The sequence below is a fragment of the Phoenix dactylifera genome, chromosome 16 (genome assembly GCF_051530095.1).
Source record: "Phoenix dactylifera cultivar Ajwa chromosome 16, Ajwa_hap1_PhDact_Kaust_v1.1, whole genome shotgun sequence".
In the NCBI taxonomy this organism is placed as follows: domain Eukaryota; kingdom Viridiplantae; phylum Streptophyta; class Magnoliopsida; order Arecales; family Arecaceae; genus Phoenix; species Phoenix dactylifera.
The window spans coordinates 12,291,749-12,363,837 of NC_143205.1; the positions used below are offsets into that span (position 1 = coordinate 12,291,749).

General features: G+C 37.4%; 1 protein-coding gene and 1 pseudogene across 3 annotated transcripts; both read left to right on the forward strand.

The window, feature by feature from the left end:
• Positions 1-1,138: 1,138 nt before the first annotated feature.
• ARK3 (armadillo repeat kinesin 3) lies at positions 1,139-38,536 on the forward strand. 2 transcript variants are annotated; one of them, XM_008793044.6, is made up of 19 exons: positions 1,139-1,610; positions 6,254-6,354; positions 6,588-6,710; positions 10,328-10,513; positions 10,710-10,931; positions 11,039-11,204; positions 14,943-15,092; positions 17,388-17,476; positions 18,486-18,689; positions 21,917-22,060; positions 25,945-26,079; positions 26,180-26,311; positions 26,782-26,920; positions 27,010-27,102; positions 28,876-29,001; positions 29,158-29,283; positions 32,667-32,810; positions 37,685-37,813; positions 37,895-38,536. In XM_008793044.6, exons 1-19 carry the CDS (start codon positions 1,412-1,414, stop codon positions 38,053-38,055), a joined length of 2,769 nt encoding a protein of 922 aa, XP_008791266.4. In that variant the 5' UTR covers positions 1,139-1,411; the 3' UTR covers positions 38,056-38,536. The 2 variants fall into 2 exon arrangements, with proteins under 2 accessions (XP_008791266.4, XP_038970712.3); XM_039114784.3 differs by having other exon boundaries at positions 1,266-1,610; positions 10,328-10,441.
• A 14,852-nt stretch (positions 38,537-53,388) lies between these two features.
• On the forward strand, positions 53,389-55,479 carry LOC103708223 (AT-hook motif nuclear-localized protein 18 pseudogene; annotated as a pseudogene). Its single transcript, XR_015974050.2, has one exon. The product of XR_015974050.2 is annotated as an AT-hook motif nuclear-localized protein 18 pseudogene (transcript).
• Positions 55,480-72,089: the final 16,610 nt, after the last annotated feature.

Below are 72,089 nucleotides of genomic sequence, written 5' to 3' on the forward strand. Positions count from 1 at the left end.
GCGTGCCACTCAGGAGACACTCTATAGACAGGGGAGGAGGGATTGCCTAAGGCACTTGTCTAACTTAGTTTTTGTAGATTCTAGTGGGTGTAATCATTCACATAATATATGAAATACCCATTTTAAGTAAAAAAAAAAATTAATATGAATTTGGTTTGCCATGATTTTGACATTGATTGGTTCATTTTTTATTCCAAAAATTGAATAATAGCCAATAGTGGTCTGAATTTGAGTTGACACTTAATCCAAACATATTTGGACTATATGCACATCTTATATAAATGAAGCTATTATAGCTGTCCTTTTCCTCATGAACTTGCATATTTTGTAAGATTTCTTTTTTTGGCAAAATCTATCAGAAAATTTTTAAGGAAGATCAAAAAGATCGGAATGGGTGCACCTTTATTGAAATCCCTCTACTTGCTAAATGTCCTGCATGTGTTCTCACTTATATAGTTATATGCAGTATAGGTATTCTTAAATTCGTAGTTATATATAGTCTAAAACTCCTTTTAACCAAAACATCAATCATTCTATACAATAAAAGAAAATTTCAAATATCAGATTATAATCCATGCATATACGTATATGTATATATTTCGCCTAAAATCTTAAAAAAATTAGCATCAACATCAATTTTATTTTAGCCAAGGTGAAAAAGCTAAAAAGCCAAAATCCTAGACGGCAAAGTTCTCCCATAAATCCAATTTTTGGGTGCACTACGCCCAGTGCCTAAAAAAAATTATGCGACAATTTTTCATCAATTTAGCTTTTGACACAATTATAGTAATTAATATATTGAAAAATATCTATTATAACAATATTTTCTAAATGAAGCTAAGTTTTCTGCTTATCGAGCTGGTAAAGTGGTACGCGCAATTGTGTATCGAATAATTTGGATTCAATTAGTCCTTACTTAAATTTAAAAAGATCAAAGATAAAACCATCCTTCTTGCATTGTATGGCCTATTTACCCACAATTTTCCTTTTTAAGGGAAAAAAAAAGGGGCGGGGGTGGGAAGGGGCATTTGAATGTCTTCCTCTAGAGGGCGGGTTAGGAAATAAACCACCCAAAAAAAGAAATGGGAAAAGTGCGGCGAACTCCCCCCCAAAAGCAAGGTTAGCACCAAACAGTACTGGAAAAGAGGGGGCCGCTCCGACGGCGACCGCCTCCCCCATCCCTCCATTAGCCATCTCACCAACACTCTCCGAGGACCGGCAGATGCTCCCCCTGGGCCCCTCCTCCTCCCCCTTCTCTCGCTAACCCCTTCTCCTCTACCGTGTCTTCGAAGCCCACCCTCCCATCGCTCTCCCTTTCGCCTCCTGCGCTCCATTTATTCCCACCGCCCTGTTTCGGTCTTCCTCTTTCTCTCTAACTCTCTCGATTCCTTCGATCTCTTCGTCTCCGGCCATGGCGTCGGGGAGCTACAAGAATGGGGGTCCGAAGCTCTCGGCCAAGCTCGATCGGCAGCACTCCGCCGTCTACTCCACCCCCAAGGCATCCGCCAAGTCCCGCCCCCCCGCCACCCCCGCCTCCGCCTCCGGCCTCCGCCGCAGCGGCGCCGGCAACCCCGCCTCCGCCCCCGCCGGCAACAAAGGCGACGCTGGAGGTTTGCTCGCCCTTCTTTCCTTTTTTTCCCCTCTTAAAATGTATCTCTTTGAAGTGAGATCTGGTGGTGCATGGCGCGTGGATGGGCTCTTTCGCTTTTGTTCTGTGCTTCTGCGATGTGTTTGTTGAACGTGGTTGTGTTTGATCCGCGTTTTTTTTCTCGCTTGAATCCGTGGAATTGGCTTGCGGGTTGCGAAGCTGGGCTCATTCTCGAGCTTCTTTTATTTTTTCTGATGCCTTTATTTCTATTTTTGTTGGAATTCTTCTGGTACAATGCTGTTGATATGGACGTTCGGATTATGGAGGGCTCTGCATCCTGTTTCTGAATTTTGGAAGGATTTGCTCGAAAAAGATATATTTTTTTCCAGATTCTTATGAATTTTGCATTCCAAAATAAGATTGCTTGCAACACCTGAATGGTGGCTGTTGGTTGTTGAAGCTCTTGTCTGTTAGATGACAACTCTGTTGATGTTTTTAACATGTGAAATTGAACTAGTCATAAGAAGGAGAAGCTACAAACAGCTAAAGAATGCGCATTCTGTTGGAAATGTACCATGTTTCATGTAAATTTTATAAATTGAAATGCATCTTGTGCAGCAAGTGCAGCGAACATTGATTTCTGATTGCAAGAATTTTTGAAATCCGGGATTGAAGTTGATTTTGAGATTATTCTGTGGGGGAAAGCATGAATTACTGATGAATTGGAATCATGAATGGTAAGCTTTGACTGAATCAAATAAACGCAAATAGGGATCACAACTATGGCTAAAAATTAGAAAATTTGAATCCCCAGCAAGCATGACAAAATGGCTTGTAGAAAAATAAATTACTAGCATTCTATTTGGAACTTTAAGTGGTTGGACATTTGAGTATCTACTGACTATGTTAGCTAGTCTTTTCACTTCTAGTTGGATATCCAGTCATTTCACTTTGTTGCAAGCCCACATTGCTAGCTTCGTCATCCCGCAGTTCTATTTGCTACTGCTGCTACTCCCAAGTTTCACTTTTCTTTTTCCTCAATATTTGTTGAACCGCTCTTAAATATTCAGGAGATAGATCATGACTTTGTAGAGTTGGCTGCATGACAGATGCTGCTTTTGTGGTTATTGAGCACAATTTTCATGACCTCATTACCATCTCCATCTTAGTTCAATGCTTACTCACGAACTTGCCTTGTCATAAGGACTACAAATTTTCTTCTTCAAACCACATAGGTTTCTCTCAGAATTGTTGGTGGTGTAGTTCCAGAAAAATGCTCAGGGAGGAAAATTGTGTGGTGAAGCTAAAGGAGGGTGAAATGCATAAAAGAGTTGCTATAACCTAATCATTGATAGAGATCTTACTTCCTTGAAGTCACTAAATTATAGTATTGAACCCATTCTCAAAGCATTAGGGCTAAACAACATTTTACATTGCTAAATCCATAGCTCCAAGCTCAATCTAGTATATGTTTGCTGAAAAGATTTCAACCTAGGCCCAGCTCAAATTGTTGTAGTTTAGTGCTAAAGGGTTTGCTTATTTGCTAATTTTAGTTATTTTTGTTTGCTTCTTGGAGAAATAGGCAACATCAATGCTCTTCCATATCTGATGTTCGTGCAATAAATTCCTTTTCTTTCAGGTAATCATGTGAGATGGTTTCAAACTCATTATTGATGAAGCAATATGCTTTGTTTGCAATTGAAAAAAATTCTTTCATTGCAATAAAGAAAAAGTTATTAGTACAACAAAGTTTTCTGAAGTCATGTTCTAACAAAAAACTCTAGCAATGTGTTGCTAGATCCAAGATGAAAATGAAAGCGCAAGTTGTGCAATTCAAGTTACCGTGATTGTATTCATGGATTGGCAAGTAGTCTGTCAAAATTTGACGATTTTGGTAAATTAAGTTTGAGCAAAAAGTAACCTAGCTGTACTGTTTGCCTGAATCCAACACTTGAATTCTCTAAAAACTAGCAATGTTTGAGCTGGAAATCAGAAATCAGGCCACTGGAGTGCAATCCCAACAAAAATGAATATAAAAATGAGAGAGATAAGGAGGAAAATAGTGACCATCTGTGACCTTTTCTACAGATGGTGAAAAAGTGGTTTCATCGACGTAGGTTAATTTCACCAAAACAGGTAAAACTCATTGACTTTGACCTGAACTGGCCAAACCAAAATATATGGGCTGGTTTTGGCTTGCTTCCAGTTGAATTTGATCCTTTTCAGCTGAAAGAGATGTACTTTGGTCGATATAAACTATTAATAGTAAAAAGTTATCCTTCGGCATTGGACTATTGGATAGAAACTGAGATAGTCCACAGTATATGCATTTCCTATGGTTTAACCACTAGAAGTTACTACAATCTTGACAGTAGGTATTCAATATATACAATAAGCATTAGTGTGTCAACATAGTGAAGAGTCCCTTAGGCATTGCTCCACATTAGATTAATTAAAAAAAATTAAAGGTGGTTCATATATAAGCTTCGCAAAATACTAGTAATATATAAGCTTTCTTTAGTATTCGTAGTGTGCCTACAAGACCTACAATGTATTGTTAAATTGTACACATAGTGACATGTCCCCTTGTAGTCTTTATCATGAAATGTGAACTTATTTGTGTTGTTAGTCTATAATCGTAATTATATAATTCTAGTTTTATGACATATCACTTTAAGCAATGTTTTAAGTCTTCTATTGGACCTTGCACAAATTCCTTAACAAGTATGCTATACATGGTACATTGGAGTTGGCACAACACTCATGGGTGTGTCGAGCCCTCGTACTCCACTAGTTTGATGCGGTCTACCTTGTACCACCTGGTAGCGGTTGATATTGAGCTCGTGTACTACACCTGATGTAGGCAAGCCTGAAGCTCTGATACTAAATCCAATGCATGCAAACTAGGCAAGTCTACATGAGAGTATGGAATTCATGGAAGTAAACTTGAAAATAGGATAACTAATGGCCCCACGCCAATTCCTTGAGGGTCTTTGACCTCGCACCTTCAATCTCTTTGGGGAATGTTTGAAGCTTCTGGTCTTGCATCGGCTACCTCTCACGGGATCACGGTCGCATACCATGGCAGGCAAGGAATCACTCCTATCAAGGAATTGAAGAAGAATTTCAAAACTTTATTGATAATTACTTGATATCAAAAGAGTACGAGTAAGGCCTGTTTATATGTGAGATTTCCTAGAGCCAATAGGCTTTTCTAGTTCCCCTAGGATATAATTTCCTAAAAAAATAAAGAGATAAATATTAGATAGATAGTAAATTATATATTACTAACTCCTACTAGACTTCTAATTCATCTAACATGTGTTTCTAGAGGAAAGAAACACAAAAATGTGTACAAAAATAACAGAAAAATCATCCTATAGATTATGGGCTGTGGAATGGTACTTTTGTAATCTTCTGGAAGTACGTCAATACCGACATGTCTTTGATGATGCACTACTAACTTCTTCATCCATCCTCAATTTAGGGTGATTTAACATGCGATGGAAAGCCAACTCGATGCCTGATATTGTGAAAGCGGCTTTATATGAAAATTCTGATTATTATGTTGATGCTGGTGAATCTTCTTTTTAGACTGATGTGTTCCTTTATATGGTTTACTCTAGTGACATCTCTTAGTAGAAATCTGAATCCCTAATTCAGATGACTAGCATTCAGCTGCATCAACACCGGGTTGATGCAGTATTCCTTGTACCACATGGTAGAGATTGGTCCTTAAAATGCTGATTTCAGGAATGCATGCAATAGCAATTACTGCAGGTATGTGGGATGATTATAATCCTAGATTTCTGTAGATTAGTTAAACTGTGTTTTTAGGTTGAGATACGTCTATGCTCTAGTAGAGGACAGTTAAAGCATTCATTTTCCAGCAATATTTGAAGAAAATAGCTACTTTACCATGGTAATTGCCAATAATTTCACAAACATCTGTTCTTTCCTATCCTGTATGTGCAGAGTAGTGAATAGCTACCTTGCCATGATACCTACCCATAATTTCAGTCCTTTTCAATTCTGTATCTGCGTATTGACTTTTTATAGAAGATCTTGGCGGCGCCTAACTGGCATAAGCACCATACACTATACCTTATTCTTGCACATTGGAACTCCATCATGGCCCTTTTAGATCCAATATTGTCCTTGCACACCTTGCTTATGACATCTAAGCATGGTCTGCCGTACCATCCCGTATGGGGCGTATCGTACTGTACCAGAAGAAAATCGGTACAAAACTCAACTTTGAGTCGGTACAAGTCTTGTACCACATTGTACCGAGGTGTACCGAGATGCACACCAACTCGTACCAAAGCATACTGATCTATATCGAGGCGTACCGAGATAAAAATTATGAAAAATGATTAGCGAGCTATTTCGATACAGGATGCGCACCGTATCGTACCGGTAAGGTGCCGATACGGTATGTGGTATGGAGATTGCAGATCTTGCATCTGAGTTACCTATTTACTACTCTCTATGTATTACAACATGTGATCGTTAGTAAACAAATTGATTGATTCAAAAAATTTTGACTTTTTGAGTTTATGCAGCCATAAGCTTATTGCTATATCTTTCACTGCAGGCATTTTTAATATTTCTTCTTGATTACTTATTGATATTGACTGATTTGTTTCTTAACATCATGAGCAGTTCCTGGAAGAGTTCGAGTGGCTGTTAGACTCCGGCCTCGAAATGCAGAAGAGTTGGTGGCAGATGCCGATTTTGCGGATTGTGTTGAATTGCAACCAGAGGTTTTTTACATCTTCATTTCTTTTATTTCACATGTCCATATCAAAGGCTAGTTGATAATTTCTTTTTCTTTTTTGTCTTGAGAAAAGATTGGACAAACCCCAATTCCGATACTTAAGATGATGAACAGAAGTACAAACAAAGCTAGTTGATTTTTTCATGTCACCGTGGCTACTTTTGTATGGAATATTGGTGTTGGAATCTTGCAATTTATTGCCTGTTTACTATGTTGCAGCTTAAAAGGTTAAAGCTCCGCAAAAATAATTGGGACTCAGAGACCTATGAGTTTGATGAGGTTCTCACAGAATTTGCCTCACAAAAACGTGTTTATGAAGTTGTTGCTAAACCAGTTGTTGAGGTACATGTGATACAAATCCTCATGCTTGATTTTGGTTGTTTGGCTCTATGATTTGTAATGGTGAATCATGTATTCATGTTATCTGGTAGAAGCTTTATGGGCGTGAATTATGCTGGGTTCTTTTTCTGATTCTAAGTTGATTAAGGAGTTTTTTGCATTATTTTTGCTTCAGACTTGCTGCCCACGCACTTTTGTCATTTATTTAACATTTGAATTTCTTATTGTAAAAATTGGGAATGTTTCTGATGTCTGCATAAGTGCCTCTATAAACCCCAGAAATCCTCCCTCTAACACCATCCCTTATATACTGACTCTAATCTTTCACAGGAAAAGCCGAATCCCTCCTCCCACAACATGAGGGTATCTTAATTTATGCCACGATCTTCATCAAATTCTCTCCCTTTAACTGTCTTCTAAAATCCAAAAATTTTATGAATAAAGATATCCGGTTCCGTCTCATGGAAACAATTAACTATAACTAGAGTTTTCTTGATATTGTTTCCTAGGGTTTGATGGGACTTGAAGAGATCACATCCAATAGTGTAATTATTTCATCTCATCCCTCTTGGGTGTTAGCTTTTAGGAACATCTTCTCTAATTTTATCAATTTCATCTCAAAGCACTATGGCTTGTTCAGTCACTACTCCATTTATGTCATCCTCTCCCTTATAGTTAGACTATTACATCAAACTTCTGTTTTGAATAGTAACCTGCAGAGACTTCCTGAAGTCTTTTGTTTTGTAGATTTAAGAATAGATATGCAAATGGAAATCTATTTATGTTCGTTTGCTTATTTGCTTGCTGTCTTGAAAGGGTCAATGCGACTTTGTAACTCTCATGCAATGGACCTGAGAGTCCACGATCACTTGATTTGCTTGAAAGTTAGAATCTTTGAAGTCTCTTTTGTCAAAGGCAAAATAAATATTAACAAGTTTTTTGTTCGAAACCAAGATCTGTGGAGAATGAGTTCAACTGTTCATGCTGATAAGGGCAAGGTCAAGTTATCAATCAGTGCCATATGAATAAATAAGTTGCCTGAGAGTGGTGAATAACAAGATAGATATTTCAAATGCCATGAGTTCAAGTGCAATGATAAATCCATGCCTCACAAATATACCCTGATAAGTGGGATTTTTTTCATCAAGCTGTGCCTGTCTTAAAAACCCTGAGATCCATATGGAAATATTATGGAAATTTTATAATGAATGTATATATAACAGTCTTAAAGGGTCTCATGGGTGGTCAAAAATTTGGTAGGATTCCCTTCATTTTGACATATACTCTAAGGGATTATTTAGTGAAGTTGACTATCTATCATTTACATAGAAAGAGAAGGATACTTCTGTAATTTCATTTTGGTAGCAGTTAAATTCAAGAAAACATGTTCTTAAAGGCCATCTTTGGTGATTAGATTTGCCAGTGGTATTGTAAATGAACTTGTAAAAAGGAGCAATAGCTGTATCTCTCAGACTTTGGGTCTGATGATATGGGCATATAATAAGATCTGTTAGGGCCTTAGACATTGACTTCTAGTTCTAGATTTGAGTTTATGGTGTTAGAGCTCATACTGATAACAGCAGAGAATATTTTCCAGTACACCTGGTTGTATTCCCGTCAGCTGCATCAATACAGTTACTGATAGGAATAGTGAACTACCATGACATTCTCAGATGCTCATCTTAGAGTTCATACATTTTATTCGCTGCATCAAGAGCAATCATGGGTCTTGGGGCAGTTAGTGAAGTTACCAGGAAAAGAATTGCTTGGAACTGCCCTTGCTGGTTTCTTATGAGCTTTGACATGTTTGTAAGACAGGTTTGATGGTAACTACTAGGCTGCTATTTTATATATAGGCTTGCATTGCATTTATCGAGATGCATGCTAGATATTAAATTCTAGATCTTCTCCAGAACTATCTACTGATGAGTCCATAATTCTTTGCAAACTACAAAACAAGTCATTGGACTGCCACTTCCGATCCAAAGATAGGAAAAAATATTGAATGAAGGTTTTGACTTTATGAAGTCCTAAGACACTTTTATCATACTTTGTTTGCCTTTCTGCCATTCTAATTTAAATGTAATTGAGCCTCTACAATCTGGATCCATAATCATAGTTTTTCCTTAAGGATGTAATGTATGAGTTTTGTTGCCAAACATGCAAATATTAAACAGATTACAATGTTGTGTTGTGATATTCTAAAACTTGGAGATGTATACCCACTTAGGGCTGCAAGTGAATTGGATAGACCTGTCTCTGATTGAAATAATCCCGTAAGCCTGAACCGAATTTATGTGGATTAGGCTTGGATTCAAAAACATGAGCCAATTTGAATATGTATTGGATTTGCATCACTAAATTCCTAATCTGAACTTAAACCGATCTAAAACTAATACATACAGACATACATATATTCCCTCGAATATAAGAAATTACTTTTATTTTTGTAACATAATCAATAATTTGTGTTGTTAATCATTATTATATGTGGTTAGCAATCGCATCTTATATAGAATATGTTTTTGATAATGCCTACATGTTGCTTCCTATTATTTTATTGTATAATATGTTTATGATATAATTAGATACTCTTTATTTGTTTATTATGGTTGATGTTTGGATTATTTTGACCCAATTTGACCTCAAAAATTTGATGGATTGATAAATACTATACCCAACCCAGTTCAAGCTGAGGGGAATTGGATTAGGTTTGGGTTCAATTCTTTGTCCTGATTCAAATATGGATTAGATTTTGATTGTCACCATCCTTCGTTCAATCTAACCCACTTGCAACCTATATTCACTTATTTGATATTGATATCAAAACCCCTTCTGGGAAAATTTTGTTTGCAGTGTCATTGTTACTACAATCATACAATCAATTATCCAGATCTTATGATTGGGATCAAAATGACCCTAAACAATTTGTATCTCATCACTGAATTGGGATCAATTATGATCATAGGACATATCCATATCATGGATTAGGCAGTCCCTTCAGTCATAAGATTCAGATCTTGATCACTGCTATTTACATATTAAATCATGTGGAAATCCGTTTTCTATGCTTTATTTGACTATATGGCTTTTAAAGTTACTTATCACCGACAAGTCTTGAGTAATAAAATTAGGGAGCGTTCCCACAAATTTATCATTAACTAATAGAGATGTCACATCGAGAACCTGTTGCAAATAATTCTCAACCTTTAGTGAAATATACCTTAATCCATAAGGCTGTCGCCACATGGATAAGAAATGGCTCAATGCTTGGGTTAAATGCTCTTGATTGCTGGAAATATTTACAAAATGGCCAAACATGCCACTTGTTTATTTGTTTGGAGCAATATTCTTTCACCTTACAAACTTCAAGAAAATTAACCAAACTCGCTTGTTATATCTCCTCCTTATCATAGATCTGACTTATTCTTTTGTGTTCACTTTCAGTATGTCTATGTTCCGGGCTCCTACAGCTAAGCTTCTTGTTGTTGCTTTGGCTATGTAATTTTGATGCATGTTAGATTGCTGCTGCATCCCTTTCTAGTTGGTTTTCCTGTCATTACTTTCCTAGGGTTTTTCATTTGTTGCAGCTTGTGATGAAGCATCATTTCTTTCTGTAGAGTGTTCTGGAGGGATATAATGGTACTGTTATGGCTTATGGACAAACTGGTACGGGGAAGACTTTCACTCTTGGAATGCTAGGAGAGGAAGACAATGCTGCCCGGGGAATTATGGTTCGTGCAATGGAGGATATTCTTGCAGATGTATCTGCGGATACAGATTCTGTATCTGTATCCTACTTGCAGGTTCCCAGGCTGTTAAAACAATATACTATCATGAGTATCATTGAATAGTGCTCTATTTTTGTTTCGATATTATTTTTTTTGTGTATTAATATCAGTGGATATTTCCCTACTGCTTCTCAAGACTGCTAAAACTTAAGTTTAACAAGTGAGTTTTTGGCTCCAAGCTAATGTTTGCTTTCTTTATGGATTTGTCCAGCTATACATGGAAACTGTTCAGGACCTTCTTGTTCCTGGAAATGATAACATTGCCATTGTAGAAGATCCAAAGACGGGGGATGTTTCACTCCCTGGGACCACCATCGTAGAGATAAGAGATCAGAGGACCTTTGTGGAACTTCTAAGACTGGGGGAAGCTCACCGCTTTGCTGCAAACACAAAATTGAATACGGAGTCATCTCGCAGCCATGCTATCCTTATGGTGACTCATCAGTTATTTGTTTATTGTGTCCTATTTGTGATTGATTTGGTAAACATGGATTCTCTTTGTTCCAGTAGAATGAATTGTATATCTTTCTTTTGGTTCAGGTGCATGTTAAGAGGTCTGTTAAGGGAAGGCATGATGCCGAACCAGGTTTACCTAGTGAGAATGGCAATGCCTCCCGCCTTGTCTCCTCTCTTAGGCCACCTATCGTTCGGAAAAGCAAGCTTGTTGTTGTTGATCTTGCAGGATCAGAGCGAATAGATAAGTCGGGTATATAAGACATGTTCTGCACATGGACGTTCCTGGATGGATAATATTCTTTTCTGTTTTCAATTATTTCTTATTTTTGTTTATAGATATTTGGGTATCTTATATCTAACTATATTTGCATGTAAATGCACTCATTTTGTGGAGAGATGGCAAAATTCAGGTTTGCGGTATACGGGATTGACCTATATCTGAATTGACCAGCTAGCAGGTCTTTGTTACTTATATTATCAGTGGGCCAATCATGGTGATCCACATTCACCTAAAGTGCTAACCCGTTGCCTCGACCTTTTGAACTCTATGCGAACAACATGACCAAATTTTAGTTGCCTCATCAATGGTTCAGCTACTCAAGGAAAATAGTTGATCATTCTATGTTGATAGGAAAAGAATTCTATGTTGTGAACCGTAAAAACATGCAAGTACTATTTATTTTAGTTTTGCCATACTATGCCTATAAAAACAATCTAATGGGTGATAAGGATATTACCATGCCTCACATGCTTATATATTTGGTGTAATTGCTTAATTCGTTCTCAAGACATGGTCAAAAATTCACATCATTGAAGTTAGTCATTGTGCTTCTTTCTTGTTCTTTATACCTCTAGTTTGATAGTTTACCTTGTCCTTGCTTCATCACTCAAATGCTACATCATTGGCTTATCCATAATGTTTCTCCTCAAACTTGGTCTAGGTTGATACTGGCTAATTGCAACCTTGATGTACGATTGTTGTCATAATCTTATGATTCACGATCCGGATCAAAATGGCCCTAAACAATCTGGTTCCCATCCTTGGATCATGATCAGTGTAGGATCATGAAATTTAGATCCATATGTTGGACTATACATTCCTTTGTAACATAGGATCCAACTTGATTACACTAATTACATATTAAATCATAGGTAGGTCTATTTTCTATAATTTATGTGTCTGTGGCTTTTAACTTACTTATCAACGACAAGCCTCAAGTATTAAAATTAGCATGCCTATTATTGGAGTTCATAGAGTTAAAACAAGATGCAAAATTTTGTATTTTTATAACCGTATGTTAAATTCTTGTCACTTTTTTCTTACCTAAAACAATAATTAATTCGATAAATAGTATATAAATTTCTTTGCTGACCAAACAAAATATCTATTTCATTAGACATGCTATACATGGCCTTGTATTGGCAAAAACTAGACTTTTATAGTTGACTCATATTTCAATATTCATCTACTTTATAGTTGACTCATATTTCAATATTCACATTTCTTTTGTATTTAGAAAGTTCTCATAAAAAATCCCAACCTGATCTTAACAACAATGTTATTGAACACCCAGTAGTCTTGCAACAATTGCTTCCAACTCTTATTACTTTGCTATCACTCATATCTTCAACAACTTGAATTTACCAACTATCATTTCTTCCTTCCTTAGAGGATATTTTTTGAGAAAATTCCTCAATGCATATGAGTTGTTGCTTTCGGTATCTTATTATCCTTCACCCAAGTTGTTAAAAACCACATACATCCATTTGTCGTTTTGCAAAACCTTTCTATCAATTGCCTGTACAAGAAAATTTAATCTATTCTTGGTCTTTTTTATATCAAATTGTTCTATAAATTTTGATTATTTTTATTACTATTATTATTTTCTTTGTTCCCTTATCTGCATTTCTATAACTTTACAGATTTTGCATATAGTGCATTGATGTATAATATGTATAAAATCACAAGTTAAATAATGTTACACTAATGTACAATATTATTTCTATGCTCCTCCGATAGGTTGTGATGGAATGGAGATCAGGAATACTCTCATCCAAGGTTCGCCGTCTCGGTACCGGACCCTGTACCGGTGCTACACTAGCATAGTGTCGGTACACTACAGTATGAAATTTTTTTGGCGTACTCGGTACGCCCCCGTACCGGTACTGGTACGGTATGTCCTATATCGTCCGGTTCGGGCCGGTACGGCATGCCATGTTCTCAACTTTATGAAGAATTATGTAATTTGCCAAGTAATTTATGAATGGAGAATGTGGATGAAAGGACTTGAAAGAAGTGGTAGTCAGGTTTTGATGTTCTGTCCACTTGTGAAAGACCAGCTTTCTGGCAATATATATTACTCCATTTATCAAACTAGAGGAGGTAGTAGAGCTGATCATGGGTTGGGCCTTGGGCCTAAACTATACTCATTTTTAGTTATTGGGCCATGCCTATTTAAAATTTGACATTTTCTGTGCCCAAGCGTGGCCCATGATCAGCTCTAGGAGGTAGTCAAGTGCTTAACACCTAAAAGTCATAGAGCAGATGCTAAAACCACCCTTGGTTTTATGAGGCATGAAACATTGCGGAGAGCTAATTTTAGAGCTTAGGCATTTTGCTGATTGCTTTTCTAGAAGCTAAGGCTATCTTCTAGGAAGTTGTAGAAGCTAGTTCTGGGACATGGAATTAGTATAGTTAGGGCCTGAATCTTGAGTGAGAGCTTGTCGAAGAAGAATTAAGCGAGGGTCTCTTGATGGTATCAAGAAGGGCATATAATATGTAGATTCTGCGGAGCAGCGAGCATTGACAGATCGACTTAGAATCTTTTCTAGAGAAATGCCAAGTAGACAAGGCTATGCAATACTGTTTGTGGGATGAACCTTCAAATTGAACTCTCTTAATCTATCCGCTGTGTGTACCAACTAATCAAACATGACTCATAAAAGAAATTAACTATGCAAAGTTGCAAACTAATCCTTGATAAAAGAGTGCAGCCTCATGACCTTTTAAGGGGGCTAGAATCCTTATTGTGAAATTGATGCTGAAGATGGAATGGATATGCAATCAGCAGATATGATATTACAATAGACAGAGCACAAAAATTGCATTAATGTTGAAAAATATAATGTCAAGAGATCATATCCTTTATAAATCTCTTGAAACTTGGTATGGTTTCTAGTGCAACTGTATAAAGTTCTATGGAGGTTTCTGCCATTGTGGTGGTTCAAAAATTGTGGTATGGTGGCTGCATTTAGACCTCCTTAGAGTGTTCATTAGGAAAGGCACTCTTTATTTTCATCTTATTATTCTTATGTATTGTTAGTTGTTGTTCTTTACTTTTTGTCTTTGTTGCCCTTTTCCTGTAACATAACTTTGAAAGTATTCCATGTTTTAGAATTAATACCTTAGCCAATGTCATATCATTCATCATGACATGGTGAATCAAGATAATTTAAATGTCATATCCTTCATCATGACATGGTGAATCAAGATAATTTCATAAATCAATGTATACATCTTTTACTTCTAATCTGAAGTCATCTTATGCTTTCAAGCTGGATGAATTTTAAATTTCTTTCGTCTACCTACTTTCTATTCTATGGCTACCCATCAACCTTCATAGAATACTTGTTGACTGCATGTGTTTATTTATGGTTTATTACAACTTTCTCCCATCTTGTAGATATGTAATAGTTTGTCACTAATGGCCATCCAGTCAATTTGTCTATAGTGCTTGTTGCAGTTATATCAAATATGTATATTCATTCTTATCCTATTAATTTTATGGCGCACGAGTTGTATTGTAAATACTTGAGTATTTTCGTGTTCCACTTATGGACATGTTTAACTTATCAGCTTGTTAAACTGAGTATTTGGAGTGCTTTTAGAAGCTATGTTAGTTAACTGTTCCTTTCTGATTTGCCATGGATATTCTCAATCATATTTTGGGTTGTTTTGTTTATTTTCAAAAGCTGTTATTGTTGGCAGGAAGTGAGGGACATACGCTGGAAGAAGCAAAATCTATTAATCTATCACTAAGCGCATTAGGAAAATGCATCAATGCACTAGCTGAAAATAGTCCACATGTTCCCTTTCGTGATTCAAAGCTGACAAGACTCCTTAGAGATTCATTTGGAGGTGAGATATTGAAGCATTCGAGGCCATATTGGTGAAAACTTCTAAAGCTTAGATGGTTGCTTGTTTTCACAGCTTGTGCATATTAATGCTAGGAACCTATATTTAGTCACACCATTTATATCCTCTACCCAAATTGCAAGCCAAATGTTATGATTTGTAACATGATTTTTAATAACCTAAGCAAGAAAACTTGATGCAATTTTGTGACCCCCTGCTGTTCTATATTGCTGAGAATATTAATATTTTTGAGTACACTATACTGAGTTTTTACATATCCACCCTCCATAGATAACTCTGATTTTTTATTCAATATTTCTCCATTACTTTAAGTGATAATCAGGTATAGTTTTTTATTGTTATATATCAACTATGTGTAGGATTTATTTACTTATATGCTCATAGATGAAAGCTAAAATCTGTAGCCTCCTGAATTTGGTCCAAGTGGACAGGCTGAAGCTTTTTGGTTACATGCATATGTATGCACATGCATACATCCTTACATATACCTGTACATATGTATGTAAATACATCCATACATTATATGAATACATCCAACTGAAAGAGGGCATCATAAGTAGCATGCAGAGGAGCTAAGATACACCCCATCTTACTAATAATCCTGAACAAAGCTGCTAGTGCCAGGTGAACTCATATTGGCCAAAGTGGAAGAGAAGGACATGGCATACATATACAAACATTTACAGATAAACTTATGTCATTTATGTACCTATAGATATACATCTATGTTTATGACTATATGTATGTGTCTGTATATGTCTGTCTACCAATTGAAAAACCACCTGCAGAGGCCCTGTATCAGCTGATATATACCTTACTGATGAGGGACTGTTATAGGGAACCCTGGAATGTGCTGGGTTTTAGTGAACCAGGCTTGTATCACTCTGTATCATGGTATACTGGCCTTGTACTGCTCGGTATGCTTTTTTTTCCTTTTTTTCGTTTTTTCATACTGAGGCATACTGTGGCATACCTCCCCCATATCAAGGATCATACCATCCTGGCTAGCCATCGATACTGTACTGATCCTTGTGACTTGAACCCTTGGTATCTCTCTCTCTCTATACACACACACACATACATACATATACATATGTATATATGTATATTCATGTATTATATATATTTGCACACACATAAGTGTTTACAAACACAAAATATATGTATGCATGTATTGCGAAATAACTACATGTTTGTTGTGTTATTCATTTATTCTTTTTTTTTTTTAAATTTGTAAACCTAGGCAGAGAAAGTATCTTTTACAATAAGCACTTGAATAAATACAAAAGGCATTCACACCGCTTTATGAGTTGTCTGACAAGTAGGGTCAGAGTTCTTTACAAAGTTCTATTTGTTTCAGAGCATGTACTCCAACACTCGAGTTCTAGTATCAGAGCCTAGAATTGCAATCTAACAGGGATTATTTTTGCTAGGTTTCTGGCTTATTTTGGTTTTATGGTTCTGATTTCAAGCTGGGATTACAATGCTATTATTTTGCTGGGTGGAATGGATAACGTTAGTTTTGTATTTTATGATTTCTTTAAAGGGTGAAAGTGATAAGTAACAATTCGATTTCAAGAAACTGATGGCTATTGGTGTTCCAAATTAGATCTACTGGAAAATTTAAGCGTACTTGAGGAAATAATGTGAACAATATTACTAACCTGAAAATATAGGGAAAAAGGATTGATATGTGCAGCATGATAGCACCAAAATGTCTCATGATATATGCTTAATAGGGCTGGCAACTTGGTCATGGAAACACACCATGGAAAAAAGAGATATGTCCTGTATTTTGCCTAAATTCTGCAATATATTTGTCTTGTGTTATTTGGACACTTCAGGTTTTAGGAGTTCTAGAGTATCAATTCTTTTGTCACTTGAACACATCAAGGCCTGGCATGGCAGTCCATGATGCTTCAAAAATGCAGTTCTTACGACAGTTAGATATGTAGAAATTTTGGCATTAATATACCGAGTCTCCTGTGAAAAGTACCTTATTGCTCGTTATCGAATCAACACTAAGTGAACAATAGTTTTATACTGCACTTAGGTATTGCTTATATCATACTGTGCCTGCATCTGCAGTTGGAGACAGTCTTCATGGCAAGTTCTTTTTCCCAGTCCTTGTTTAACAGCTAGTTAAAAAGCATTCTGAAATTTGATCATTGCTTACTTTGGTACATAAAGCTGGCCATATGTAAACTAATTTAGGCTTGCAGTTGAAGTTAAAATAACTCGAAGGTAGTTCACCTAACAACTGTAAAAAATTAACAGGGACTGCAAGAACTTCACTGGTTGTGACAATTGGTCCATCTCCACGCCATCGAGGAGAGACGGCAAGTACTATAATGTTTGGACAAAGAGTATGGTTCTTATATTGCTTTCTTATTTATGAGTTCTTTCTTAACCTCTATCATTACCATACTTGTGGTTGAAATTTTTATGTTTCACTACATGCTAAATTATCTATTTTATAACATATATTTGTAATGATGAAAATCAATGAGGATTTGATAATGTTTCTAACTTTGAATGCTTATTCCATGTTACAGTTCAAGAAGTTTCAGTTCGGATCATCTTATTCATTTACATCTTTTATAGTTATTTCCATCCGTTATCACTTTTTTAAGAAATTCATTACTAAAATAAGTGGAGTTATAAATGTATAGCATGGTATTTCTATTGCATTTTTGGAATGGAATTCGGATAATTAATACTCAATGTACTACTTTTATCCCTACAGTACATTTTCATATTCATCCTTGTGCTTAGACTGAGAGTTGGATTATTGAAATGGCTGTAATTCTATATATGACGTCAACTTTCCTGGTTGTATGTGCTGCTTCATCTTTATTTGACCCTCAGCTTTATATTTTCTCACTGAAGGCTCTTTTATAAATCCCACCTATCCATAAGAATTAATTAAAGATGCCTCATGTTTTACAATATTTGAAGGGGTTTTGCATGCAAACCATGTGTAAATGAACATGTAAATTGACCACATTATTATCTTTATAGTCATTTTCAAATATTCTTTAGTTGTTTCTTCACTTGCCCAACAGGAAATGGATAGGAAATTATCAAATGTGAAAAATTTCAAACTAGCTGAAGTGGAAGGAAGTCATAGTTAAAAAGAAAACAAACAGATAAACATAATACAAACTTTATTATTTCAAATGCAGCTGAGCTTAATAGTATAGATGAAATGCATACAAGACTGATGCTGTAGGACCTACTACAATTTGCTCACTATCTTTTTATCAACATGATCTGCTATATGAGTTTCACATACTGCATACTTCTTCATAGTTGTTCGGCATTTATACATCTGTTACTGATAAGGCAGTTTCTTGTGAATATCATCGTGGATAGGCAATGAAGGTGGAGAACATGGTGAAGTTAAAGGAGGAATTTGATTACAAAAGCTTATGCAGGAGGCTTGATATTGAGATAGACAAGTTAATTGCAGCAAATGAAAGGCAGCGGAAAGATTTTGAAGATGAGGTTGAGAGAATAAGGGCAGAAGCACAGAGTCATATTTCTGAGGCTGAAAGAAACTATATGAATTCTCTAGAGGTTTGGCTTTGATTTTTCTTTTTTTTTTTAATTGCTACATTGAGAAGCAAAGTATTTCATTGGAAAATGATCTGGAATTATTTAAGTTCAAAAAGGCAGTTAATTTTGAAGTAATTTTTTGTTCAAAATTCAAATTATTATTTGTCTGGTCAACACTTAGCCATTATTTTGATTTCTTGTGCGATACATTTTATTTACTTGCCCTTCTGCTGAAGGCAATATATTCTTGGTAGCTGAAATTTGTTGCTTTCTACAAACCCTGCATAACGTACGGACTTTTATTAATGATAATTCCTGGTCGCTCCCTTTTTTCTTTATTAATCGAGAATTTTTGATTTCTCAGTTTCCTTGAACTTTTTCCAGGTTTACCATTCATTTAGGCTGTTTTTGTTTGTCAGCAAACTAAGGATTTGTTATTATTTTATTTTAGAATCAGCTGTTTCTCATTTGAAGTTATATTTGTAAAGTAAATCCTAAGAGTGGGTTTTCTTTTGCAGTCAGCCGTTTGTCTTTCAAAAAATCTAAACCATTAGCTCTATATTATAAATCCTACCGAGAGTGCATTAAATCTGAAATGGAGATTTTCTGTATGCACTTTTTGAGTTTGTATCTCATGATTCAAATAAGTGGGGGGCTTGATATATGTGGGCTCCCATTATGCCTTTGCTTTCGGGGAGGATAAGCGGAGACTAGTGGGTTAGTTAAACAACAATCTGACCTGTTTCTTCAAACTTAATGTGAGATTTTGGTTTGTTGAGGGGTTCCAGTCCTAAACCTGTCCCAATATATGTTGAACATGGGCCAGGACCATTAAAACTAGTGTCATTCAAAAATTAGATTCAGGCAATAATTTGATTTAAAATTCAGTCCAACATGATACAAAAAAAAGCAAGGTTAGATTTTAACTTAGATCAAATTTTTTTGACCAAAATTTAAACATTTTGGATCAAATATATCGGCTAATTGATTTTTATCAAGATTAAGATGACCATATTGGGTCCTCTTTTAACTCGTTTTGGCTGTTCTGGCTGAAATTGACAGAGGCAAGGCTAAGTCTCATCTCAATTTTTTTCAATTTCTTTTCTTGGAAATTTTGGTGTTGCATGTTTTAATTTGATTTAAAATCACACTGGTTTTGGGTTGTGAGAAATTTGAGGGTAGGTTTTTTTTTTGACATCTGATCATTAATGTTAAAAAAATTGCACAAGAAAACTTGATCTTGGAGAACTTGGTTACAGTAGGTGAAGTGTCACAAAATAATCAAAATTTCACAATTATAACCTTGTAAAGAGAAAACAAAGCTTTTGTTATGTGTGCATGAATTCTTATTTTTGATGTAGAAAAATCTCACCAAATAACGTACTTTGATTCTAAAATGGTTTCAAATATATTTTGATAACTTGTACCAGTTTTTATTTTCTCTAGATATTTTCTTGTCTTTTTAAATAATTTTAGTACTTTTTGAGAAAGTTTTGCACCAATGAAACTATAAAGAGTATCCCTGAAGGTTCCAAAAATGACAAAATATTCTCAAATGATATGTTTTATATTTCCTTGATTAATTTTCGTTTTTACTGTAATTTTATTGTTTTCTACATTTAGCCAATTTTTTCATCTGAAAATTCAAAAGTTGTTTCAGAGCTGCTGAAAATAAATCTTGATTTAGTCCTGGTAGAACTAAAGCTAAAACTGAGTTTGGGACCTCGAACCAAAGTGATAAGTTGGTTGAATTTGGGTATGCATATTGGGCTTGAGTTCAATTTCTGTTGAATAAGGGTTTGTGTACCAGTACAGTTGTAAAATTGCCTGAGAGAGCCATCCATGACAAGCATATTTGCTCTTTAATTGGTCTCCTCCTATCACTCATGTTAAACAAAATCCACTGTCCTCTTGCTCATTCTTTCACTGAAGACTCCCGTCTATCCAAAATGTTATGGTATAAGATGGCAAACATATGATTTTTTTTCCAGAATTATGTTCTACATCTCACTGACTGCATGAGTACCATTATGCATACATTGCATTTATACTTTCAAATGGTTGCAACCAATCACACCCTTATTGAATTTATGTTTCTAAATGGTGGTTCTCACTCATACCTACTCTTCTGATCCCTGAGCACCTGAAAATTTTAGACTAAGTTCAGATTGGACCAGTAAAAATGTAGAAAGTCATCGTTACTGGTGTATAATAGTCCTCATTGTGATCCTAACGAAGTTTTGATATTTAGAATTTGGTTCAGAAATAAAGTCAATGTAGATCCAAAGTAAATTCAGTTCATCAGGGATACCTAACATGAAGTTGAAAGAAAGGATAAAAATGAGGAAGGGGGAAGGGAAGGTTTTCTGAAATATATTTCTATAGTAATGCTGAGAGTACAAGAAGAAAAGCTCCTCTTCATTGTGTGCAATGCAATTCTTCTTCATGACTAAGGCACCTTTCTTTCATAACGATCTGTATTGAACAACACCAGCTGCTCTAACTCAAAATCCTAATGTCTTTGGGTCTGCTTCAATCTGATCTATAGCTAAAATGAGTCTTAACCCAAGATATTACAACTAGTATTCATAGCAGACAACCAAAATATAGAAAGAAACATAAAACTCACTTAGCTTTGAAAATAATCATTTGTGAGGTTAAAAAATTTGATCATCATGGAGTGCCATATTAAATGATACCTAAGCCACTTAACTGCACAATACTGATAAATATAGGACTATTTCAGGTCAACATATAACTAACTTACTAGGAAGCCCCAATATTTCTAAGGAGAAATCCTAATATTATACAAGTCCTGATAGAATACAAAAAACTTACATCGATAAAAATTTTAAATATTGATAAACTTTTTGTTTGGTGGAAGCTGTCTGATATTTTCTAACAATCATGATGGATAAATCATGATGGTTTTGTTATGAGGTCTGTAGTTGACAAACTAGGCTATTATTACTGTAGAAAGTGAGAACTGAAATGACTGTATAACGAAGTGTATTGATCTCTTTGACTATGAATCATGCTGTTTTGTATTTTCCCCCATTTTTTAGAATTTTTTTTAATTGTATGCTTTATCTTTCATCTTTAAAGTACTTATGTACAGAAAGCCTCATTTGGTAATTTGATTTGACCCTTCAATTTTGGGCATTTAATTTTCCGGTCTCCTTACTATTACCAGGTTTAGCCTTGTAATATTTATTGGCTCGTAATTTTCTCCTTTTTTTAATTTGTAGAACGAGAGATTGAAGTACCAGAAAGACTATATGGAATCAATAAAAAAACTCGAGAAGAAGTGGAGAATGAATCAGCAAATCAGCAATAATGACAAAACGACAGTTGAGCATGTCCAATGTTTGGACAAACCATGTAACATTGAGGTTTGCCTTAACTTATTGATTACTTCATTCTATGTAAAAAATTTGATGAGGATAATTTATCTTATGGATCTGCTCATGCATGTTTCACTTATTTTACATGCACTGATGCACATCTATGATGCTTAGAGAAAAAGGATTAGTTTTAAAATTTTTTAGCAGGATTATCCACAATCATCATTAATAAATGTGGGTAAAAGTAGTAAATCTACATTGCTGGACTATATCAACCATCCTCCACTCCCCACACAAAGAAAAGGAGGAATCACAACTTGTTTATTTTAAACATGGCAGTTGTTATATTCAAGAACTAAATGACACTTACCGCCGATGAAGAATTAAAAAGAAATGAATTAACTTATTTACCAATTACCAAGAATTCACTCAATCTCTAGGCTTTTGGTTTAAAATTTAGGGTGCTCTGTAGGGTGAGTTCTTGGTGCATTTGTTTTGTAGAAAATTGGTGTCGTAATGGATTCAGAGTAGAGGTCCAGTGATAGATCGAGTATATGTCTAACATGTGTTAATGGCTACCCTTGACTTTGGTTATAGCTTTTTTGAAAAAGTTCAATATAGTATATGCTGTTTCAAAGAAAAAATGAAGAAACAAAGAAAGGAACACTGTCCATATTTGCCATAATATATAACCTATGTAACCCAGATCCTTTTTCTTGGCTGAGGACTAATGTTGGATGTGTTGCAATATTTTTGTGAGTACAGATTATTTAAACATTTTTGTGAGTACAGATTATTTAAACATTTTTGTGAGTACATGTGTTAATGGCTACTGTCCGCATTTGACTTTGGTTATAGCTTTTTTGAAAAAACTCAATATAGTATATACTGTTTCAAAGAAAAAATGAAGAAATAAGGAAAGGAAGACAGTCCATATTTGCCATAATATATAACCTATGTAACCCAGATCCTTTTGCTTGGCTGAGGACTAATGTTGGATTTGTTGCAACATGTTTGCGAGTACATATTATTATAGTTTTGTTCTTGAAGAAAACTCTTGATTTTATGAGACAAACCTTGAATCTACAGACTGAATTGCAAGTAATCTAATACCTTTCTATATTCTTTATTATCTCTGATCCACTTGATTGGTAAACATATTTAAGAAGCATAATACATATATAAAAGTTATATGTTTCTCAATTTTGAGGCATAAATGGCTTTAGCTTGTGCTTTATATGGATTTTCATTTAGATGGACTAATTATGTGAACGCCCACCGGGGCCCGGTCTATTTGACCGGCTCAAGCTTGGCCCAAGGAAGGGGGGGGCTGAATCGCGTTCGCCCTGCGTATCAGCCGAGGAAGACTCCTTTCCTTTCCGTCCAGCGATCTCGGTCGGGATGAGGAGTCCTAGGGTCGCGGGGACCCTAGGGGATCCTCTATAAGAGCGAGCCCCCCACCACTGTTGACTGCCCCGATCTTTTCTCCCTTTTTTCTCCTTTCAAACTCATGGTATGCCGTCATTGGGCTCGTCGGAATCGGGGTTGCCGGACGTCGTCGGAGCTGAGGTAATGCCCTAGCTTTCTTCCCCTTTTCTTCTTCCGACGACTAGGATTCATGGCCGCCGGCCGAGAAATCAGCCGAAAACCACTCAAAAAAAGGATCCCCTGTTTTGCTCTGTTTCACCTCCTTCTCCCTTTTTTCGACCACCATCGTTGCCAGCATTCATCGCCGAGAGCCTCGGCCCCTTCCTTTCATCGGCCCCAAACCGGAGCCAGAATCCTAGCCGCCGGCAAGCGGGCTGGGATTCGAGAACGACCGAGCCAATAAATCTCCTTCTCGGCCTTGTTTTTAGTTTGATTTTTGGACAGCCGACCGCTGCCGCCGGCCACCCTCCGCCTCATGTCTCCACCGCATGCTGGCACCTGCCGGACCTCGACCACGACAGCCACCTTGAACCACTCACTTGCTTCCAAGAAAGAAGAAAGTAAGAAGAAAGAAGAAAGAAAGAAGAAGAGAAGAGGAGAGAGAGAGAGAGCCATCCCTCTCTTATTTCTCTCTTATTTTCCCTCATTTCTTTCTCATCTCTATATTTCTCTCAAAGAAGACCCATAGATCTATGAACCGAGTCCTATCTTCTTGTCTTATGGACCCGAGTGGACCCCTGCAAAGAGGCCTTGAATGTCCTAGTGCCTGGACTACCTATTGGACCGATCACCCCGGCTTTGTTAAGTGTCTCCGGAATTCATTGATTATGAATTCTGTCGAACGATCTTAGCCCTAATCGAGTCCATACCCTAAGATTCATTGATCGACTTGCTTAGACCTGACCTGCCTGGAGCCGTTGAACAATGTCACCCGACCAACTGTCTGCTTTTCTTATTATTTTAATTCGATTAAAATCATCGAATAGAAATTAATTTTACTTTTCATGTTTGTAAATAGGTGCAGTAGATTTGCCTAGTGAAGTTTGACGGTCTAAGGTGGTAAAAGTAAGTAGATCCTACATATTATTTTTTAAATGATCATATTTTTCATGCATAAAATTTGTTTGTAGAAATATCATGCTTTTCTTAAAATTATGGATCAGCATGTGTTATGAAAATCATGCTTTATTATGAAAAATAGTTTTATGAATGTTTTGATGAAAATAGCTTTGTTATGAAATATGAATCTAATTATGCCATTTAGTATTTTTTTTCTATTTATATATTTGTTTTAAGAAAAAGATATAAGTTTTCTAAAGACTCTCAGATAGCTATGTATAATCCCTAAAATTGAGAAAATCGACACCCGAAGCTAGTATCCATACGAACATAGGTCTTACCAGCATGTATAAAGTTGGCATATGAAAATGAATTTATGTCGATTACGAACATGGCCCTATCATAGGTATAAAGTGATTGTAGCATGAACATTTGTGAGCAATGTTTTGATCTATAATAGGGTTAAATGACATGAAGAATGATTTACGAATTTATTTGTAATATAAACTTAGAACTATGTTTACGAAAAAGATGGTTGATTTAGGCATGCATGATTGGCTTTATAACTTTATGTTGGCAATAACTGTTATGTTTTTTAAATGATGCATTGATATGGAAAAACTTATGCTTGATCCGATAAGGTAATGAAAGCTCTATCTACTGAGCTGTGTTTCTCATATATGTCCATTTTTATTTCTCTCTAGGCGAATAGGGTTAGTAAGGACGAAAGATGGTCCAGGCTTGGAATTCGTGCTAGCAAGCTTGGCAAATTATATAGCAGAACTTTAGTTCTTTAGTTTGCTTATGAATTTGTAGCTTAGTAATCTTCTAAATATTGAGGATTATGGGTTGGTATTTATGTTTGATGTAAATGCTCCGAACCAATATTCGTTGCATTTAATGAATAATGAAATTAAATTTTTATTTATTATATTTTCTTTGAGATGCATTTGAAATTTTCAATGAAACGTTTGGCTTCGTGTTATCGTGGGTTTACCCTTCGGTGGCACGATCAAGTCATGCTCCAGATTTAGGGCGCGACAAATCATGCTCCAGATCTGGGGCGTGACAAATTACCTCTTGAGCTTTTCTTATTTTTTGATTAATTATAACTTTCTTTTGACATAACAAATGAATGGATAAACGTATCATGTCAGCATTCATGTTGGGTACAAAATAACTATATCAACATTTAAGCGAAAGTTTACTGTCAGTTTACTTCATTGTCATGTATCTCTAAAAAACTTTATTCCTAGCAAAGGAATCAAAACTAAGAATTACATATGACAATTATAATATGTGTTTGAATTAACTTATACCCACTTAATTTGGTAGGCAGTGAATTCATTCACAAATAGCTAAACAAATAATGTTTGATCTTGTCAGGTATTAATTCTGATCTAGATAATCTCTGGAAGTTGCCATAACCATTTTCTGGTCTGTAGGGAGCAACTGCATCTTACTCGGATGAAATTACTGGGGTTAGGCAGTTACTCCAGAATGAAAAGCTCTTACAAGAATCTACTGAAGAGGAGGTTAATGACCTTAAGAGCCAAGTGTTGCACTGGAAAAATTTGGAAGTATGGTTGTTCTGCAGTAATTGATTATGTTTGCTATCATTGAGACATTTAGATTTGATTATTTTGATAACATGTTCTATGTGCGATTTCCCTTTGTCAGGGAGCAGCAAGTGCTGAGATTATAAAGCTCCGCAAGATGCTAGACAATGAAGCTAATCAGAAGCAGAAGCTTGAAGAAGAAATAACAATATTAAAGGGTCAGCTGTTGCAGTTGAGTGTTGAAGCTGATGAGGTATACACTGAGGATTGGGCAAGCATACATTTCTTATGTACAGGGTTCAAAAATTTAATTCTTCAGGCAGCACCACTAAGTCATTACTTGAGCAATGATGTAAATGCCCCTCATGATTTTATCTAGACTCTATGATGCATTGAGGCAGTTTCATCTCTTAACTGATGCTATATTACATTATGCACACCGTTTAATAAAAACAGATTTGTCCTTACATATAGAAGGATGCACCTTAAATTGAATGAATACTATTTTTCAGACATTTTCTGGTTTGACCAAATACTTACGTTCTCTTACTAAAGCATTATTAGTCAACTCGTACCTGATTTTTTTGTGACTGGGATGTGCATGATTAGCAATTTTGATCTTAAATGATTTTATGATTAACGATTACAGTTTCACCTGTCTGCTTACTTAGTATCCAGTTGTTATGGCTATAGTTATTTAATTCTTTAATGTTCTTGCATCAGACAAGGAGGAGTCTTGACAGAGGTGGGTCTGGGAAAATCTTAACAGGATTAGATTCCCTTATGTCTCAAGCTAGGCATTCACAGATTAGAGACTCAGGAAATGGACCTAAGGCATCAATCGCTAAACTCTTTGAACAAGGTACTGTGATAAACCAATATTGTTAAGACAATAAAGTTTAGCATGCAATTCTTATTAATTTTATTTAAATGGATACTTCAATATGGCAGTGGGGTTGCAAAAAATATTGTCATTGCTTGAATCAGAAGATGCTGATATCCGTATTCATGCAGTAAAGGTGGTAGCGAACCTAGCAGCTGAAGGTGACTTAAGATCTAATATATTAACATTGATTTTAAAATTTCTTGTGTTATTTGATTATTTGACTTTGTATTATGACTTGTTTTATAATGCCGGTTTTAATTGGTCACCCTACCATGATGCAACATATCAAATTCGTAGCTGTAATATAGATTTCTCATAATCAAGTTTCAGTCCAGTGGAGCAGTACCCAATGGATATAGTTATACCAATATTTACGTATTGTTTGCCTGTTCGGTAGGTTCAGAGTTTAAAGTTGAGAAGCACTAAATACTACTTTATATCTTGTGGTGGGCCTAGATAGTTATTTTATTTATGGACTTGTCATTTGTTTTGTTTTCAACTTTCATGTTTTAGAGATGTTGGAAAGAAAAATTAAGATATCAAGAGTTAAAAAAGTTAAGAAATCGGAAATGTGCTAGAAATTTTCAAGGTTGTGTGAATTGTATATAACTTTAATTGTAAAAGAAAAGCTTTCTTAAGATATTAAAGATGCACTAAATTTCAGAAAAAAGAAGTATAATTCAAACAACCACATCTAGGTGGATGACTTCTGTCCTCTGTATCTGTATGCTGAATTGGTTAATGAGATTGCATATTAGTCCTTTTTACCCAATCTCTAGTCAGTCCCTTTTTCCTATAAAAGACATTTTTTTTCACTAACCCTGTGAATCTCTTTATGTTAAAAAACATTTATGTGTTTTTTTGTTTTTGCAATATTATAGCACAAACTCGAGGTGGTGGTTTTAGTCTAGGTTCTGGCCTTCACTGTAGGTGCTAGATATCCAACTTTAGTATATGCTAATTTCTCACAACTTGTGATAAGTACACGATCATCTTTATCTGTTTTGATCAAATAATGGATTCTCAAAAAGATCCTTTTATCTGCATAACAATATCCAAAAGTATGGAAAATTTTTGAGAATCTGCATCTGTTCTAGGATCCTCAATTTGCAGCACCAGCATCAATTTTCTTTTAATTCTTTAGTATGAAAGACTGCATCATAGCAATGTGCAACTCTAATTTATTTAAGATAATGCTAAGTTTCTCGTTCCATTAAGAGATTAATATTTCATTGAGTACCAACTCATCCTGGTTACTTTTGTTACAATGTGATTTATAGGTTCCTTTTCTGCATTAAACATTTTTGAATTTCTTAATTCACGATAGCCTACCATAGATTCACTTAGAACCAGTTATAATGTGTCAGCTGTGGAAATTTGTGCAGTGGTTGCATTAGCCGTTGCCATTCCATTCTCATCTTTAAAAGTGGCAATCAAATATGCCATGCTGATGAATTGAAAAGTCTATGATTTACGTGCACTGTGAAGAAAAAATATGTGGGGCGAGGCTTGATTGTTATGTTAATAGTAATTTAAAGCATATCGAGTACTTAGATATAACTTGCTCAAGAGTTGGCAGATAGGGCTGGAAAAAGCTTGCATCAGTAATGCACAGTGACCCTTAAAAATGACTTGGTTAGAAAGGTCTGTGAAAGGCCACCTAGGCATGCCATTTATATTAATGTGTTGTACTCCTTGTATGCATGCTTATGCTTTTGGATTGTTCCTTGTTCTCTGAGAACTCCTATAGCATCTTGATTACTGTTTTTTTTTTTGTTTTTGTGTAATAATCTGTCTAGCATTGCATTGTTTTAATTTCTCTTTTCATTTTATTTGCTAGAGGATCTTATGTATATTACTCTGTTGGCTCCATCAATTTCTTTATACCTTTTCCTTGTCTTGAGTAAGATCGAATGTTATGTTATATTCAGAAGCAAATCAGGAGAAGATTGTAGAAGCTGGTGGTCTTACGTCATTACTGATGCTCTTGAGAAGCTCAGAGGATGAAACAGTACATAGAGTAGCAGCTGGAGCAATTGCTAATCTTGCAATGAATGGTAAATAAACATGCTTGGTAACATGACGGTACTTATTGCTCTTGATGCTAGATCTTATTACATGGTGTTGACACAATGCTGGTAAAATGTTCTGTTTAGCCATTTTTGGTTACTTGTTAATCTATTATTTGGCCTCTCAAATTTCAACCCTTGCAGAAACCAATCAGGAGCTTATCATGGCTCAAGGTGGCATTAGTTTGTTATCAATGACTGCAGCTGATGCTGAGGACCCCCAGACTCTTAGAATGGTTGCAGGAGCTGTAGCCAATTTATGCGGAAATGGTAAATCCTCTGACACTTGTTGTTACCATTGTCAGATTGTCGATGCTCTGCTTTAATCTGATTGCATTTAGTTTTGCTAAGTTGCTAAAAAAATAAGTTTTGAGCATCATGTAAAAAAATAATTTACAAATTTCTGGAGCAAAAAAAGATATTCTTTCTAGTTCGTAGAAGTAATTAAACATTTTAATAGAATAAAAGTGGTGAAGTTGAAGTCTCTTCCAGAGGTTTTAAAGTACATCATTGGACAGAAGGAAACTTATATTACTTGTACTAAAGACAGAAACACATATTATAAACCAAGTCTTTGACTTTTCTTGGGCCTTTGGTAAAGAGTTCTTACTGCCGCATCATGTATTCTTGCCACTTCTTTGACTGTCTCAAGTCATTTTCTTTCTCTCTCCAAGACCGGTACTCTGTGGATTTTCAAATCAAAGAGATACATTTCTTGATAAGGTATCTTAATATTTTCTTGTTTATGTTTTACTACTTTATTGTAAATATTTGGTGCTGTCGCTAAGAGCACTTAGAAGAGATATGAATGTTTCTTTCATAAGGTAATCAAGTATATTGCAGATTTGATGGCTTATTTAAAATAACCAACTTAATGTGGGCTGCAAAGAGCATCTGGCGAAGGACACTTCCTTAGAACTGTCACGAAGTTCCGATATGTATGTAATTTTGGAATATTTGGGCACAATTTTGCAATGTTGCCACAACTTAAGTGGTGATGCGGTAATGCTCCATTTCTAGATTCAAGTGGTAAATGAAGTCTTTATGAATTCTGTAGAGATGGGAATGATGACAGGATCTGTTAAACTCATGAAAGTTATTGGTTATGTTGATGGATAGTAAGATGATAAAGTATGACTAAATTGCATGTGAAATGAAGATACAAGAAGCACAGTTAGGAGGTGATCTTCATCTGGTGTGGATGGTTTAACATTGAGGTGAGGAAGGTCTAAAGAAACATAGTAGAGTTGTATGGAAAAAATTGAAGTATATGACTCCACATTTCAAAAGTTGACACTGTATCCTTCTTTTAGACTCTTTGCAAAATAAGATCTCACTACCAACTGCCTAGCTATATAGAGGTTTCACAGGGCCCTTCTCTTGGAACCATCTTGGTTTTGAGTTGTGCTTTGTAACCTGCCCAATATTCCACTGGCATCTATTTCCATAAAGATAAAAGTTATGTCAATAGTGGTTAATGTGATGGTGTCTTATCTAAATGACACGGTGTTTTGTGATGAAAATTGAGTAAGACCAATCAAGAGAAGAAGACTCCAGACTGTCTTGCAGGATAAAATAGGGACTAAAATCATAGTGAGCATGGGTAGAGTTGTGAGGGAACATTTGACAATATTTTTGCATCGGCTTTATTACTTTGTTTATAGAAGCAAATGGAAAAGAAATCTTAGTTACTTTGAGACCAATTAGATGAAGTATGGTTATTTGATTATGGTTTCCAATATCTAGTAGCTCTGCCACAGCGATGCTAGCATCCATTTTGCCTGACATGCTTGTGATAAGAAATGCGATGTTAGTAATTATCCTTCTTTATTTTCACTTTGCTATGTAATTGATTTTATTTGAGGTTCTTTTATTTGATTTTCTAACACATTTGTCAAGATTAAAGTTTTAAATATTGGTTTCAGCACTCGTGCTGGTCAGGTACTGGGTGCACTGACATGGTCCAGCACTGACACATTATATGCTACACCATGCTGGCCAGAGTTGGTAGACTAGTTTTTTTTGGGTTCATTCCTTTCTTTTTATATGTTTTGAATGTCTTTTTTTTCCTCCTATTTTAATAATTTTTTTATGGTCCTAGAGTTTTTCTTTTTTTGACATCAACGTGTTATGATAATGATACCATGATTAATAAAAAAAGAAAATAACAATAAATTAAAATAAACATGACCCAATATCGAAGAAATTCATAAATTAGAATGTAACAGGATTTAACTTGAACATTTCAATTCATAAACACTTTCATAAAGCAAGTAGATAATGCCTACTCACTTTAAGTCCTGTATAGACACTATGGGCCTCGTAGATATCTGGGTCATGTTTGTAGTCAAGCCAGTGGATTCGATGCATTCCCGGATGTTGCCACCACCCTTCTTGCTGATAATATGGCTGATCCTATCCCAGATAGCTGTCTTGATAGTCAGTGTGATATTGCCCTGGCCATCCCTAGATGGGGAAATAGATTGTGACAACATACTGTGACGTCAGAACTTAGCCTCCGTAAGGAGGGTAGGTTTGTGGAAAATTGTACTCCCCAGAATATGATGCCTGAGGATAGGTGTATGCATGCAGGTTGTATGTTAGACTAGGACCATAATATCTCTTGTTTTGGAGTTGAATATAATATTAAAAAAGTTGAAAGGAAAGAAATTGAGATACGAAAGTGCAAGGAAGTGGAAGAAAATTGAAAGACAATATGGAAGAGGAGTTCCATGGTTGTTTAGTCAGATTGTGTGCCTTCTCCTTTTCATGATCCTATAAGGGTGAACCACTCTACAATTGGCAGCTGAATATTCCTTCATGGCAGTCCACCTGTTGTACTAGACATTTCCTTTTAGCTCAAAAGTGACCACAGATTTGTGCAGGTCCATGAAAGACAAAATACTTGGGAATAAACCCAACAAAACATGTTGAATGTTCAAGTTGAACCAAAGCCTAATAAGTAAAATGTTATAGTTTTGAAACAGAATATTTATGGATCCTAAATGTATAAAGAAGAGAATATTAGCTGTTGCATAATCTAGAAAGATTTTAGGCATACTGGTGACGTATTCCCAATATATTGCTGACTTGTCTAATATGATCATGATAATCCCATGACTACAGAACTACATCTGGTTTCAAAAGGAATCCTTCTGGGATACTTCCTGCCAACCATCACTTCTGCACTTCTGGTGCTAAAAGCCTTGCAGGAGATGTATAGAACAACCTCAGATTATCAAAGATGAGCAAAGTTAGATCAAACCTGGGCATGTCTGAAGACTTTCTGATATTGCCATGGTGTTGACATGATATAGTATGCCCTATATGAAGTAGAATTGCAAAACTCTCCAGTACGACTGTCATTTGGATTAGTTATAATCCAAAATGCTAGTTAGATTTTCTTGCCTTAGCAGTTACATTGGCTGTTTGGTTTATAGGATCATCTGATATTACATTATTTAGGCTATGCATCCTGGTTGGTGCTCTGTTTTATGGTATGAAATATTTTGGTACTGTTGGCTGCTACTAATGAATACTTTGAAGCTGGAATATGCATATATTGTGTGAAGATGCAGCCATATGTGAGAAAGAAAATTATCTTGTAAAGTTGTCTGTGGTATCACAGCTATTCTTTCTATTATTTTCAACAGATAAACTACAAACAAGGCTGAGAGCAGAAGGTGGCATTAAAGCATTGCTAGGAATGGTTAGATGTGGGCACTCTGATGTTCTTGCTCAAGTTGCACGTGGCATAGCAAACTTTGCAAAGTGCGAGTCTAGAGCTTCTACACAAGGTAAAGGCTTCTGTTTTGACTGATGTTCTTACCATTTGAATGGTGGAATTTTATTTCTTGATACAATCTTTCATGTTTATTTTCTACTCGGGAGTTATTATTAGGAAGCCTGTATTCATGTGGTATTAGTATTTAGTCATCCATATACAACACTTTTTTTTGGGGTTTAAACTTTATTTTTTGCAATTATTAGTGTTCTATAAATTGATTATCCATATAACATCTTTACTTGTGAGGTTGCTTAAATTTCTTTCCTTTCCAATCCAATGATCGATATTATCTCTTTTATGAGATCTATCTTCATGTATTATTTAATTGCTATCTCAATGTATAATGGTAAACATGGACGTATCCATAGGTCTATAACTTGTGTCCTTTGATGCATGGATCAAGTACATTGTCGCAATGTGAGCTGAAAAATTGGAGAAAAGTTAAGAGCCAGGGCAGGGAAATTGTAGTCCTTAGAAAAGGATAAGTGGCAATGTTATTTTAGAAGATTTTGCCCAAAATATTTATATTTAATAACAGAGTTTGTTTTTAAAAAAATATTTAAGATTTATAATAATTGTTAAAGGAAATTTCCATACTTTACAGTTTCCTACACCTCCCTCACTTTCTCATCAAAAAACAATTCTCTGCACCTTAGTTGCTCTCAACTTTCTCTTAATTGTATCTGAAAGAGAAAGCTCCGTGAAATCAGTGTCATATTGATGCTCACTTTCATCCCAAATCCACTTAATTATCATCTTGGGACTCAAATTATAAACTCTAGAGAAGTCAGGAAATGGGGAATATGCACATTGTTTTAAAATCCATACTACTTATCAAATTGAAAAAGGGATAGGGTCATGGGTTATCGGTTCAATCGTTGGGCCAACTGGAATCGAACCATGACATAACTGATGACATAATGAATATGTTAATTACTAATTATTTATATCTAAAAATAAATTATAAATTATAAAAATATACATGAAAATTGCAAAATAAAAAAGTTATTACTCACCATCAATTACAAAGATAAGTGGGGAAATTAAAATTTATCAAACATCAATAGATGCAAAGATTGGAGGACAAATTATAATTTATTAATCATCATGGGATTCAAAGATTAGTGGAGGAAGAATTTAAAATCTATTAATCACCATTAAATACAAGTATTAGCATGAAAAATTAAAATTTATTAGTCATCATCATATACAAAAATTAGTGGAGGAAAAATTAAACTATATTAATCACTACCAACAGCAAATATAGCAGAGGCCGATGTCGCATTCACATGGATTCGTCATCTTGGCATTGGGTCTTGTGGCCTCATTTAGTGAGAGGGGGGACAAAGAGATGGGGCGGTCTTCGTTGGGCTTTTGCAGCCGACCTACCATTGGGCTTTTGCAATAGAGATAGATAGATAGATAGAGATAGATAGAGAGAGAGAGAGAGAGACTCTGAGGAGTGTGGTGTTGCTGCCGACCTACCATCAACCTTCAGCAGTCAAGGAGTTTCAGGGGTAAAAGCCTCGATTTGAAAGTGGAGGTAGAGAGGGAGGGGAAGAGAGAGAGAGAGAGAGAGAGAGAGAGAGAGAGAGAGAGAGAGGGTAGAGGAAACATGGTGGGAAGGGCATTGTTGTTTGTACATCAGCCACTTCCACTGGTTGTTCATCACCTTCCCCATAGAGGGAGAGCTTGTGCTTGGAGGAAGAGAGGAATCGAGCGAGTGGAACTGGCTCTAATCCTATTCTGCATCAAGATACAGTGATTCCCTACATCTCAAAAACTGGCTGGTTCATCTGAACTCAAAGTGCTTCAAACAAGTTGCCAGTTTAACCACGGTTCTCAATAGGTTTAAAGAAATATGCTGTTTTTAGCATAATCAATTTCTCTAGGTGCATCCGGACCAAGCCTGGCTAGTTGATGGTTCAACCATCCAGTCTGGTCCAGATTTTAAAACATTGACTATGGTTACTTTTAGAGGATTGCGAGAGTGGTGTGGCTGTCAGAACCTTTATTGTCAAAAGCCTACAAGGCTGCCTTGATATTGGTGCTTTTGATACTCTGAAAGAATTCTTAATGTCATTTCTCATAATTCAAACTTTTTCATGGAGTCACTAGTGTCAATTTTCTATCTTCATCCGGTCTAACACATCAAGTTTTAGGAATTTTGGAGTACCTACATTACATTCTGATTGAATGCCAAATGATACATCATGGTACTTGGCACCTTAAAAAATGGTGGGAACTCTCATTGAAGCTAGATTTGTTGACACTTGGCTTAGCATTTTTGGAATATCCTCTTAAACAGACTTTAGAGAAAAGGTTAGTGAAGTGTCATACATTTTCTTCCTCTCTTGTAAATCTAATATTTTACATGAAATGCAACTTCATGTATTATTAACTTGTCAAATAATATGGAGAAGGGGGGAGGGGTGTATATAATACATACAACATAGATACACGCATACATACATAGACAAACACACATGGTTATAATAGACAGGCTATGTAGGAAGGAATTTGCAGCGACTGCCAAATTCCATGACTGAAGTTGCAAAGTAAAAAGCTAAACCATTGAATGTGATCAACATGGTCTACAGTGCATCGAATCATCTCAAATTAACAGCTATAGTGGAACAATATAATGTGTTGATTTTTGGACTACTTGATGCATAGGCCAGAAGTCTCTAGAATGTATGATTTTCTGTTTGAAGGTATTTTAGAAATTGTAGAACACATTCAGCAGGTTACATTTTCTTTTTGCATCTCCATTCATCAAATTTGGCAGCTGGTGCAAAGCCCTACCTTCACAAACTCTATTATAAATGCCCCCATATAATGATATCATGGTAATATATTTGTCGATATATTATAACCTTGTTCTATATGTATATGTATGATATGTGTCTCTATATATAGAGAATATTTTCTATTGACAGAGAATTAGAATACTATTGATGGTAATTGGTCCCAATAATTGTCAATGCTAAATCAGTGGTAGACCTTTCAAAATGAAAATCTGTGATGCTCATGGTTTACAATGCCTAAACTGCTTAAAAACTAAAATAATCATGTTTTTGGAGGTCTCTTACCCACGTATCATGGAGATATGAATTGCCAGTCAGGATTGTTACACCATGTTTTCCAATTTCATTTATAGCTTAGAAGCATGCAAATAAATTGAATTTGGGTTTCTGTGTTATGAATATGGGTAGATCAGATAAGTGGTTTGAATGCTGGATCTGTATGGCCTATAATGTAGTTTAGTTCATTAATTGTATTGAATCCATCCATTTTTTGTCTGCTGGATGCATGATAAGAGACCTTTGAAACACAATGACCTTTGTTTTTTAGGCAAACTTAATGTTATGGATCATAATCAATGGAGTGGTTTTTCCTTTTGAAAGGGCTGCCATTAATCTTGCATTGATAATATTTTAAGCCAGATATAATTGATGGTAAGTATTCTAATTTTACTGTATGTGTGTATAGGTGTATATGTGTTTATGTGTATATACATAACATACAGTTGCATTGGCTCTTTTTAAAGGTTACAGTGTCACACTTGGGATAATTTTCATGAAAAGAAAGAGAAAAGGTGTCAGACACTTTCAGGTCACCTGAAAGCTTGCCATGCTTGCCAAGTCCTGGTAACATTATCCTTTACGAGCTGAATTAAATTGGCCTCAACTAGAATGTAAGTTTACTCTTAGTAAGAGATAAAACCAAGGTAGGGACAGATAATGGATCTACTTAGTCCACCTTATCTGTTGTCCACCCTTAACCATCCCAGTAGTTTATAATTTCAAGTCTTTCCCCTTGTGAGCAAATGCTCTCTCACTTGCATGCCAAGACCTACAACACTTTGCCTCATAAAAACAGTGAATTTGTGTATTATGCCAAATTACTCACTTCCAGCATGTGTTAATTAAGAAAATTCATTATCACCCTATAAACTATTTTTGTAACTTTCTTAAAATAATTCTATGGCTTATCGGATGAACAGACAGATTTTTCCGTGTGTCACCATTAGAAGGTTCTTGACACCTTAAATACTTGATTTTGTTTGGGTTAAGAACCCTAACTTTTGTATCCTGAGGACAGCTTATTGTCTGCAGTTTTCACCATTTATTTATTTTTTCCTCAGTTTGCTCTGCATGTTCACCAGAAAGCAGTGCTTCTTTCCACTCTCCATTGCTTTACTGAGGCCTTTGGATATTCCTTTCCCTATTTCCACCATTCCTATCTGGAATTACAAGTCTTTCAAATCCAACTCCATTTTATTTTGCAGGGTTTACTACAGTTGCCAAAACAACACATCCACCTTCAAGTTGGAATTTTTGAAACCTCATTAGAATGTGACTGGTTAGGCATCAACCTCTCCATATAAAATTCTCACCCTTGATTCATATAAGAATAACTGTGTTTTATTAATAGGAAACGTGACAGAGGAACTCATGAAATAAAACAAATGGAGAACCCCCAAAAAAGAAGGGGTCGCTCTCAACCTAATAAAAAGCACATGGCCCGAGCTATTTTCTGCAACATTTTTTTCTAAATGTATATCGTTTGTTAAAACCTGTTTTTCTCATAAATTATTGAGAATGATTTAGAAACTGACACATCTTTCAGATTTTCCCATGGAATCCACAAACAGAATGAGATGAAGAGTATTACTGCAGTGGCCAATTTGCAAGAATTCATTGGGTTCTTTAATCCTTTTGCCTATGTCACTTTGTAATAAATACAAAAGTTTATGTACGTGTCAAGCAAGTTTCCTATGAGGATGCCATTTCTTATTGCTACTTTTTCTTAATTAATAGCATGGACATCTTAATGCAAAAAAATTGCTTATGAGTGTTGATACATAAATGATCACCACAGGAAATAAAGGAGGAAAGTCTCTCTTAATTGAAGATGGAGCACTTCCATGGATTGTAAAAAATGCCAACAACGAAGCTGCACCAATTAGAAGACACATTGAGCTTGCATTATGCCACTTGGCACAACATGGTAAGTTAGCTTTTATCTTCTGAACCGGCAACTGGTAAAAACTTGTGCCTGTGACCTGATATTTTTAATTCTTGTTTGCAGAAGTAAATGCAAAGGATATGATTAGTGAGGGAGCCTTGTGGGAGCTGGTTCGCATTTCACGTGATTGTTCTCGAGAAGATATTAGGACATTGGCACACCGAATTCTGACTTCCAGCCCTACTTTCCAATCAGAGTTGAGAAGATTACGCATAGAATATTGAGATATGTTGATGTTGAGCCTCATGCATTGAATGTAAATTGAGAAGTAGCAGATAAATTTTTGAGTTGCATCTTCTGCAAGGAATGAGGGGTAGAAAGTACGAAGGAGGCTTTTCGCTTGGCATCGTCTGGGCAAATGAAGTGAATTCGAATCAAGTTCCAGTATTGAACTTGTGATAATTTAAAGAATCTTCGGTTTCTATCTAGAAGGCAGTGCTCTTGGGTTTGCGAACCCTGAATTCAGGGGGAGGTCAAGAATCCCTGTCGTCAATTCTTTTTTGTTCATATACCAGCCAAACCCACGCCTACCTACCTAGCTATTGTACGAGTGTGTATATGATTTAAAAGGTAAATAAGATGGTTGTGACTTACATTAACAGTAACTCGCTAGAGGTTTTAACCTATTGAGATTTCCAACCATATTTGTATCATCCCATATCAAATGGTGAAGGATTGCAGGTTACTTAAGATTTTTTACTTGAATGCATGTGTATATCTATCATCTTTATTTCGTAGGTCAAACTTGTCTAATACAAAATAGCCCTATATGGGCAGATGAGAAAAAACATATCCTAGCTTGGACACTTTATTCAGTACTGTTTGATGTAGTCCCAAGATGATTTTTTTCATGTTCGGTTGCAAGTTCAACAGCATCTGGTGCAATTTCTTGGCTTGCATATAAACATTAAGATAGTTGATGATATTTAAACAAATCCTACAGTCCTACTCATGCATGCTTGTGGTCTCCTTAATCATCATTTTAGAGGTTATTATTTATTTATTTAAATGAAGTCTGCTACGTGGGGGGACCTCACCCATGTAGCAGACTTCATTGAGCCTTTCTTCCATCAGAGAATTTTTGATGCGGAAAGAATTTTTTGCTTATATCTTCTCCGACTCGTGGGTCACCCTACGTGTGAGTACGTTTTCTCACTCCAGCACCATCTTAGTGTCAACTGAATCAAATAGCGTTTCCACCGAGCGTGTTCAGGCAGAGAGCATCCGGTCCCCAACATTTAATCGACGTCCGAGCATTTCCAACTTAGACTTCGTTCCAGGAATCCTTAAAAAGCTCGTTAGATCTTTCTCTGAGAATGCTAGTCTAACTTTACATTGGAGGGCCTGCTTGAAAGTGTTAGTAGAGCAGGTCCCGGAGTCTCCAATCTCATTCATATAGCGGATGCTGCCACCCATTTGAGTAGGTGATCTTTGCTTCAAATTTTTTGAAGGGTCGAAGACTTTGGGCTTGTCTCATAAGTGGTGAACCAAGATGAGAGATGGAAACTTGTGAGGTTTTTGCTCGGTCTCTCTCTCTCTCTCTCTCTCTCTCCCCCCCTCCCTCCCTCCACTTCCTAGTTGTTAAGAAAAAGTGATTTCTGGCATCTTACATACCTTGTGATTATGGGATCCATGGAGTTCCTTCGACCTGGTTCATCCTTGCAGCGTATCTTTTCGCACATTCCCTTTGTATCATAATATCTCATGGATATGCAAGTTTGCCATCCACATGCCCTTTGTGTTGATGGGATATCGGGTGGATGGGATAACTAAATATTTATGAACATTACCTAGGATTGGTGCAACAACCTGGGGCCTCACCAAAAAGGTCGTGGGACTGAACACACGCCCACACGAGTTCTTACATGCTCATTCTATTTTAGTTGTGGCGCCCTCACTAGACTAAGAATGGAAATCCATCCAGATCCAATTGCAAGTAGCACGATCAGTCTGCAGTCAACTCAAATAGGCTCGTGAGAGCGCCAGGTAGGGGCTATGCTGTTGTCCCCGCAACAGACCAAAGACCGTCCCCGCAATAGATGGCGCGCCAGGTAGGGGCGCCTCTTCTCCCCATTGACTACCCCTCAGGTTGCCTGGGGGGCTGTCGCGGGTAAAATCCGACACAGGACCTTCCCGCTGGGGGGCTATGTTGTGGGGGGGAGGGGGCCTTGAATTTAGTCCCACATCGGCTAATAGCGGAAAGGTTCTGTGCCTTAAATGGGGGGTGGAAATCTTTTCCTCTCGAGGGCCCTTTTGTGGGACAAAACCGTGAGGGCACCAGTCTCCCCCCGTCTGCGCTGGACGCGCGGGTCGGAGCGCCCAAAGTGGACAATACCTCGGGAGGCACGCAGTTCTCTTTTTCTGCTAGCTTAATGTGGGCTATGTTGTTGTGTGAGGCTCCGGCCAAAGGCCGTCCCCGCAACATTATCCATTATTTTTGATTTCATGTATGATTTAGGTTCAGATGTATCAAATTAGTAAGGAAAACTTGATCGTTGTACATCTTTGGGACAACATCACATCATAGTATAGATTTTCCTAGATTTTGATATGTTTTGAGTGCAAATTAATTAATTGAAACACATTTTTTAAATGATTTGCATGAGTTTTAGGCAAAGCAAGGGTCTTAGAATCCAACAAATGCAAGCCCTACAACTCAATTTTAGAAATAATGTATTTGAGGCTCCTATGAGAAATTTCTTTTCCTTCTTCCTGTGGTACGTGGCTCTCACTCGATGCGCATCCTATCAAATATATAGCCTAAAATTCCCTAAGCAGTATTTTCCGAAAAAAATAAAAATTCCAAAACCTAAGATTTGCCAAGGAGAGAAGTTTTTAGTATTCTAGAGAGAGAAGCATGATTTGCTGCACCCGCCCGAACCGAATGATATGGAGTATACCGTACTGTATCGTTTGATACCGGTACCCGATATGGGTGGCGTACCGACTGCTGAGAAGACTCCGTACCATATGGTACCAACACGGTGCTAGTGTGGCGCTGATACGAAGTCAGGAACTAAGACGGTGAATTTTAGAGAAAAGGAATCCTTCTACATCTACGAGAGGGACCAATAACCTAAGGAGACAATGAAGGATAATAGTTAGATTAAAGTTAATAGAAGAAGATGTGGTGGGAGATACAGAAGGACCGAGACTTCGATCTTAGACTTGGAGGTAAATATCTGGTCTCCCCTTTGAAGAAGGCTTTCATAGTTTCGGACTCTTTAGAGGACGTTTCAGGATATGATGACTCATCACCATTCATATCTCTTGCCCCCCTCATACGCCAGACAACTGACATGGTGGTAGGAAGAAAGAGTTGAGGACTACAATATTAGAAGAATCCAACAGCGAGTTTTAAACTCCTTGATGTTGAGGATCATGTGTGGTCTTTAATCACATATGCAATAATTATTAGGTAGATGGATTGATATAAATAATTGGGCATGAAATTTAACGACTTAAATTTTTAAATTAAATTGGGTTAAAAAATGCTAGCTAAAAAGTGTTATTTAGATCTGAGTTTAAAAAAGCTAGTTAGATGGTGTTAAATAGGTGTTAATTAAGTTTTTTTGGCCCTATACAAGTATCTAAGAAATTAAGTTTTTTTGGCCCGATACAAGTATCTAAGATTTGTTCAGGATACAACTTTTAGAAGTTGAAACGGACATCGAGAAGTTGGCGTCTTTAGAAGACTTGATGGGCCATCCCATGGGCCTAGGGACTATGCAAATGACCTCTTTTGTAGATCAATTATTTGGCTAATCTTGAAGAATTGGGAGCCCAACCCAACACCATGCAACAACAAGAGTAGCACCCAATAGGAGCGCGTATCTTCTTCTTCTAAGATGTTGAGTCATATACCCACCCTATAAACCTTGCTCACTCAATCATAGACACGGATGAGAAATTATTAGTTGGACTAAGTCCACCAGCTTAGCGATGGTCCAGTCCAACCATGAAGCAACACGGACAAAGAAGAAATTGGAGGGAAAAAGGAGCCGGTCTGTGTTGCTTTCTAGTTGGATTGGTCTACTAGCTCAAAAGGAAAAAAAGAGTAGGGGTTCATGTTGCTTTCTAGTTGGACTAGCCCATCGCTGAGCCAATGGATCTGATTCATCTAATAATTTCTTGACACGTAGTGGCTTGGCCTGCTTGAGGTGCTGTCGGAGCCTCCTTCCTCTGATATTTGTGGCTCCCTTGGAGACTCTTAATAGGAGTGGAGGTTGAAAGCCAAACTCAACTGGCAGAAAGAGAGGAACTGGTTGAGTAATTTGGAGGTGAATTTTGGGGAAGATCAAATAGCTTAGAGCTCTACGGACGAGGTGGCGAAGCAGTAGCGTCCTAAAGGGAAGAAGGGATGTGATAGCTGTGGTGATTTTGCTTGTGTGATTTGAAGAATGGAAACAATCATATTGTTAATGAATGATTTCAAGAGAGAGACAAGCTCCTGGCCCGTTTAAGATTTTTGCCAAGAAGTTGGATGGATAGGAATTGGAGGGAAGAAGCTCTGAGAGGTATATTTTCTTTATTAAACAGTGTCGTAATGCTCTGATCCTGAGCCTGCTGCTGTGGGCTCCTTTATTAATGTAGTCTACTTCATTTTCTTAATAAATGAGGTTGGATAACATCCAATATTTTCTCAAAAATTAATGCCTTGTGAGTTTTCTATATTCTTTATCTCATAAAATATAGCGCTCAGATATTATTTGATTACCTCACCTTCGCATGTGATGTGAAACAATGAAGAGTAACCCCCGCTCTGCAAACATATTTTTTAAAAAACTTATATCTACCGTAACAAAACATTCTTTGCCATGCTTATCAATGATGCTACTTCTATTTTATAAAAAATAGAATGAAGAGCTAAATATTAAATTTATTAATTATTTCTTCTTTTAGAAATACTTTTCCAGCAATGTAACCCAACACATACACATACATATATACATATATATTATATATACATCTATGTGTGTTCAGAAAGTATTTTTATATTTTAAGAGCCATAAAGGTATCTTTTAAACAATACAAAATACATTTGAAAAGAGTTCAAAATTAAGTTATGAAAGGACGAGCAAATAAAACGCATAATTTGTAGCAAACTTGTCTCGAACATGAGTATAAAGTTAAAGAAATGATCCAGTTAGACCTAATAATTTCAAAGAAATATTGATATGGATCAGTATAAAAGATGCGAAGGACTTGCAACATTCTCAAAAAAAGAATTACATAGTGATCCATACATCAATACAAAAGTTAAAGAAACAACAATATTTGTTTTTTTACCAAGAAAAAAACATTATTTTTGGAATTAATTTAAACATAAACCCATGCAAAGGAACAAGACGAGCAGCCAATCAGAGCAGCTGCTTAGAGACCACAATACCGGTGCATGCGACTGCAGTATTCCCTCCTTTTCTCCCCCTCCTTCTCTTCTCACGTGTGGAAGTGAATCCCATCAATCAGGTCAGGCGGCCACTGACGTCCAACCAAACGTGCAGCGGTCACACCACCAAGGTAAAAGTACTACTGAACTCAAGCCAAGGTAAGGCAGGGTAAGGTAAGGGTAAGGTAAGGTGCATGGGCCCCATCCTCGTAAGCTGGGTCCCACCTGCCCGACAAGGGGCATCTCTGTTCGTGGGATTCCTTGAACTCACTCGACGCTGTAGAGAGAGAAGGATGGATGGATGGATGGATGGATGGAGATAAAGAGAGAGAGAAGAGAGGAAGAGCAGAAGAAAGAGAGTGCACGAAAAGCATGGAAGAGCCTGCGATGGCGGACGTGCGGGTGTCAGCGCACCGCCCGCGTCGCCCACTCGGTTATCGAAGCGTGGGGGTGGGGGGGCGGGTGACGTGAATGCACTCGATCTGATCCCCGTCAAGCGGTCCATCAATAATACCGGCAGGACGGAGAGGTCGCAGCTTGGCCTTGCTGCTGCTGCTGCTGCTGCTGCTCCTCCTCCTCCTGCCCTTCTCTTCTCCTATATGTCCTGCTTGACTACTCGATTCCCTTGCATCAATCATGTTGTTGCCCATCTCAGCCTTCCATGTACCCATCAAAGGGTGTCTTCCATCTCACTCCATGGGGATTGCTCAAGCTGACCTTGGCTCTCTCTCTCACTCTCTTGATTGTTACCTATCCTTCTTGAGTCCAACTTTTTGGATGGTGGGCTTTGTTCATGTGTTGATCGGGTATGGAAATCTCACTTGTTAAGCATTGAGTAAGCTTTGAGTGTGGGTGAGTTCCCCATAAGCAAGGCGAAAGTAGGGTTCGATCTAGTCTAGGTCTGATCAAGCTTGTCTTGAAATCAATTTTGTCAGGCTCGATCGACAGACTGATTCGTGGATGTTATATTATATTGTTTGGGCCGGATCATTGGATCGGGCTTATTCAAAATTTATATTTGCTCCGCCTCTACTCAGCTTGTTGATGTCCCAATTTCAAACATGGCTAAGCATGAACATATTTAAAGCAGCTTGATAGCCTAAAACTATTCAATCGTCAATTAAAGCATGGATAAATTCAAGTTTAGCTTGATTTTAAAATTTTAGATACTTCAATAATGAAATTCTTATTCATAAATTCAAGAGAAAAATATTGTATAGCATCAAATTTATTATCGATCCATTAAATAAAATATTCTAGTTCATTGATCAAAGATTTTGTACATTAACATATATATATATATACACCCAATTCAGGCCTTGTTGAGGCCTAGCTTGGCTCAATTAACTTTGAGTTTGTTTGATTGAGTGTATATTTGAGCTTGAGTTCAACTCAAGCTACTCTTGACAGCCTTAGGCGACAACAGAATCTCAAAGGAGAAACAAAAATTAAGTCAGTGTAGTTCTTAGAGGACAGAAGGAGGTTGTTTTTCATATTGTTAGAGTATTTTTTATTGCTTACCTCTCTTCTTTTGTGTATATTGGGTGGAGGAGTTTACCTGCCACCAGAGGATATGGGTATGTGAGTCGGCCTGAAGTGACTGATTTGAATACGGCCAGAATATCGAGCGTGAATACTTTGCACGTAACGATATCCTGCTCGTCAAATCGATAATATTGTGATGATCACTAGGTCTTTCGGTAAAGATGCGACCAACAATAGAGAGCTTCCGATAAGCTTGGTGGTATGGTACTGGGCCCATTCGATGGACCGCTCCTGATTCGCCATATATTACAGTTGTGGCATGCTTTAATTAGCTGGTTTTTTTGGTGAGCTGTAGCCGGATTGAAAGCATATCAGTACCTTATTTTTTTTTGTCTATTTTATTTAAGATATAAATAAATACAAGTGTAATAACCAAAATCCAACATGACTAAATGCACCCACCTTGGCTAGGCACCTTATTTAAGAGACACAAAGAAATTTGAACAACCAAAATAGGAGTGCAGTCAATATCTAAGATAGTGTTAGAAAAATAAACATGAAAAGTTTAGGAGGCCAAACCCTATTATTATATAAAATGGTCTCTTCACAACAAGATAGCTTCCCGATGTAGCATAAGGACGTGCTTTATATCACCAGCTCTTGCAAGTTGCAAATCACACCAAACTCATGAGTTGCATCCCAGCAATGCAAGAAAAAGTTTGGTACCAGGATTGGGCCCCAAGGTACGATCAAGTATTATAACTTTCAACAATCCCATCATGCTTTTTATCATGTGCATGGCACAGAAGTATCACTCACAAAGAAGCATTTTTTTTTTTGCTTCACTCTTTCAAAGCTTATCATTATAAAATTTAAATTTATGAAAAACCTTCAAAAACTAGGCAACCACATAGATCAGCAAAATTTACTTGCTGTAAAGGTCTGTTGCTGAATGGAGACAAATGAAAGTTCCAGTAATATGCTACTTCACAGCTAGGTCCATGCAAAATTGATCAAGTATGTGCTGATCACGGATCTCAACGTCATTGATGCATTGAAATCAACCGCCCCAAAATGAACCTGAACTTAAAAAGGTACAAAATATCACAATATCATACTCCACGTAGCACCACCAATAATGGGCGAGGGGCACTGCATTGCATTGCATTGCACTGCATTGGTGCTGATGACCCTCTGGTTTCGTAAATGGCCATCTGAACGTCTTGTTCTGTGGGTGATGTCAGTTGCTCGAATCCAGGCGGGCACTGTAGAGCTAAGTGACAAGGCCAGTTAAAGGCGAGCGTCGTATGTCCTCGGACGTGGTGAGAGTCTTCGGCGATGGAGCGTGGCACGTAGTGCCACCACCTAATTGGCCTCGGTCACGGCGACACGCCTTGGCCTGCTGCCGATGCTGGCGGCGGCTCAGCTGCATGCACATGACGTCCCCAAGCTGGCCCAGGGACAAATCCTCAGCATCCGCACCGTTGTCAACCCGGAGTTTGAAGACGCTTTGTTCCGCACGCATGTGAGGTTGATTCCCTTCGGCCATGGAGATCCAGTCTGTGGTCCAGCAAAACTATGGTAGATCCCTTAAAACTTCGAGCCTTGGGATTTCTAAGGGATTGGCTTGCACCCCATGAAGGGGTTAGGGGGGTAACTTTGGAAGAAGTGCTTGTTAGAACTGAAGAGGGTTGGATCTAAAAGTTCGGTCTTATCTGCATCTTATTGGATTAGGTGATATAAAAAGTAATCTAATAAAATCAATAGGCCTCACAAATCTCTCTCTCTCTCTCTCTCTCTCTCTCTCTCTCTCTCTATGTGCATGACAAGATGTGTTAGCGTGTGTTTATTTTACGCCGGCTATTCATTGAATAGATTTTGGATATTTATATAATACCACGTAACTCAAGTATTATCTTTTAGCTAGTTATTATATGAGAGGTTTTGAGTCATTACAAATGATGTCGGAGTAGGTCTGACTCATAACGTATGTCGACTTTGGGAGCACGGGTCTATTTGCATTTACATGAACTGATAGTGATGTTTATGGTTGGATTTATGATACATGTCATTGAAATATTTGAATGAATTTGGATCCTTAGCTTGGCGAGGATGCCAAGGCTTAAATTAGGAGAGTATGTAAGAATCTGTAAGGACCTATATTTTGTCTCATGTCAGCTACTGAGTAGATCTTGTATACTTATACAAAACCAAAAAATTCAAATAATACCTTTCAGCTAGTCTTTTTTTCAAAAAATTCTAGATCATCTTTTTTTTTCTCCACTCTTCCTCTCTCCCTCCCTACTCACAGCATATGTGAGCTCAACATTTTTATTTGCTATCATCAATTGAAGAAAGAAACTTACTTCCAAATTATGCTTGCAAATGGTTTCCATATTTTCCCCTCTTTCGGGGTTAGAACTGGTCCTTAATTTAGTTGACTATCATTTTACTTTTATCCTTTACACATTGGACATTTTTATATTAAGTCCTGCACATAGTCAGACCAATGTTCTGGACACGTACATATTACACTTGTCTTGGACATATTCAAACTTGTGTACGTAGTCTTGTTTTGACGTGGATAGGACCAAGACTAAACATTAAATAGCCATTGAAATCAAGGGGTGGGAATAAACTTTCTGTCATCAAGGATTAATTGTAAAATCAGATGTTAATTACCTCTTCTTTAAATTGCGTACTTGGGGATGACACTGCAAGGCCTGAACGCGGAACCTCTGCTTGTTAGGTAGAATAGTGCGACTACTGGACAGTGCCCAATTTATGACAAATATTTTTCATTTTCAGAGAAGTAACAAGGTCTTTTCTTTTCTGGCTTGGAACACTCAAACGTAAGTTTTATGCAATACAGGATATAGCAGACTATATTCAAAAGTTGGTGTTTACAATTGGTCTAATAAACATGGTGTCCTTGATCATAGATATCACTAATTCATTTGTAGAGAATTTGAAATAAATGAGACGATCATAATGGCAAGGAGGACTTACTAGTTCTTGACTGTTCCCTAGACTATGCTATATGAATTGCTCAGTAGCAGCAGGGACACTATTAGTTAGTCTGATGAAGCTATTTGCCTAGAACTATAGTGCCTAAAGAATCTGAGACAAGAAAATATATAGCTTTCCACCATTTGAAAGTAATTAATCTCCAAGGAGGTATCATCCACACTCCTTATTTTTACTGTAAATAGTGATAGCATTAATATTACCAGTTTTCATGAATGTTTCATAAACATTCATTGAACCAACTTCTTTCTTAATTACTTATGATTTCTGTCTTTTCTTTTTACAAGATTATCATCAGAGAAGTGTTAAAAATTTGAACATATGATGAAGAGAAACTACTTCAGTAACATAAATAATAGACCTTTCCCCTTGTGTATCCAAAAGAGCTTTCCAAACAAAATAATATACTCTCATCGAATTCAATCAACTTTGGATATGCTTTCAGAAATACAAAAGTTTAAGCATGTGATCCTATGAAACTTTATGTCAATGATTATCTCTTTAGTTTTCGTCTATGTAAGTTGCATTCTGGCTTCAAATGGGCTTATTTAAAACTGAACCTCTTTGAAGCAATGTTTCCAGCCCCCAAACTTCTGGCCATGGATAGGACTATTGACTAGAAGGAGACAACCACAAATAAGCTTAAAACCCCCGCTATTCATTCAGATAATTGTAATAAATCTTCGCATGATATGCCAAGATTCTAATCCACTACTCTAAACTCTAATGTCACAGACCACTAGCTCTAAAGTCTTCAGAATATATTTGTACCGTACCAAGCTACCCTCATGTTCGTTGATTCTTGGACAATGGACATGCCCTATGGAATCCAAAGCTTGGATTGTTTTCCCAAATGCTCCTAGATGGTCCAAGCCTTGACTTTCTACAAGTGCATATGAAGCTAGATTACAATCCATTTCAGGCATTGATGCCCACTAATTAAGTGGTACTGTAGGAATCAAATGCTAGCCATCTAGGTCTAATCAACTGTGGCGAATAGATGGAATCCGAGAATGGCTATCTATATTCACTAGTCCCTGAAAAACAAAGAAGGTCCCAGGGCGAAGTCAACAATTAATTCTTGACGTAATAATGTTTTGGGTGAAATATTTCTTCAGATAAATTATATCATCTGTGCAAGGTCTAAAATGATCATGACCATAACAACTGCTTTGGAGGACCTATTTTACATTATATATACTTCTGTTAGACTCATAAGCTGCATGTTATGTATACTGAGCTTTATAAACAGACCGGCTTTTATACTTCTTACTTTACTCTCTTTCCAAGAAGGTGTTACGTCCCGAACCAAGCGTGTAACAGATGTCGCATGCCCACAAGATGAACTTTACATACATGCAAGGCTAGCTAAACAACAATCTAATCTTTTCACAATATTAATACCAAATAACTTCAATTCTCGAGAATTGATATAATAAAATTTCACAATCCCTTTCATTAACATATAACCTAGGATAACAAAAGGTATAAAGCTCTAAGATATTATTAACAGAATTTAGATAAAAGTCTCCAGATCTAAGATAAACTAATAAAAAGGCCAAATGACAGAGATAACTAAATACCTAAGATTTACAAAATGTTAATAAGCTACCGAGTGCACTTCCTCGCACCCAGCAGACAATCACAGTTCGGAATATGAAAATAGAAAAAAAAAAAAAAGTAATGAGCTTGAGAGCCTAGTAAATGATAAAATACTTCATAATGGGTCAGATAAAAATCAAATAACATATCATTGACTAGGCAAAATCAAATATCAAAGAATAATATTCTCTTTTTTTTTTTTTTTTTCAAAAGCACACTTTTTACAAAATGTTACTAACTCCAACATTTAGCTAGAGCCATATAGCTAGCCTAGTGGCATGGATATTATGGATAACAGATAATAGATAATGGATCCTTAAATAATAAATACTATTCTAATCACCGGTGTTGTAGTATCGAAACTAATTTCTCAGATTATAAGTCAACAAGACTAACATTTATTCTCTATTGGTGGGGTCAGATAAGATAATAGCCATATAATTGCAAAAATATTTTTACAAGTCATCTAGTCAGATTTTAAAATCATTTTCAACTATTACGTGTTCAAAATAACTCATTTTTAGAAATATAAAATACTTATTTAATTCTTATATCATTTTCAAAGATAAAATAAAACATGCTAGATCATTTAATTAAACAAATACAAAAATAATAAAAAGTACTTTAATAAGCAATATAGACTATAATTTTTCAAAATTTATGAGAATCATACCACGAAGAGTTGAGTCATTTATGTCGCAGATCTCAAAAATCCAAATAATCCGGTCAGTTCACATAGATGTTTTGAGACCTAGTAATCGAAAACTACACATATGTATCTACTCAGCGGCACAAACTAATAATTCAAAATAATTTTAAAAAATTCTAGAATTCTCAAAAAACTTAATTTTCAAACTACTATCGTTATAAGAGGGGAAGAGATCACTAACCTTATCTTGTTTCTTGTCTCAGGGTGTGAGTGGGAGGTGGTATAGTGAGAGTCCGTTTGGGGCCAGCACAATGGGGAAAATATAGAAATCATGAGAAAGGAGAGAGAATAAAAGAAGAAGAACAAGAAGACGAAGAAGAAGAAAGGAAGAGAGAAAGCGCATGAGCGGGAAAGGGTGGATATGAGCAAGAGAGAGGGAGCAAAAATCAAGTCAACACCAGAACTAATTTGAGCTAGTTTTGTTGGGCTAGTATGGTTCAAGGATTAATATAAATTATTTTGCTTCCAATTCTCATAGTTTGAATTAGTTCAGTTTTAGGTCAAAGTGTTACAAAACCTAATCTAACGCGAATCAAACTGTTCTTCAGTTGTATTTCGTCATTAAATATAATATATATTTTTTAACGATTTTATATTTGGGTCACTAAAACTTTTAGCTACAGGGTCTTTGTGACTATCTAGAGACGAAATATTTTTGATCACTAAAAACTTTTAATGACAAAAGTAACAAATTTGTAATTAAATTTTTCATCATTAAAAATATAAATTTGTATAATGTTACTCTAACAAATATATCATATCAGATTGCTTTATATATCCTAGGCTCATGGCTTATGTTATATTGTATCTTATTAAATCTTTCTACAATAATATATTATGTCCAAAATTTGTGCTTTATTATTTATGTTCTATTATTTTATAATATTCTTGAATAGGTTATTAATTAAGTTATTGGCTCACGTTATCCATTATTTGTTCTTAGCGAATTTTATTGATACAATAAATAAATTTCATATTTTGAATATTTCAAAAACCCACCAGAGCCAATGTGACCCCTGTGCACCCCTCAAATTGGAATAGGAGTAATTCAAACTCATCAATGGCAAAGATCTTTTTGCCTTTTATGATATATTTGACTTATGGATGTGTAGCTTAGACAATGGCCATCACAAATAGATGTCCAAAGACTGTTATAATCTCGAGGAAACATAATGGGTATTAAAAAGTAGTTGGTATTCTGCCATTATCTGGATGCTATTTAACTGTATTTGTTTAAATAATTTTTCTAGCCGGTTCACAAATAGCTATGTTAGTTATGATTGGAAATGGTTAAATTAGAGATGTCACTTAAAAAGTTACTCATGCAATAGACGATCAATATATAATGCCAACACTTACTGTTCCTCTCCATTATTTCCCTGGTATTCTCAGTTAATGAGCATCATACAGCTATCATTTTTTTATTTTTCCCAAACATCCATCTAGGGATTAGTTTTTTCTCTGTCTTTTTTTAATAAGTTGTTTTTCTTTTTTTAAAAAAAAATCAGAGGTGATAATTACATGCTTACATGGGAATAGCATCCTTATTGAGGCTTTCCATTAGTTAGTTTGGGATCCGAGATCCTCCAACACAAGTTGATGTTTATGGTTTCTATGGTCATGTTGTACAGCTACACATCTCACATAATGAATTGATACGTACGTAATTGGATAAGCTCTACATAATGTCTTCTCAGAGATTGTTCCTACATTGCCAAGTGGTGTAAAGGCTAATACCTATCAAAAAATAAAAAGGAAAGTAGTGTATCAGATTCCTGCCGAGTAACTTTACACTATCAATCTTCTGTCAGAATAAGAGAGTTCTATAAAATATTGTATTACTTTAGAAGACGTGACAACTTCTTCGACCAGTCACTTGGGGTAAAAAAAATCAGTTCAAGATAACCAAATATAAAATATCTGAGGCAAAAAAGTACAAGCCGGTCAACTCACATTATTTGCGAATGAATGGCCAATCAGCTTAAAACCCATGCATAGATCACATAATTTCTAATGAATTTCTTTTAGAAATAATATCTAATCTTCATCCTCAGCAAGAATAATTTACCATACCATCTTTACACATATTTTTATATATATTTCTATGCATTCTATAAATATATATGCACATAAACACATATAAATATATAAATAATAGATTGCATATATAACTGGCTAGGAAAGCTAGATTTGATATCTATACAGTTATGTTCATGAAAAGGGCAATTTACCTAATCTTGATTATTTAGAGGTATTTTTGTGAGAATTTATATTAGTATAATATTTTTTATCTTCTAATTGCTTTTTACTAAATTTATCAAATTGATAATACCCAGTTTATCAATTAATCTAATTTGTTGGATTTTTTTTTTTTACTGCATTTATATAGCTCTTACACAGCTTTTTTTAGTCAACATCACCATACATTCCTTTTTGCAATATCAGCCTTGAGCCACTCCTTCGCTCCCTGCCAATAACCTAATGTTCTGTGTGCACTACATAGCCCCAGTCCTAGCCTCCTAGGATAGTACCTTACCCCTCCCTTTCTCATCCTTCCATAATTACCCCTCCCCTCGTCCGCATGTTACCATTCCAATTCACACTCTTTCCCTTCTATCCTGCACCATTCGCTGTGTCCTCCAAGGGCAATCCAGTCAAAGAAAAAAAATCCACAGGGCATTCAGCTTAGATTTTCTTTGTACCCAAGGAAGATCTCCCCCCCGTGTCCCAGCGTACTTCCCCCATTGAATTCCCCGGCCGAAGTAAAGGTCTCCGTATGTGGCGATTTAAAAAGCCCAAATACTCGGCAGTTCCACGCCCCGCCCCGCACGGGCGCCTCGGCACGTGTGATGCCGGGAGCACTAAATGGGAGCAGCAGCAGTGGATCAGCGGCCGTCCAATCGGTACTCCCGCCTGCTGATACACCAATCCATCCTTTGAGGTGTCGGACGGCGGTGATCGAGACGTCACGTCCGTTATGGACGCTCGTCAGACCCACTGGGAGTTTCTGATCCCGATGGACGGCCAGAAATCTGTCACGTGGCAGCGCGCCACGTAGTGGGCCCCCCGCAATTCATGAGTCGGTTCGAGATTCGAGCCTTAGGACAACGCCGGACCTCGCTGGATCATTTCAATAAAGCGAGCCACATGTGTAGCCGCTGGGTCCAAATGACCTAAATGCCCTCGTACATTGTAATTAATCATGACAATGCCACTGCTCTACGATTCAACGACGTGGGGCGCACGCTGGGGCTTGCGACGTCGAACCCGGCCGCAGTCAGCGGTTTTCAGGTAGGGGTAGGAACGTAATAAAGAGAAAGATAGGGGTAGTTTTGGATCGCTTGCGATCTACCAACACTGACCCTGGACCGAGGAAGAAGAAAGGAGAGAGCTTTCTCCTACTTGCCCAAGAGGAGAACTGAGAAGAGATTTGCGAGAGTAGAGACAGAAGAGATAAGAGTTCAAGAGGCGATGGAAAGATATATAAAGTGGGAGAGGTGGTGTTGATGAGGTGAGGGTTAGAGAGTTGGGGGAGAGGGAAGACAGAGAGGGGAGGCTGAGAGAGAGATAGGGGCCGGGCCCATCCACCGCCCATATGCACGCTGTCTTTTGCCATCCAAACCAAAACCAATAACCCAAAAGACCTTCACCCATCGCCTCCTTCCTTCTTTTGACCTACCCTTACCCTAACCCAGCTCTAAAACTCCCCATCCCCCCTAAACTCCTCCAACAATTCCAGCCACCAAAGAACAACTACACCACCAACAAGGGGGGAGCAAAGGAAATGGAAAGGTGGCGGCGAGATTCGGTTGGGAATTCTGTAGCTCTGTCAAGCAGCGGTCGAGCATGTAGTAGTGCTTGATTGGGAAAAGGCAAAGAAAAAGAGAAGGGAAGACAGCCGTCATCCGCTTTAGCCTTTCCCTTCTCTCTTAATCAATCGAATTCCCCGACCACTGATTACTTATCTGCTCCACCTTCCTCTTCTTGGCCTCTTTCTTTAGTTCTCTTTGCTTCTGTTGCACTGTTCCATTTCGTAGGTGTCTAGCCCACTTGTGTTTTGTAAGAAAATTGAGGAAGAGGGAGAAAAAAGTAAAGGGAAGAAGAACAAATTTAAGGAAGAATGGATCCGGTAGCAGCTTCTGCACACGGCCACCACCTACCTCCCCCTTTCCACACCCGAGATTTCCACCATCTCCACCACCAGCAGCACCTCGCGCATCTCCAGCCGCCGCTGCTGCAGCAGCAGCCCAAGGCAGAAGAGGAGCACACTGGCATCAACCGAGGCAAGAAACGGGAGCTCGAAGATAACAACAATGATAACAACAATAATGGAGCTAACAGCGGAGATGGGAAGGATCTGGTGCCTGCACCGCAGACAGGCAGTGGTGGAGAAGGGGAGATCACACGACGGCCCCGCGGCCGGCCTGCCGGGTCGAAGAACAGGCCGAAGCCGCCGATCATCATCACGAGGGACAGTGCCAACGCTTTGCGGTCGCATGTGATGGAGATCGCCGGTGGGTGCGATATTGCCGAGAGCGTCTCCACCTTCGCTCGCCGCCGCCAGCGCGGCGTCTGTATCCTGGGCGGCAGCGGCACCGTCACCAATGTCACCCTCCGCCAGCCGGCCTCCCCCGGATCCGTCGTGGCGCTCCACGGCCGGTTCGAGATCCTCTCGCTCTCCGGATCTTTTCTGCCCCCGCCCGCCCCCCCTGCCGCGACCGGCCTCACCATCTACTTGGCCGGCGGGCAGGGGCAGGTTGTGGGCGGGAGCGTGCTCGGGGCCCTGATCGCGTCGGGCCCCGTGGTTATAATGGCGGCGTCGTTCGGGAACGCCGTCTACGAGAGGCTCCCCCTCGACGAGGAGGAGCCTCTACCGGTCCCGGGGTCTCTCGGGTCCCCCGGACTGGTTGGCCAATCACCACCACAGCAGCAGCAGCAGCAGCAGCAGCAGCAGCAGCCACAGCAGCAGCAGCTGCTGCCTGACCCCAACACGCATCTTTTCCATGGCCTGCCGCCGAATCTACTCAATAACGTCCAGTTGCCGACCGATGCATACGGTTGGGCCGCCGGAGGAGGCCGTCCGCTGTATTGATTCTACTAAGCTACTCTTGTTTGTTACTCTACAAAGATGAGCTGTGAATGGAAGCCTTGCAAGAGATCAAGATGAGGCCAGTTCGGGGTGAAGAGAATTAAGGCTTTCTTCTCTCTTCTTCTTTCTCGTTTTTATTATATTTAGATGCTTTCTTTTCTTCGCTTTTTCTCTCTTTAGTTGCTGATAGCATGACTCATCTTTGTTCTGCTTTAAGATGCTTGTACAAATCTATGAATTATTGGTGGTTTCACTTTGATGAAGAAATTTAAAGGAGTGGCCGCAACACAACGAGCTAGCTGTAGAGGAAGAAGATAATGGAAGAATGATGAGTTTTTTTTTTTTCTTCTTCTTCTCTTCATTTGTCTCGCTTCATCTTCCGATCTGGTACAGTTCGACAGCTAATTTACACTCTTGTTTTAGTACTTCAAGATCTTAATGAGTTGTAGCTCTCAATACCCCTTAGAAGACCCAAAAAAAGGCAAACTGAGGAAGAAAAAGGAGAAAATTAGAAAGTTATCCGAAAGGAAATGATTCAATGTACTTCTGCTCTAGGGATTTCTTTCTGTTTTAACTTTGTAGTCTTCAAAGCATATGTTACTTTTAGCTGCATCGGTTTCTTAACTGCTGCTCCACAAACTCCAACCATAACAGCTCATTTCGTTCTCTTCTTTCCTCTAAGTCCATGCTTACCATCCCATCAACATAGCTGGTCTTAACAATTTTCTACCACCCAGCGCAACAAACATGAACCTACTCTAAACCCTTGTTCCCTTAGCAGCATTTTCTTTGGAGAAGAAAACTTCTGTTGTTTTGAGAACAAGAAGAATACTACCATTATTATCTCCAGCGTTTTTGTTAATACTGTTGGTACAGTGTCACTTTATTTATTGCCATGCTTTAGTGGGTTTTTCTGTGACGGTTGTTTAGTGGAAAAGAAGGGGGAACGAAAGAAATACAAGGCTTGGTTTTGGATTGGTAAGAGGTTCGTAGTTGAAGATGGAGAGTGGTAAAGTCATGCAAAGAAAGTGAAGGGATTTTTTTGTGTGGGTGGACGTAAATGAGAGGGGCTGGGCTACACGTGCGCTGTTCTGAAGGAGCTCCTTCACGAGGCAAACAGCGCCATTATAAGGCTGGAAGAAGGACAAGGACATGGGCGGCAAAGTTCTCCAGTGTTCTCAGAGATAAAGGCCCAGCAGCAGTAGCAGAGAGAAAGAGAGAGAGAGAGAGAGAGAGAGACGTGTTTCGCTTTCTTTGCACAAGCTCTTCTCCTTTGCCTAAGGGACTCTCTTTTAGAATTATTCTTTTCTCTAAGTTCTTCCATCGCTTAGTCCCTTTGCTGGCTAGAAGATCTTGAAACAAAGGAGTTGGTGATGTTTTAGTGATACACATCACTTTGGAGCATCTTCTTTCCCTTCCATGGGTTTAGGTGTTCTTCCTTACCCCTATATTTCTGCCACTAAATTCTGTAGACAATGAAGACTACCGTTTTCTTTCGAAAAATTCCAACCAGTGGTGCTCCATAAAGTAAGAGATAGAGGACAGGTAAAGTTGGCTAAGACAGGTGGAAAATCGAAAACTTCGGTTATCTTTGGAAGTTCCAAGTGGCTGCATATATGGCTTTATAATAATCACAAATATTACATTCTTATATGAAAATTTTCATCTTACATTAGTCCTCTAGCTCATCACAGACCTCATTAGATGCAGGCATTAATTTGATATATATATATATATATATATATATATATATATATATATATAACACATAGAATTCTAAATGACAATTCTGTAAGTCTTCAGTTATTAGACATGGAAATTCTAAAAGATATGGAAACTAATTGATGAATAGAACTTTTATAATAAAACACATTCGTGAAAGCACGCATGCATGTTATATTTGCTCATTCTGATCGATGGCCGCAAAAAGTTAGCGTGTTAAATCATTGAAAAATTCTTTTGATTACATGGTGCTTTGCTAGTGTCATCGGTGCTCATCGAATTATAAGTCCAACCAAATTACCTTCTAGGGTTAAAAGAGAAAGAGGTTTCACATTAGGTGGCATTCATTAACTCAACAAGGGACGCTGTTGCGATAAAATTAAAAAAGTGATTGGTTGTTGGAAGTTTAGTAGTTTTTGTTTAATGCGTAGATTCACCCTTAGACATGCTGAACAAGAGAAGATGTTTTAGAGCAGGGAAAAGAGAAGATGATGTTCTCTCTTTTTTTTGTTGTTGTTGTTTTATTTTTTTTTAAAAAGAAAGGATGCCACTTAAGTCACTTTAGAAGTTGGATTACAATTTTAGAGTATATGTTATTCTTCATCAATTAAAAAAAGAAAGAAAAAGAAAAGAAAGAAGAGGTTGGCATGCATGTTTGGTGTTGCTTCTGCTATATGAGTAGAGAAGGAGGAACCAGAGCTAGGTTTTTTAAAACTATTCTAGAAGCATTTTTTTTTTCTTCTTGTAGAAATAACTTTTCAGGCACTATTACCAGACATTTATTTTTAGGAAATATTTTTGCTTCAAAATTGCAAAAAATACTTCTTTTAAGCAATAACAAACTTGCTAGAATGACTTCCTAATAATAAATTTGAACCTGTACGTTTATATATTGTTACATTCGGATACTCAACTGGATAAATTAGAATAATTGGTTGAGTAGAAGATCTGAGAATTATGATGGCAGTAGTTTGATTGATTTAAGGAAGATTTGGTGTTGTCTAAGGAAAATAAGATGACATGCTTTATTGTATCTATTCTAATAGTATTAAACCCCAATCCCAATAGTCATGCTTTGAGGCTCCCATTGTTCGTCTCAATGTATTTCACAACTATAACCACTCCTTTATGAGACCATTGCATCTTGTTAATTTTGATTGTGCTTTAGGAGAGAAACATAGAAGTAAGCAATTGAAAATTAAGAGTATAGGTGTCAAATAACATGAATAACGATTACTTCAATTAGATTGGAGGGTCCCAACTATTGATCCATATTAGTTCTCATGTGCATTATATATATAGGAGATCACAACCATCTAATATTACTTGTCAAGTGAAAGACCATCAACCTTAGCTGAACTGGTTGGCGTGCCCCTCGACATGCGAGAGGTCCAAGGCTTTAACCTTAGTGATGGCATTCAAAAACAATCAACTTAATTAGCTTCTAAAAGGGCACATAGATTCATGATATTGTTGCCCAGCACTATATATATATGGATGATATCGTGTATCAACTCTCAGACTGTTACAGTTCAACTTGCAATCATTTGCTTGTATGTCGAAATTCTGCATTCGAACCCCAGATATGTACTCATAGTTACACATTGCATGTTGAATTACAAGTAACTAAGTACTAGATTTGAGCTACCTGTAGTAATTGGAATTTCAGCAAATTCAATTATGTACAACAAAACAAGCCCTCATGGTAAGACTAGCATCTTATAATAAAATTTTCACTGGGGGAAAAATTACAGATATTATGCACCATAAAGCATGACATGGAATCAGATGGACTAAAGCAAGGTGCAATCAAGTATTCTACCAAAAGAGGTGCAATCAAGTATCCATATGCACGAAATACACTACATTAACTAGAGGAAATTAAGGTGATAGGAGAGATTTCGAGGTTTCTTGGACCAAATTTGTATGGATGTGAAGATAATTTCATGAGAATCAACTTTGACTCCTTAGAAAATTGCGACAAAATTTAGATTCTATAGTAAGTACACTAGAGTAGGAATGAGCTTTAGTCTTGCAAAAGCCAAAGAGAGGGTCCATTATGGCATGTTTAGGAATAACAGTAGGTACCATCCTGAAGGATGATGTATGTATATGTAAAGTATAATATTAAAGGTCTGCTAGATGAAATGTGAACTATTTGTAATATTGCAATCAAGCCAGAGTCGCTTTCTTTCCTCTCCCATTTACTTCAATGTAGAGACCGGTACCTTTGAATCTGAACTGGGTTAAGTATATTCTTTTTTCATTATACATTATGATTTTAATAGTCATATCTGGGTAAATTATATTTGATGTAGTTGAACAGAATCACTGCTCAATGACAGTAATAATTTGTTGATCCATATTGTTATCTTCCATTTTGTATAGTAATTTCTGAAACAAAGTTGTTTTTTGAAGTATGATTTCTGAAAAATGTTGTCATCGATATCATCTATCGACTTCCTTGGACAATGTCAGGATATTCCTTATTGAACTCTATTTAGCTCCCTGTCCTCCTCCTTATTTTCAATGAGCATCAAAATCTTCATTTCTTTTCTTAAGTTGTTTAATTCTTTCTCAGAAAACCGATATAATAGGTAAAACTGAGAAGGTTGCCATACAATTCGAGGACATCACATTCAGCAAGCTAGAGGCATAGAAATACTACTTGTTCATAAATATGGTATCATCATGTATGAAATGCTCTGTATCAACTCCTTTAATGTTTAATCTTGATAATTATTTATTTTATCTACAAATTATGGACAAGCCAATATAGATGTTAGTTGGACTGCATATGTCATTAATCTTTTTTCACCTTTATAGGAGAAGTATAGTTAAAATGATGGATACATTCTCAAACAAAAGATGAAAACATATATAGCATTTGAAAATAATCCCAGCTATCTATCTAATAATAATCTATAAGCTGCAAATGCTTCAAAGCCACATTGTCATCTCTTCCAACTTCTGACAAGTGTTTAAACTTTCTGTTTTTGATCTAAGACTGGTGTTTAAAATGTCGAACACAATCTAGTTCATCCACTGACTTGAATCATGTCAAAATTCAAAAATAGCTGGATTAATATTTAAGTTGGCAATGTAAATTCAAGAAATATATAAGCTATAATAAAATATCTATTAGGAGAATTTTTAGGAACTTTTTTTCTGGCTTTTACATCCAACCATGAATGATGTCAAATCGGCAGGCCCAAAAGAAATAGTTTTCTGGTCCTTTCTCCTGCTGTTCATGCTCTGTTTTTTTGGCATGAAACTGTTCTTTTCCGTTCACAAAGTGAGGCAAAAGCCAATATCAGATGGGCCTGGATGCATGCCCATCCAGATTTCCAGACTGAACTCAAGTTACCGTACCTTGCGGGGACAACAACTTCACCCCCAACATTGGACCTATTTAGCCATTCTCTCTCTCTCTCTCTGTCTCTCTCTCGTAGACTTGCATGTGGTAAGCTTGATACAAAAGGAATAACATGCGGTATCTAAGCAGTCCATATAGAACTGGTGGGCCTTCAAAGTTCACTGTATTGCTTCAGGAAAGAAGGGTGGCAGGTCGTTCTCCCGGAAAGGTCACTCCATATACGTCACCTTTTGAGTCCCTAGTTTCTTTGCACCTTTTTGGTCTCTGATTCCTTTCTTGCTTCATTTTCTCTACTTCCTTGTAGCAAGCAAGAGATAAACCCATATGTGAACAGATGCTTATGATGAATGGAGTCCTCCTTATCCTTCCTCTCAGCAGTGGAAAGAGACTTAGGAACAGTTCCAACTCCAAAGCCATCAGCACAACCATATTCTGATCCATATTTTAATCATGATCCTCCACTCTTTGTAAAAGAAGCTAATCCATCAACCTTCTCCAATAAATAATTCCAAACACCAAGCGAAGCAAGGGGACCACTCAAAGGAAACAGCCACATCCATGTGACCGGCACCAACAACCGCCTCGAACCGACGCGTTGTCGTCGCCTTTCGCTTTCGTTCGAGTCCACTTTCTGCGCCGGTGGTGACCGGTGATGGGTGCTCCTCATCCACTCACAGAAGACCAGCTGAAGAGAGAGAGAGAGAGAGCTCCCATGCCGAGCTTAAATTAATCCTCGAAGCAGCGGGCATCCCGGGTACTAATTTATTCCATGGCTGCCGACCATGGGGGAGGAGCCCATGTGGGCGATGGCGATCGCTTTGGATTCATCCTGTGTCCTTCGATCTCTTGGCAGCCTGCATGAGCTCGGCCGGAAGAAAAAAAAAAAGCGCCACCATCGTTGGCTTCCATGGTGTCAACGGTCGACTTTCAGATTGCTTGTGGTGGGCAAAAATCTCTTACGTGAGAGTTGTGACAGTTCTCCATTAAAATAGCTGACCAACTCCATACCACTATTCTATGGAGCAACTTGCCTTCCTTTGATCCTCTTCACCTTGCCAAGGACTACTTTTGAACTGGTAGTGCACCATGTTCATCCGATAGTTGTTTAATTAGTTTCAAATGACTACTTTCCTTCATAGATAAGTGCTATGGAATTGTCCGCAGCTTGGTTTTAAAAAAAAAGGGAGAAAAAAGAAACTTTTGCTTTCCATACCTAGTACCTTGGATCTTCAATATTACTGTTTCACTTAAGGATAGTACCTCTTGATAATAACCCATATGAGATAAAGAAATCTTCAGAATGACTAGTTAGGTAATATTTCATAGAGGCTAGCTACCATATATGTAATGTAAGAACACTATCGCTAGCTTGAGAGAACATTATTTATTGCTAGAGTCTTACCTTGATTCAAACCACCAAGCAACTAGTTCGCTGTTGTTAAGCAGACATGGGCAACAACTACTGAAATTTTGAGGGGTTTGCCATACGATTAAAGGACAAAATTTCCCACGAATACATTTCCAAGACTTCAACCACGGTACCCAATTATCGAGGTTCTTTGCCCCCCTCTGAGATCACATCTAATTAGGTCATCTCACAAGGACTACTTGTGATCATGAGCTTGCTGCCCTTCACAATAAAAACCAGTAGAAAGTTCGAGTACTGTAAATAAAGTTCACTGTCATTCACTATTTTCTTTAGTTACTAATATTTAAGTAGGTCTTATGTCTATCGAGTACTGTAAAAGGAGATAGAGGAAAGAAAAGAAGCTGTAATTGTATTTCCAGAGTGGTTTTATATACCTTGAAAGGCATTTAGCTAGATTACAGTCCATAATATAGTAATTATATGCTCCTATGACAGAATGGCGTCAAAAACGAGCCCATCATCCAATTGCCAAACTCAAAGTTAGGTCTCTAGGTCTGTTGGATGGTTACGACTCCTCTTTCCAACTGCTCAGCCTCACTCACCCTTGAAATAACTTTATGTTTTTGCTGTAAATTTGTTTTAGAAATTGAAATTAAATAGTCAGGATTCTGATGCCACACAAAATTTGCATCGGATCGTGTTTTTTTTAATTTTTTAAAAAGAACTAGACAAGCACTACAAGAAAATTAAGCAATGCCGATGTTTTTTATTATATATACTGATGCTTATAAGCGTCGGTATTTTTATTTCCGACGCTTTCTAAAGCGCCGCAAAAGCATCGACAATGTGAATGTCAAAAAACAACTTGCCGATACTTTTTGAAAGCGTCACTACTAGCCGACGTTTAAAAGCGTCGGCAATTAGCAACGTTAATAAGCGTCGCTAATATATATACTATAATGATGGGTAAGAATTATTTTTTTAAAAAAATATTTAAAAAAATTAAAATTCTATATACATGTAGACACCAAACACATGCACAACAAAAGTCATATAATAACACAACAAAAAAAATTTTAGTAGTATCAGCAAATTTTGGCATGTAAACCAAATTACCGACACTTTTATCTAGCTATAATGATGACATGCACTAGCAAATTTTGGCGTGTATCCCCAAAGTCGGAAATTTCCGTTTTCATTGTAATGAAGGTTATGTTGTCATCTAGACTTGTAGAAGATTGTATGCAAATGATGCTAGTGCTGATATTTCTAAGTCGACATTGCCTAAAAACCTGAACACTCGTGAATCAATGGGGATTGTTGTTTAATAGTAGCACCTTGGGGATTTCCTGGAATCTTTATTGATCATGTATTTTTAAGTCTTCTTATCCATCTAGCACTCTAACAAATTTTGATCTTTATAGAGAACTAAAAAGGATTGGATGAATGAGTAGTCTTATAATTCCATCTCTGTCATATATATTATCTATCAGCATAGATAACATCATAACTTTCTTGCCTCAAACACACTGCTACTAGATTCTGGAGTTTTTAGTCATAAGCTTTACTCATTGAGCTTTAGTAGGTAAGTGCCCATATCAGCCTCTCTTGATACCGTACTTCAATTTTTAAGTCCATATCTAGCCTACGGGAGCCCAGCAATCAAAACATAGGCCCACGACCTGAGTGGCTGAGCCCGACTGATTTTTTTTTTTTTTTGGTAATCCATATTTTCAATATGCAGCCCCTTGGACTTTATATATCTATTCCATAAATTGGCTAATTATTTTCTATAATGAAAGTGAAAAGATAACATTAAGAGTGAAAACATACCAGACTATAGCTCAATAACACACATGGAAATAATTGCATGCATCTAATACTTGTAAATTATTTCACATAAGTACGTATATATGTATATTGATTTTGTATAAAAGATTGAGTTGATTAATAAGTTTGCAAGAAAAGGTTTTTTCTGTTAAAACAATATATAAGGAGTCCCTAGAATTTTTTTTCCTTGGATCTAAATAAGATGTGGGCATTAGTCTAAACAAATATAATAGCATATATTCAAATATGTGTATTGGACATTTAGTTAATATGTATTATCTTATACGTAGAGCCAAGGACAAAATTGCCGGGGGACCCTAAATATATATCATTTTTTTGGGGAAAAAAAAGACTTTTTTCGCAAAATTGATAAATAAGTGGATTTTTTAATTAAAAAAATGAACATAAAAATGTATTTGTCTTTTATGACATTAGTTTTCCAGCATAGCCTAGTAGCCTGCCCCTTTAAATTGGAAAGACCTAGGCATGAGTAGGTTATCCTTATTAGGCGAGTAACCCATTGACATTAGGGGTTTATTTGGTTAGGGTATGTCAGATTATAGAATAATTTGATGATTTTTAAAAATCATTTATATATGAAAATGATCAACTTGGAAGCATATGGGATTCTTGAGAACCCCTTAAAACACTACCATGATATTTATTACATCATCACCTCAAAATTATCGATCCATTTGATTTACATATAACTTCTTGATTTATGTGTACAGTGCCTCCACATGATTATATTATGCAATCAAACTTGCTAGCTACAAATAACCCTTCATCTCAATCCATATTCATAGATTGGAAGAGAGAGATTTCTTAGTCTATACAAATTATAGCCGTAGAAAATGTTTTAAACAAATGGAGAGTGAATGATGATTTCTATTCTCAGCATAAAGACGTTCTTATGATCCTTCAAAAGAATTTATAGTTTATTTCTATTGAATCTATCTAATCCTAAATAACCTAGAATTTCCATATCCATAGTACTTGTGTAGGAGATTTGGTGGAGAAACTCCAAGAAACAATATCCTTATTTTATTTTTTCTTCCCTTAATATGTTCTTTTTAAATCTATAATACAACAAGCCAATCTTTTTTCAACTCAAAATTAATGCACATTGTGAAAGGACATGAAGACCCATTATCATTTTTGTGCTCAACATCTTCTGCATACCTATTCTTACTCTAAAAACACAAATGCAAGATGGTTTTTCCTCACCCGTCCTCCTAATAATATATACTATTAAAATATATATTAGTATTCTCGTGCATCTTTGTCAGCAACTCTATTGCAAATAATATAAAATTGATTATTGCAACATATGAATTTTGCGAGAATTCTATTACAACCTTGCAAAAATGTTGCAAGCTACTCCGGATTCGAAGCATTGGCAATACTTTACGGTTGTCCTATCTCTAATTAGTCTTCCAAAGTGAAATTGGCAGTACATGCATGGGACTTAGGTGTCAAGTGTATTCTTTAACACATTAAAGATTTATTTAATTTTTTCAATATTCCTTCTGGCCATCAAATCAAAAATTTTTAAATTTTAAATAGAATTTTTGATAAGGCCTCTTCCTTTCAACAACCGAAGCTCATTTGTTTTTATATCAGTCCACTCAGAAAATCTAAAATTTCATGAAGAAAAAAATACACCTCCAAGCAACCACATCATCCTTTTTTGATCTTTGGGTTTTTAAATATATTTTGTATTCATATCTTGCAAAGGAGTAGATCTAAACCCAAGCTTCATAGTATAGTTTAAGGTTCGCGCTTTTTTATAATTCTATACATGTAAAATATTTTTTCCATTCTCTTTCCTATATTTTTGTTGAATTAGAAGAATATATTTTTAATATTTATTTTATATGTTACATATTAATCATCTCAGAAAATGTCATAAACATTATATCAAATGATTTAAGAGTCTGATTACTTTTAATTTCTCACTTGGTTGGGATCCATGAAAAGGTAAGCAAGAAATTATTTTCTTATATGAATGAAAACATTTTTGGGTTCATGTCATTCCATCTAATGGTGATATTTCTCACGTTGTATGCTATTGGTCACTGATTACTGTTAACTTTGGCTTTCTATTTCTTTCCTTAAAAAATATTTGTTTAAATAAAATGGTTTTAATTGTAGAAAGATATATAAAAGAACTTATCTCTAGAAAGAATGACTATGATAAATCTATTAAATGAGTATGGTATTTCAAGAATCATGCTATACATATATATATAAGACACACACATAATAGATTAGCATGTCTAGATTGGTTACGTTTTAGTGGAAACAGTAATTAACAAGAAAAGGTATCGATAGGGATGCGTTGGATCGATTGGCCTACAGCTTCATTGCAATCAAATTTCTATGGTTACAATACAGTGGAATTCAAACTTCTGCTGGCTTGACGGATGCAGCTCCTTATGCTTTAGCTTCGGATTGGGAAGCAGCTCATTGCAGGGCTTTCTATCAGAGTTAATTCGTAGTCTTAAGTAGATAATCTTCCAAAAAGTATGATTATAGTTAATGTGTATTCTGTGTATGCATGCATATTATGTTGCATGCCTTTTGTAAGAGATTTTTACTATTTTTTTGTATTTTTTTCTTACAAATTCTTTATAAATAGCTAGCTTCTGTAAACTCAGAAAAGTCCCTCTTCATTATATATATATATATATATATAGTGTTGCATGCTATGCAATTTTCCTCTCTTACTCTCCCACTCCGGCCGGTTGCATGCATTCAGAAATTACGAGGGAATAACGAAAAGCCAATCATTAGAATTCCTAAGCTTTGCATTCTGGGAGGGTGTGGAGGACTCGATGGGGCTCGCAGGAGAAGGGTATAAACTAGGACTCCGCACGTCAAAAAGGGGAGCTTGCTTCTTCTCTCTTTCATCTCTTTTAATTTTTCTCTTCTACATTAGCATGACTATTTTAGTTATTGCATTTAGCCTAAGTCTTCTTTTCTTTTCAGGGTTTGAGGGGGAGATTGTGTGTACCGCTGCATCCCATTCCTTGCAATCTTCTAGGTCAGCATCACAATAATTAGTTTTATTTTGATTTATAGCTTTAATTTATTTGCCGCATCAAAAATAATTATTTTTTTAAAAAAATTTCCTATGTGTTGCTGCTGGGAGAACCAGCCTGTTTTAGGCATTGAACGAATGATGCGACGATGCTGGAGAACTTGGTGATTGGCTGCTCGGCCCAGCTCAGTAGAGATCTGCGGTGGACAGCCGTTGTTGGGATTTTGGTTCGATGGCCGTGCTTCGATCTGAAATAGTACAGACAAAAAAGCCCTCTTGTTGGAATGTATCCGACGGGGAGCCTTCTGATGCCTAAGTCAAGACAATGCCTAGGGAATAGAAGGAGGTTCTATCTATGTCACAACTCAGGACCTTACCCAAAAAGGCTAGCCGGAAGGTATTTTTTGAGGTTTTTTAGTCCTGTATAAGAATCCAAGATTTTCTCAACGAATAACCGGTGTGGGACTAAATACATGTCTGCACAGGTCCTCACACTACAGTCTGTTAGGACGTTTTAGCACTTAGCTGGAAGGTCCCCCCAATAGATGGTTGTATAGGTAAAGAAAATCTATCGTTGTGGAATTCGGGCACATAGGTTAGCTAGGAATGGCTAGTCTCCACACGCCTTGAATATCAGGCACAAACATGTCACACGCGGATCACGTCTCGTACGCGGATAACGTCCTGCTTATTAAGTTGGTGGAATTTCAGTGATCGCCTAGGATCTTGGCTAGGGTGTCGCCAGCTATGGGGAGTTTTCAAAGTGCGAACCTGGCCGCATATTTTTGGATGCGAGAGGTGGCGGCTCTTGACCAATTATGCCCTAGCGTCGTGGTGAATTCTAATTGGATGATCCTTTTGGTGAGTTATGCTCGACCGTGATGCACATCACTTGGCCCCCACTTCCGCAACTGAGTTGAACTTGCCAGCTCAAGCTGCGGAAGTAGCTTTTCTAGAAGGGTCACCTTGACAGAGATTACCAAGGAGGATACACAGTGCCTTTTCGTAGGGGAAATGAAGATTTTCGGATCCTGCATTTACAAAGGGTGTGGCCGCATTATCCTTTCCGAAGCGTCGTAATCACTTAAGCATTGAAGGGTCCCCAGCTGGATACACTCCAACAAGAAGACTTCTTCATCTATGCTATTTCAGATTGGAGCACGGTCATCGAACCAGAATCCTAGCAGCAGCTATCCACTACAGATCTCCACCAAGCTCAGCTTGAGCAGCCGATCGACGAGTACTTCAACATTGTCACGTCGCTCATTCAGCAGTTAGGATAGGCCAGTTTCCAACGATAACACTATGTATTTTAAAATTTCCAGATTGGATATTTTCTTGTCATAAGGAGGTTGAACATGTATCAAATTTCTCTTGTAGAAGTGATCATAGTGTATCGGCGGCCATAGAAGCATCGGCCGGTGATCACAAGCAATCCATCCATAGCCTTGGGATCATGGTGGATTGAGTTGTGTAGCTAGCCGGAACCTTTTGGGGAACAGCACAACCAAGTCGGATCTTTTGGGGGGAACGAAGGGGACTAGTACCCTCTCCCTTTTCCCCCTCACTCCCTCACTATAGCTCCCTACATCAAAAGAAATATAGAATTCAAGCCTTACAGTTCCCAACATAAATATGCTTAAATAATCGGATTCATATTATGGACGATGGGTGGTTGGAATCATAAGATCAAGGCATATTAGGGTCCCATCGTACTGGAATTGCCACCACTCATATGAAACTTTGTACAATATTCCATTTTTATTCAGAATGGACATGCACCAGCTTTTACTATATTAGTGAAGGTCTCCTAGTAATAGAAACTCTAGCCAATCTTAATCCACAATGCCTTGGGTTGAAGACGCGGGGTGGTACAACGACGGCTCACACTCTATGGATATAGATACGGCCAACAAAATTAGAAAACAACAAAGCAGACAAAGAATCCGGCACTATGTCACTCTTCCTCCAAACAAAATGTTCAGAATGGTGAGCCGCATAGGAGACAATCCAATCAGCTGCACCATTTGTTTTTCTGTAAACGTGTGTAGCCTGATGGGCATCACACCGCTGCAGTAGTCCGTGAATGTCAAGGAGCAGCGGCCTACCCTTGTCTGCACGACCTCGACTCCGAATCCAGTCAATCACTGTGGCCGAGTCGCCCTCGAGGATGAGCCGGTCCGCACCTCACTTTTGATAACTGGTTTCGAGGTTGCTTTACATACGTTGAAAACAAAATTAACATGGTTAACTTGGATTCTGGTGGTCTCAAAGTAAGTCGAGGCCATTACAAATGTGTGGCTTCCAGAAACAAGAGGGCCGGACAAGAAGAGGAACCAAGCCTCTTCTGCCTAGTCCATAAGAGTCTGGCTTGGGCTGTGGGCTCCGACAGGCCTCTCTTCTTGGGCTTAACTTAGATAATGATGGCAGTCGGCCATTTTCACAATGCTGACGCCTGTAAACTCATAACCTTATCCAACAAAATTTGGAAGTCTACATTTGATTGGGCAGAGTTGGACTCTGAAATGGAAATGGAAATTGGGAGGGAGGGGACGGAAATACTCCAATTCCTGAAAACCCAATGCTGGCTTCCCTCCAGTAATCAAATCTTATTCCACTCGGTTTACTTAAATCATGAACCAAACTCATCAGCAAATATGGCATTTTGATTCCTGTTCCCATCCTTTCCAATTCCGGTTTCTTGTATTTATTGACGATGCAACATATTCCCCATTCCAAATTAGCACGAACTGTGATAATTCTGTAGTCTAGATTGACAGCTATTTCTGGATAAACTGCTGATGGAAAAAAGTTCACCTTAAGTAGCCATTTTAAGGCAGTTCTGTCATAAAAGAGAACTATTCACCTGGTGCAACAGGTTCCTTTTCACTGTCTTCTGTCCACTTCCATGTGATCAAAACGCTGCACAGTGACATACAGCTGTAGTTGTTGGCAAGAACCAGTAAATGCTGAAACATAAGGCTGGTAGATTTGGTGGGGCCTCCAATATCTATTTTCCTTCCTTGCTGCAGGTGATCTTAGAGTTTTTTTTCTTTTTTTTTTCTGTTAGAAGAATTAAAAGCACAAGTGCCGCAGTTCAGCATTTGGTGTAATAGCTTTCAGCGTGTCGTTCCAAAGGTGTCTGGTTTGGCCTCTTCTTTCACACCCCATGGCAGGAAACTCATGGAAGATCAGATGCCTAGCTGTCTTGTTCACTAGCCACTTTGGATTCCCATTAAGTCTGTCAGGCCTTGGATTTGTGTCCTCGGGCACGCACATTTATTTCCTTTATAAGGGACAAGAGATCAGATCAGTTTGATGCTCATTCAATAATCTGTCAGAATTTATTGATCACAATCTTGAAGCTTCAACCTTAAATTTGTTCATGAAATGAATGCCACTGAGTACTTTCTTATGGTCTTCCAACTCGGATCTTAGCAAAACTTCTTAGGATGGCTTGCAGATCCTTCTGTGATTAGGTAAACTTATTCGAATTTAATTCTTCTCAGTTCTAATAACAGTATGTGGGCCTGCAATTTAATTTTGGTCTACCATTAAGCTTATTGATTTATCCGGACAATGTTTTAAGTGAATTAACTGTCATCAGTGCTGAATAATGTGGAATCAATTAGTTCTACTTTGATAGTGTTTATGTTCTATTGTACGATACACCGATATCATGCATCAACATGTTTCGGAATAATGTGATCAAACCTCACATTGTATTTCAGTAGAAAGGACCATTCTTTGTTACCTCAGTAATAACATGCAAGAATAAGTGCTGGCTGTGGGTTCAGAAGTTGGAATACAACCTTGCAATAGAAAAAGAAAAATATTCTCCTCCAAAGGTGAAAGGCAGGCATTGATTGCTGGTGGTGACAAAGAAGTAAACTTGGAAAGAATGGGAAGTAACATGGTAAGAATGATAACAATTACTAGAGAGAAGGGATTCTGACAACCTGTTACTTGGATGGACATGGTGATGAGGAGACTCGATGCGGAGTTCACAAGAAAAGTTGGGGAAGTAAGTGCTGGCAACGTAGGCATCTTTAGTGCAAGTTGTTGGGGTATGTGGAGACCTTTAGTGATGAAGAGAATTGAAGGAGAATCAATTCTGAATAGTTCCGTCTGGTGGACTGTCGGAGTCGACTCGAACTACAGTCGAGTCGACTCGGGAACAGTCGAGTCGACTCGAGGTCTGTCGAGTCGACCCGAGAGGAGAAAGCCGCAAAAACCATGTTTCTGTCTGGACTGTCAGAGTCGACTCGAACTACAGTCGAGTCGACTCGGAGCATCGTCGAGTCGACTCGAGATACAGTGGAGTCGACTCGAGATCGTGCCAGTCATACTGGAAGTTGTCCAGACGTGCCCGAGTCGACTCGAACTAAAGCCGAGTCGACTCGAGCTCGCGGAAATCATACGGATGAGTTTTCTTTTGGTGTTTTGTTGGCGTTTCGACGGCTATGATCATCTGAAGGTCTTGAGACTATATATAGGACTCATGAGAGCCCTAGGGTATAGTGATTGGCCGTATATTTGAGAGAGACTCTTGTTTGTGAGGCTAGGGTTCTAGAGAAGAAGAGGTTTGGGATCCTACTTCTTGTGCAAAGGGAATTCTGTGTGAATCTCTTGTAGATCGATCGCTTGTGATCGTTCGGGTGTGTGCTATCTCTGTAATCAGTTCATCCTTATTGAGATTTGGAGCGGTGGAGGACGTAGGCTATTTGTAGCCGAACCTCGTTACATCTTTGTGTTTGCTTTGCTATTTTCTTCCTTCTTCTTCCTTTGATCTTTGATAATCCGTTGCGGTGCTCAAGTGTTTTACCCTACTGATACCACGGGGTAATCTTTTGCCCTTCGTAGGCGGAGCGAAGAGGTGATCCTTGAGTCCGGAGTCGAGGGAGCGAGAGAGTGCTTATCCGTTTGTATCTCTCTTGCTTGTCCGACGTCGGTGGCGGCGCTGGTGTGAGTGGGTTCCGGCGTGGGGCGCCGACAACAATTGGTATCAGAGCAATTGGTTATTCTGCAATGGCGGATGAAGGGAAGTTGCGAATTGAGAAGTTCAATGGCACGAATTTCGGGTTTTGGAAGATGCAAATAGAAGATTACCTTTACCAGAAGGATCTCTATTTACCTCTTGGAGGTAGAGCAAAGAAACCAGAGAAGATGTCCGATGAAGACTGGGAGGTCCTCGATCGGAAGACGCTCGGCACCATCAGATTGTCACTTGCATCCCAAGTGGCATTCAACATCAAAAACGAGAAGACGACGATGGAGTTGATGGCAACATTGTCGCGGATGTACGAGAAACCCTCAGCATCAAACAAGGTATTTCTCATGAAGAGGTTGTTTAATCTTCGTATGAAAAATGGCGGCAGCGTAGCAGAATACCTCAACGAGTTCAATGGACTCACGGCCCAGTTGGAGTCAGTGGAGATTAGTTTTGACGATGAGATTCGGGCATTGCTAATCCTCTCCAGATTGCCTGATAGCTGGGAGGGCCTGGTGATGGCGGTGAGCAACTCTTCGGCAACGGGGAAGTTGATTTTTGATGACGTTGTGGGAGTGCTTCTGAGTGAAGAAGCAAGAAGGAAATCTTCTGGAGCTACGGAGTCGT

What these genes read in the sequence shown, in the direction of transcription:
- ARK3 (XM_008793044.6), top strand. Translation starts at nt 1,412, where the DNA reads ATGGCGTCGGGGAGCTACAAGAATGGGGGTCCGAAGCTCTCGGCCAAG. An exon ending in TGCACTGGAAAAATTTGGAA is followed by an intron (nt 26,080 to 26,179) that starts GTATGGTTGTTC and finishes TCCCTTTGTCAG; the next exon opens with GGAGCAGCAAGTGCTGAGAT. An exon ending in CGCTAAACTCTTTGAACAAG is followed by an intron (nt 26,921 to 27,009) that starts GTACTGTGATAA and finishes TCAATATGGCAG; the next exon opens with TGGGGTTGCAAAAAATATTG.